At 34.1% G+C, this 72,089-nt stretch overlaps 1 protein-coding gene and 1 long non-coding RNA gene across 2 annotated transcripts; both read right to left on the reverse strand.

The window, feature by feature from the left end:
* Positions 1-43,609: 43,609 nt before the first annotated feature.
* Positions 43,610-52,010, reverse strand: LOC107873414. The gene is made up of 3 exons (XR_001675316.2): positions 51,518-52,010; positions 46,522-46,609; positions 43,610-44,399 (listed from the first exon to the last, which is right to left on the reverse strand). It is a non-coding gene; the product is annotated as an uncharacterized LOC107873414 (long non-coding RNA).
* A 9,095-nt stretch (positions 52,011-61,105) lies between these two features.
* On the reverse strand, positions 61,106-62,715 carry LOC124899472. Its single transcript, XM_047414366.1, has 3 exons — positions 62,224-62,715; positions 61,427-61,804; positions 61,106-61,375 (listed from the first exon to the last, which is right to left on the reverse strand). Exons 1-3 carry the CDS (start codon positions 62,713-62,715, stop codon positions 61,106-61,108), a joined length of 1,140 nt encoding a protein of 379 aa, XP_047270322.1.
* Between the last annotated feature and the right edge of the window lie 9,374 nt (positions 62,716-72,089).

Genomic DNA, 72,089 nt, shown 5'->3' on the forward strand with positions numbered 1-72,089 from the left:
TTAGTTATGACTCAGTTTGTAAGTGTCCTGTGCATCATCTTAGTCTTTTCTTATTATTTCAACCAAGTCAGTATTATTCAGGGGACGAATGATCCCAATGGGGAGATATTATAATACCCAAAATTTTCATGTCCTAAACCTCTCAACCTTTCTTTACAAAACTAAATCCACCATGAGGTAATGGTTACTCATAAGTTGACTCTCTCATTTCTATCTCAGCCTTATAACCATTCTCATGTCATTGAATGTATTCACAAAATCAGTTCAGCACATGTATCATGCTTAGACTCAGTTATGCACTCAAGTTCCAAGTCATGTACTTAGTAATTTGACTCAATTCATGTCCTAGTATGATCCCATGAAAAGATTGGTTATCTCATGTCTCAAGTTTTGATTTCCCATGTCGTATTTAATTGAATTTCATGTCATAATATTGAATTGTAAATTTAGCCATGTAATCATGTTGTTTTCGTATGTTTTAAGACATACCTATGTTCAAGTTCATGATTCCTAAGTGTTTGCTGAAATGCCTATGCTTTTGGGTCTTTGAACCATAACCACTTATTATAATATTTTAAGTTTAATATCGTATCTTATACTCATCTAGTGCTGGTGGGTTATGAACACCCGATACCTATGTGTTTTTACATATTTGTATTTTCAAGTAACAAGTCAGTCAAAATCATGATTTTATTCCCTTCTTTAGATTATCATTTTTATAATGAACTCTCCAATTTTACTTCATCTTCAAGACATCAATTTATATGTTCATGGTTACTTCAGATCATGCATGCACTGTCAGTTTTCAGAATATCATGTTTGAACATATCCTGTGTTAGTACCCGTGGCATGGTACTAATACCCTTCAAACTAGGGTTACAGGTTGGACCCCAACTAGCTTAGATTGGGACATGTCAGTTAGATTATACCTCCCACACTCTCATTAGTTTAGTTTCAGTTCAAATTTGCTTAATCAAAGCATACACATTCTGAGTTATTCAGTTATTAGATTTCAGTCTTTCAATTTGCAGATTATTTTAGAAATATGCTAATACTTAGTCTTGCATTCTTAGATATTATAGATTTCATACATTCATGCTCATTTATCTTATGTTGTTCAGTTATTCCTTATCTCATATGGACAGTTCCCCACAAGTACAGTCCAGCTATTCAGGCTAAGTACTGTTTAGTTTACATGATCATATTCAGTTATCAGCTAATTAGTATCTAAATACTAGTTATTCAGTATTCAGCTATCATTCATTCAATTAATCAAATCAACTTAGTATATGTTATGTTTGGTTTTATATGTTCATGCTTTTGTGCTCAGTATATTTATATATTCAAATCCTCTAGTTATATCAATTTCCATCACATAGTTTCAGACCCAGTAATCATACAATATCTATGTTTTACTATTTTCTAGTTTCAGTTCTACTTATATTACAAAAGTAAAGTTTTTAAGAAACTAAGTGTAGTGATTCACCAGTTTATCAGATTATGTTGTTACTTATTCTTTGAGATACTTCAATTCTCAGTCTATTTCAGTCTCTTGGTAAATCTATTTGCACTTAGCATGCATTTTTTAAGATTTCATATATGATTAGTTTTACTTATTGCATTCACCCCCACTTACTCAGTACATTCAGAAGTACTGATCCACATATACATCTGTGTGGCTACATTGTTTCATAATGTAGGTACCAGTTGTAGCCCACACCTCATAATCAGACAGTTGTAGTTTTCAGCTCCTATTTCAGGGACTCCGGTCAAATGTTGTTCATGTACTTTACTTTTATTATTCACATGTATTGATTAGTTGTAGCTGGAGGCATGTCCCAACTATCTATAGTCAGTATAGTAGATGCTTCATAGATAGTAAGTCAGAGTCATGAAATATAAATTTCAGTTTTATCAGATTGTAAATTTTATCTGTTACATACTTATTTAGATTTCATTATCATTATGTTTCCGCACAACAAATCTAGTTATTTAATATATTCTAAATCAGTTGCTCAACAGTATGCCAGTTCATGGGTTAGTTTGGGATCATTTGTGGTTACAAGAACTATGCTACGACTAGGAGTAGTCTTGACATGACAAATATGCAAGCAAGATAAGACATGATTATGCACAAACCCAAATCTCTTAAAGAAACTCAATGATACTAAGACTCTCCTTTGCTTAACAATTCATTATCTCCCCCTTGGACTCAAGTCAATAACTTAGGACTGCAACTATTCCCAATTACTATACCATCCTTACTAAAATCTACATAACAACATCATAACAAATGCATATAAATCAGATCTCCAACATCAACATTAGCACTCTCATGCTACTAACTCACTTTGGTTCTAATCTATGAAAAATCACGCTAAGAAATAGAGGTTTGGGGGATAATAACTTTCTACACATGAGGAAAGTTAAATAACATACCAATCACAATATCAAGAGATTTTTTTGGATTCTACTGGCTAGTCAAAAAATACAATTGAATTTGACCCTCATTAGTTCCTAAAGTAGTTCCCTTCTAGGAAACCTGGCGTGCTATAGCAGATGATGCTAGAATAGGGGCTCTACCCCCACTACCTTATTATATTAACGGATAATTCTTTAGGAAGTTACCTAACTGGCTGCATCTAAAACATCCATCTATACCCACCCTATATTCTCTTAGTGAGATACCAGACTTTGCACAAGAAGGGTACTTAGAGGGCCTCTAAGAAACACTACCATAGGAATGAGAATCAGACATAGGTATGCTAGCCGAAGATGGGGATGGACAAGATGATCTCTTGGGAAAGAAGGACCTATTACCATTTTTATTATGGTTCACCTCATAATCTGCTAATTTTGCCTTTTTTCTTTGACGATACATAAACTCTGCTATCTTTTTCTTTTCCTCCTCTACCTGTTGAGCATACACCACCAACCTAAAATTATCCATGTCACTATTCAACATTGCCCCTTTACACTTTAGTTTCTCATCATCGGACACCTAGACATAAATTTCCTCACTTTGGCTCTCATTTTAGACTCCAACTCTGGAGCATAGCGAGACAACTAAGTAAACTTCAGAGCATACTCCTTAATACTCATAGTTTCTTGCTTCAAATTCATAAATTCTTCAGCCTTAGCCTCCCTTAACCCTTGAGAAAAAAAGTAATTAAGAAAGGCCACATAAAAATCTTCCTAAACTAAAGGTTCAACATCTTCACCCTCGATCTCTTCCTACTTATGATGCCACTAATAAGCCACACCTTTCTACTGATAAGCCACAAAATCAACTCCCTCGATGTCACTAACATGCATAACCCTAAAAAAAATTTTATTTCATCAAAAAAATCTTGGGGGTCCTCCTTAACTTTGTACCCAATAAAAATTAGAGAGTTCAATTGAATGAATTGACCGACTCTATCAGTGTATGCAAAATCATTAGCAGAACCAATACTATTTAATCGGTGAAACTGAGATAACCCAATCTGAGCAAGCATCTGAATGGTTTTTCTGAACTCAACATTGAAAACTTCACCCTGAGGGGATTGAATACGAGTAAAGCCAGTCCTAAGATCCCTTAGAAGACTAGATGGGGCAGATTTGAACCTAGTAGGTGTAGTCGGGCTAGAAGTGCTTACTAGTCTACATCCCATAAGCAGGATGTACAAATGTGGCATTGGCCCCAGTTGGGATGTTAGAAGTTATTGTGGCTTGCTGACCGGAAGTTTCCTTTAGAGGCATGATTTGAAATACGGAAGAGTAGGGGTTAGAATATCTCTCTTAGGGTAACTACATCACACGAACTAGAAAATGAAAAAAAAAAAACTTTCCTAAATGTCCCATAGCTTCCTGATTATAAGTGCGACACACTTCAGATCCATAATTAGTATTCTTCTAGACACGACTTTATAGACACCCTAGAACACTTGAACTTTATGCTATAATATAAAGTTTGTCACACCTCGAGTCTATATCATGGACGTGACATGACACCTGAAACTATGAGTGATCCCAAGTGAACCCTTGGCTTGACAAACTGTTTGTAAACTAAACTTTGAAATTATTTGGAAGCTGGAAATACATTTAGGTGATAAATATCAAGAAATAAGAAAAGAAATTTAACTTGAAACACTGCATATGAACTTTAAAAGACAACAAAACATCCAACTGTTTAATGTTTGATGAAGTCTCTATAACTCATTAATTGAAAGAGTTGCTAGGACATGGCTTGGAGCTACCTTTACTGGAACTAACAACTGAAACTATCTAATAAGTTGAAAAATTCTAAAAAATCATCATCAAGTCCTCTAGATACAAAGAGGACTCACCACAAGCTGATACGGGAAGGTCTAATGAAAGGTCTGACTATGGTCTTGAATCTATATGTCGGAATATACATCATAAAATGATATAGCGCAAAAAGAGCGTCAATATTTTGAATATTTTGGCACATAAAAGTGGAAAGAAAACTAAAACCGACATAGTCTTAAAATTTCAAACATAACATATGACATAACTATGGAGATGTGAAACAAAAACTTATTGGTTCTTCCCTTGTTAATTCGCCGGGACTAAAGTAGTGTGATAAATAAATGGATAAAAACATATAGAAACTTAAATAGTAAACGTCATGAAAAATAAGCCTGAAAATAATCAACTAGAATTTCATAGAAAACTCCTTTCATACAATCATCAGAAATTCCTTTCATACAATCATCATAAATAATAAGTAGCTTGAACACATATCGAGTCTTTCTAAATCAGAGGAGTTTCTCTTAACCGACATAAACCATGTGAATAACATGGAGTCCAATATCTTTCCTATATTGAGAAGAGTTGTCCCACATCTTGTCAAGGTGTAAGATGAAATGTAACTTATGGATCCATCTCTTAGCCCGAAGGCAAACCTATGGTGACAACGTAGTTCTGAAGAATGTAACCTCGGACTTGTACCTAATTCGATGCTAAATAATCCTTTCAAAACATGATAGCTACTCATATTATAAGTCATAAAATACTTTCTAAAAAATCATATTAATATCTACAACCGTACCAAGAGATTATCTTTCTATGCAAACCTTAGGTCTAAATCATTATAACTTGCTTTCTCTTTTCAAGATACGATAATTTCTCGTCACTTTTAAAGTCATGATATTATATATATATATATATATATATATAGAGAGAGAGAGAGAGAGAGAGAGAGGGATTTTCACAAATTGTTCAAAAATTGCTTACCTTTGAATGTACTTAATAACAATACTATAGTTAAACCATTTGAAACATGAATATAAATTTTTCAATACAAACTTCCAAGTCATAAACTTTAAGTGCAACTAACCTTTGGATATGGAAATAGACTATACATTCAAGAACCATTTTATTTTGGGAAATAATTTACAATACTTAAAGCATATAGAAGAAAATTATGTCAAAACTCAAGAATGACACATAGAATTATTAATTCTTCAAAATCCTAACTTGAAATCATGACTTAAAATGGAATTATGACTCACTTGTGGGGATGAACAGGTTTTTCCATGAAAGGTATTGCTCTTACGTACCTTAAAGATGATTGATGGGAAGAATCCTTTAGATTTTGGGCCCTAACTTGATTTCTCTTGCAACTTGAAGGTTGGGAGCTTGAAAGAATGGAATAGTTTTTCTTTTTTAATTTTAAAGTGTGAGGATTTTCTGAAGTTTAAGGAATTTTTAAGTAGGAGGAATGGTTTCTAAAATTGAAAAGATAATAGTACCCCTAAAATAAAACTTCTAGTCTTGATTTTTTTGAAGCGCACGCTCGTCCATCAGATACTAGGATCATGGAAAAATTAGGGGCGTTACATCATGTCACTTATTACATCCTGCAACACCCTCATTTGATCAGGGTATGTAGCTGGTTATGACGTGTCGATCATCGACACGGTGTCACCTAACAACTTCTTTGTTATTAATAAAGCTTAAGCCTAATTTTCCCTAATTTTAGAAAGGGTCATTAACTTATGGAATAATACTTGCGACTCATTTATTCAATTGAAGACTTAGAACCGGTTATAAGCTGTCCCCCCATCCAACTAACATATGCCTGGGGAAAGGATATTTCTGTGATCAAGCAGATAGATGCAAGCAAAACACCGTAAAAATAAAGAGGTTCAACAACATTGAAGACCTAAGTTACAATAACTGAATTTTTTTTTTGAAACAAACAAATAGTGCAGTCCAAGAAAGAAGAAAAAAGAGAACCAAACACAACATTTCACAAAATATGTGACAAGTAGATCTACTCATGATAATAGATTTAGATAAAGTAAGAGCTGCAAGAGAATATCATTGTTGAATTTTGTATTTAGTTACTTGCAATAATTTTTAGTCCAATAAATTATTTAGATTAGGATAAATTAAATTTTAAATTTTACCTAAGCTGTTTGAGTAGTTGAGATATCCTAGCTCTTTAAATTTTGAATTTATTCTGATTTTATTTGAAAGTTGGCTATTTAATTATCATCTATGCTTACGGAAAAATATTGAAATCTCATTAAAAGTCATTTCAATCAGTTGACAATTAGTTTAAGCGTTTTTCGTTGCCCATCTTTTTTAAAGACCAACAATCATGCACATGTATAACATCTAAAATTACAAACAACAAAAGCTTCAAGAGAAAGGAGGCTACAATAATTTCGGGTATATCATAAGGATAAGTTCAAACAATTAATACTTAGCAATTAGTCACAAAGAGAAGTTACTGATTTGAGCTTACATGAGCATTTTATCAAAAAGGGAAAAAAACTCAAATATTTCATTGAATTATCAGAAATGACTCATTTATGTGACAACCAGCACATCCTGGCCATTACTTTTTAATAGTGGATTTTCAAAAACAGTTTTTCCAAGTGGCCTCTTATTAGAGGTCCACGTCATTAATTAAAATAAATTAGTATTAATTTCAAAATATCTAAAACCCATTAAAAGAATCAACCCATTTAACATAACCCGACTCACACTCATCTAATATCCCCACATTGTCCAATCAAATAGCATAAAAAGTAAAAAAAGAAAAGAAAAGAAAGGAATTAGAGGACTTAGAGAAGACCGACACACGCAGACATTATATATGTGTATATATGAAATTCTTTTCACAAATATGTGAACTTAGATCTATTTGAAGAGTAATATTATACAGTTGGTATTCTTGCACAAAATCAGAAGTTGCTCACTCCCCAATTTTATTTGATCGTGTTACAATTTCAAAATTCAAACAGATGAAGTATAATTTAAAATTGCTTAAAAAAATCAGTAGTTATCAGTAGCCATTGTCTAGCTTTTAAATGTATATCTTTTATTTCTGAAAAAATGGTAATCAATACTCCCTTCGTTTCGGAATAAGTGAATTGTTAGGGTATTTATTGATGCTTTAAAATAAGCGAATTATTGAATTTTTTTTTAAATTTGCCCTTATGATTTGACAACCAATTAACTTTTAAAAAGGTATTATAAGGTCAATTTTTTTCTTTTGGGTAAAAATAAAAAGTTATGTTAAATTTATATTTTTAATGCTTTTTTCTTAATAATATGTGTGCCAAAATCTAACAATTTATTTATTATGAAACAAAGGGAGGAAGTATTTTCTAGTAACAAAAGTTGATCAATCCCCGTAAAGGCCTAAACTGATCTGTCAATTGTACTTAAAGAGGAATGTGGCTTAAAATCTGTAGCATGCCACCCGCTTCTCCAACAAACAGTCTTTTGTATTACTTCTCCTATTTCATTTTATGTGTTATTATTTTTTTTTAAATTGTTCCAAAAAGAATGTCATATTTTCTTATTTGATACTCCCTTTGTTTCATAATAAATAAATTATTGGGTTTTGACACACATATTAAGTAAAAAACATTAAAGACATAAATTAACATAACTTTTCATTTTTATCCAAAAAAGAAAAAGTTGACCTTGTAATATATTTTCAAAATTTAATTAGTTGTCAAATCATAAGGGCAAATTTGAAAAAAATTCAATGATTTACTTATTTTGAAACATCAATAAATACCCCAACAATTCACTTATTTCGAAGCGGAGGAAGTAAATATTTAAAAACATAATTACACTTTTACTATTGGACCCACTTAATTAAAAAAAAGATAGCAACACATTTTTTTGATAAAGGATAATTTGATAAATATTATCAAGTTTTTCCTTATTTTTTAAACTCCGTGATCGATTAAATGACGATACATAAAATGAAACGGAGGGAATATATAGTTAATTATTACTCTGAATGACGTCTTTTTATGTGCTGCACAGAATTTTGGTTATGTTTAGGCTGTTTGATCAACAATGTGGAGATATTAAATGAGTGTGGATCGAGTTATGTTAAATGGGCCAATTTTTTTAATGTGCCTCAGATATTTACTGATTTATTTTAATTAATGATGTGGACCTCGAATAAGAGATCATATGGTAAAACTGTTTTTGCAACCCATTGTTAAAAAGTAATGATATAGATGAGCTAATTTTATAACAACGATGATATGAATGAGTAAAATTTTTAACTGATGGCATGAGCCATTTATGGCATACTTGAGTTTTTTCCTTTTATCAAAATTATAAGCCAACATTTCCCATACCGTGAGAGGGAAAACTTGTTATCTAGTCATAGAAAGCTCGCTCCTGAAAGATAACCACACAATCGGCAGAGGATCTTGGGCAACCTGATAGTTGCTCAGACAATCTTGATAAATATAGGAAAGCACAGTTTGTTGAACATGTCTCGCACTTTACTCCCTCTGATACAATAGTGAGCTTTTCCAAAACAGTTGCAGCCTTTAGCAAAAACTGAAAAATTGATAAGCTTTTCAAAACCCCACTTTAAATAATCCTTCAAACAAAAGTCCAGGTTGAGAGAAGGAAACTTCAAAAACTCCTCAAAGGAGATGGCAATATTAGTTTCTTGAGGTTGGGAAGGACAAAGTTGGAAATCAAACTCAGCAAATCAATAAAATCTCCTTTGGTCAAACATCTTAACTCAAAGCAGCAGAGGGAATTATCTGACAGGAGAGGCAGAAGAACTGATAAAGTTTCTTCCATGTGCCCAGAAGGTTACGAGTTCAAGCCTTAGAAACAGTCTCTAGCAAAAATGTAAGGTGAGACTGCGTACAATACACCTTTGTGGTGGCACCTTTCCCCGGAATCTGCGCATAGCGGGAGCTTTATTTCATTGGGCTGCCCTTTCTTTATAGAGACAGAAGACATAGAATATAATTTGTAGCAAATGCAGTTCAACTTAATGATATTGCATAAATGTGACAAGAAATGATTTCACACTAGAAGTGTCTACTATGGAAAGATTTAAGAACCAACAAATCTTTATGGTACATGGAAAAGTGATTATGATGGTTCTACTACAATAAAGTTTCATGGCGTAGGAGACCCGAGCAAAGAGTGATAGCGCAACAATCAGTTTTTTCAAAGATCTTTTTCCACAAGAAAGCAACATCACCAACAATAAATCCATAATAGCATGAACTTTATAGTGACAAAAGAAAAACTTCTTGCAGAAAATTAAGGATATAGTTGCATTGTCCTTCAGCAATTTTGTTAAAACTTCGCCAAATGAAAAGATATAAGAAGGAGATAAAATGTTCCATTAAGGTACCAGTGCAGCTTTCATGTCTATGTTTAGTGTTTCCACGAGAGGTGCGGCTCGCAAAAGGCTAGCTACAACATACAAATCAAACTTTTTAATATCCAACTCTAGTGTTAGATATTTGCATTTCAGTTCTGGATTCGGCACCCCTTTGAACTGCCATATGCATAGGAACCAAATTATTAAGAATGCGAAAAGGCAATAATAACAAAATCATTGTAAGAGTCATGATTCCTAGATATATCTTTTGCCTATATGATAAAAGAAATACTAGACATCTAAATTGGGCAAAATGATTTCCAAGAAAGGCACAAAAGGCTACAAGTTTGGGCAGAATACTAGACATCAAAATTTAACAAATTGATTTTCAAGGAACAGACAAAAGGCAACGAGTTTCTGTGATTAATCCACTTGCATTTGTGCAATTGTGCGAGGGTTCTCAATCAATCAATCAAAAATTGAATAACATTTATAGTTTGTAACTGTCACTAAAAACTAAGCAAAGAAAGTAGGGATTTTTGAGGTTAAAATAAACCTGTATGAACCAAGTTTTAAATATTAGTGTAGTTGCATAAATCAAATTTTAAAGATAATCGAATAAATCAACTTTTAAAGATAATCTTGGATGAGGCCCTAAATACTTGATGATAGTCACAACAACTGTCTTCCTCATCATCAACTTGTACAATGGGATGGATGTTTTGATACACAAAATGTTGAAAGTAAGCTTAGAATTAATCACAGAGGACACATCTACGAGTCTACACTTGAGATAAAAAAGACCTCCTGAAATCTTAAATGGGAAAAAGTTCAAATATGTCATTGAACTATCAGAATCATTTATTCCATCAGTTAAAAGTTTGGCTCATTCATGTCATCGCCGTTACAAAATCGGCTCATCCATTCCATTAATTTTTAACGGTGGTTTTCAAAAATAGCTTTGCCACGTGACCTTTTATTAAAGGTCCATGTCATTAATTAAAGACAAAATGACCTCCTGGACCCCTATACTATGTCGGTTTTGTAAGTTGGACACTTCTACTTACATGTTTGTCATCTGGACCCCTGAATCTACTAAAAAGCAATATTTTAAATCCTTTTTTTGGTGAGTGTAACACACTCTCTCCCACGTCAGCTGTTACATCAGCTGCCATGTCAGCCATGCCTACCACGTCATCTGCCACATCATTTAAAAAAAATAGAAAAATCATTACATTAAATTCCAAGTCATTTTTAAAAAGCTACATTACAAATTAAATACTAAAATTAATTTAATTAAATAAGAAAAATTTATAAATTGTAGAAAATTTGAATAATCACGTTTTTAAAATTTGAAAAATTTGAATAATCATTTTTAAAATAAAAAATAAAAAATAATAAAAAAAGTATTACATTAAAATTAATTAAATATTAAAATTAATTTAATTAATTAATTTAAATTAGTAAAAAATTAATTAATTAAAATTCTTAACTAATTAATTTATTTAAATTAATTAAGTTTTAAATTAATTAATTTATCAAATTTAAAATTCTAACATAATTTAAATAAATTTTACTTAAATAATTAATTAATTTAAATATGATTTACATATTTAAAATATTTAATTTAAATTAATTATGGTGGGAGGGCTGGGTGAGGCTAGGGTGGGGTGGGGGGCTGGGGGCTTAGGGAGGGGTTGAGTGGGGTGGGGGCTGAGGGAAGGGGTTGCGTGGGGCTAGGTAGGGTGAGGTGGGGTGGGGGTTGGGGGAGGGGTTGGGTGGGGTGAGGGGGCTGGAGGAAGGGGGTTGGGTGAGGTGGGAGGCTGGGGAAGGGGTTGCGTGGGATTGGGTGGGATGGGGATGGGCTGGGTGGGGTGGGGGGTTGGGGAAAAGGAAGGGGTTACGTCAGGCTGGGTGGGCTGGGGACGGGCTGAGGTGGGGTGGGAGGCTGGGGGAGAGGGGTGGGTGGAGCTGGGTGAGGTGGGGATGGGCTGGGGTGGGGTTAAGGAGGCTGGGTGGGGTGGGGAGGGGCTGGAGAGAGGGGTGGAAAAAAATTTTAAATTTATTATTTTTAAATTTTTAAAAACATTTTTAAATTAAAAAGGATGGAGGAAAAAAATGAGGGGCTAGGGGGTATGGGGGTGGGGACGGGCTGGGTGGGGTGGGGACGGAAGTTTTTTTTTAAATTTTAAAAATATTTTTAAAATGATTTTTAAATTTTTAAAAATATTTTTAATTTATTTTAAAAATATTTTTGAATTAAAAAAGATGGAGGGAAAAATAGGATCCTTTTTTAAATTTAAAAATATTTTTAAATTTTTCAAAATATTTTTAAATTTAAAAAGATGGAGGAAAAAAAAGGACCCTTTTTATTTTTTTTTTAATTTTAATATTTTTTTAATTATTATTTTAATGTAAAATTGGTCAGAAATTGACCCCCACTCGCACCCCTAGGCGAGTGGTTACACTCTCTTTGTCTTAGTCACCATGACCTTGCCACATAGGCAAGGTCAACTGTCAAAGGGTGCGAAATATTATTTTTTGATGGGTTCAAGGGTCCAGATGACAAACATGTAAGTAGAAGTATCTAACTTACAAAACTGACACAGTAGAGGGGTCCAGAAGGTCATTTTGCCTTAATTAAAATAAGAGAAAAGGCTCAAATATGCTACTGAACTATTAGAAATGGCTCACTTATGCCATCAGTTAAAAATTCAGTTCATTTATGTAATCGTCGTTATAAAATCAGCTCGCCCATGTTATTACTTTTTAATGGTGGGTTTTCAAAAATAGTTTTGTCATGTGGCATTTTATTAGAGGTTCGCAACATTAATTAAAATAAACTAATATTAATTTTAAAATATCTTAGACCCATTAAAAACAATCGATTCATTTAACATAACCCGACCCACACTCATTAAAGTATTTTTTTCCTACAACAACAACAACTATTTTTTCAATCAGAAAAAAATAGAGATTAATGTATATCCTTTGGCTATTTATAGTTCATTCTAAATCATTATAAATGTTACGCTTAACAGAAACCTCAAAAATTCTATCCTACAGTAACTGATTAGTTTTAATTTCAGTGACTCCAATATATACTCCGAAGTTGCAAGAAAATAAGCCAATGAACAATTAGGACAAGTAAAAAAAAAAAAAGAGGCGTACCAATACAACTTCTCCATTCTCCCATCACGAATTAGGGGAGTATACATTAGTGAAAAATTATTTCAGATAAATAATCCCGATACTAATTAATTTCAGATATTTTAAAATTAATATTGATTTTTTTTAATTAATGGCGTGAACTTCTAATAAAAGACTACGTGGCAAAGCTATTTTTAAAAACTCATCATTAAAAAGTAATGATATGAGTGGGTTGATTTTATAGCGGTGATAAAATAAATGAGCCGAACTTTTAACTGATGGCATAAATAAGCCATTTATGATAGTTCAATGACATATTTGAGCCTTTTTGCTTCTCTAATAAAAGGCCACGTGGCAAAGTTATTTTTGAAAATCACCATTAAAAAGTAATGGCATGGATGGGCTGGTTTTGTAACGGCGATGACATGAATGAACTCAACTTTTAACTGATGGCATAAATGGGTCATTTCTGATAGTTTAGTGACATATTTGAGTTTTTTCCCATCCTAAAATGCTGAAGATTTGGGGAAAAAATTCCAAGGACTTATCATTTTCATCATCAGACAACCTGTTATAGCCTCTTAAATCCAGAGATTTCAAATTTAAAGAACTGATTTCAAGGAAACCAAAGCCATGAAAGGAAGATAATACCATAGTCTCTAAAGCAGGATAACCTGATAGTAAGTTGACAAGTTTAGCTCAGATATGGCAAAGGAGAACAAACCTATTCTCTTTAAGGATTTCCACTGAATGACGTCGTTAACACTAATATAAAGGATGAAAAATGGAAGAAATATCGAGGCAGTGTGATACGCTCCAACAAGTTCGGCAGAGTAAAAATTTTTCCATATTTTTCTTAGTAGCAAAACTAAGACATTGAATTATTTGAGACATGTATTGTGACATGTCAAAGTTTATGAGGTTCAGTTTTTGTATTTTTGGAGAAACAAAATGAGCTAAACATGCTTAATAAATGATGGAGAGTCATTTTCTATTTTGATAAAATCTTTATCAATGAAACTCATGTTATCAACATCCAAAGATAGCGCCACCTTATAGAAAAGATGGGTTGCAAATGCATCCTTTGTGGTTGAAATAAGAGAGAGAATGTGGATAAGGAGGAGCTCCGGCTACACACTGATTCTATCCATTTCTTCAGCACTCTGTTTCTTTGGATTTATCATATTACTACTATTATTTCCACCATCATTTTTATGTGAAAAAGCCATGATTTTAGGTCTAAATTGATATGAAGCCCTTTCTGCACTATGGACCAATTTGATACACAAATGTTAAAAGTAAGCTTAGCATTAACCACGGAGGACACATCTACAAGTCTACACTTGAGATAAAAAAGACCTCCCAAAATCGTAAAGTGCTGAAGATTTGGGGCAAAACTTTCCAAGGACTTATCATTTTCATCATCAAAAAACCTGTTATAGCCTCTTAAATCCAGAGCTTTCAAATTTAAAGAATTGATTTCAAGGCAACAAAATCCATGAAAGGAAGATAATACCATAGTCTCCAAAGCAGGATAACCTAATAGTAAGCTGACAAGGTCATCTCAGATATGCTCGAGGAGAACAAACGTATTCTCTTTAAGGATTTTCACTGAATGATGCCGTCAACACTAAAAGAACAGAGTAGATGATCTAAAGTTATCAAGGACAAGCAATGAAAGAAAGATTGAGGCAGTGTGAATACGCTCCAACCAGTACAACAGAGCAAACCTTTTTCCATATTTTTCTTAGCAGCAAAACTAAGACATTAATTATTTGAGACATGTATTGTGACATGTCAAAGTATATGAGGTTCGGTTTTTATATTTTGGGAGAAACAAAATGAACTAAACATTCTTAATAAATGATGGGGAGTCATTTTCTGTTTTGATAAAATCTTTATCAATGAAACTCATGTTATCAAGCTAAGTCCAAAGATAGTGCCACCTTATAAAGAAGGCAGGTTGTTAATGTATCCTTTGTGGTTGGTAGAAGAGAGAGAATGTAAACAAGGAGGAATATTGGCTACTTTCTGATTCTATTCGTTTCTTCAGTACTCTATTTCTTTGGATTTATCTTATTACTACTACTATTTCCACCATCATTTTTATGTGATGAATCCATGATTTTGGGTCCAAATTGATATAAAACCCTCTCTGCACAATGGACCAATTTGATACGAAAAAGGTTGAAAGTAAGCTTAGCATTAACCACGGAGGACACATCTACAAGTCTACACTTGAGATAAAAAAGACCTCCCAAAATCGTAAAATGCTGAAGATTTGGGGCAAAACTTTCAAAGGACTTATCACTTTCATCATCAAAAAACCTGTTATAGCCTCTTAAATCCAGAGCTTTCAAATTTAAAGAATTGATTTCAAGAAAACCAAAGCCATGAAAGAAAGATAATACCATAGTCTCCAAAGCAGGATAACCTGATAGTAAGTTGACAAGATCAGCTCAGATATGGCCGAGGAGAACCAACCTGTTCTCCTTAGGGATTTCCATTAAATGAAGCTATCAACACTAAAAGAATAGAGTAAATGATCTAAAGTTATCGAGCACGATCAATGGAAAAAAGATTGAGGCAATGTGAATACGCTCCAACTAGTTTGGCAAAGTAATACTTTTTCCACATTTTTCTTAGCAGCAAAGCTAAGATATTGAATTATTTGAGACATGTATTGTGACATGTCAAAGTATATGAGGTTCAGTTTTCTTATTTTGGGAGAAACAAAATGAGCTAAACATGCTCAATAAATTATGAGGAGTCATTTTCTATTTTGATAAAATCTTTATTAATGAAACTCATGTTATCAAGTGAAGTCCAAAGATAGCGCCACCTTATAGAGAAGACGGGTTGCAAATACATCATTTGTGGTTGGCAGAAGAGAGAGAATGTCAAGGAGGAACTCCAGCTACTCATTAATTTTATTTGTTTTTTAAGTACTCTGTTTCTTTGGATTTATCATATTACTACTATTATTTCCGCTATCATTTTTCTGTGAAGAAGCCATGATTTTGGGTCCAAATTGATATGAAACCCTCTCTGCACTATGGACCAATTTGGTTTCTATTTTTTCTCTTTCTAACTAGTAGAGAAATGCCCATGCAAGGCATGAGCCTTGAACTTAATCAAAGTTTGTTATGTATAAACTCTATAATTGTTATGAGGAGAAAGAAGAAAAAAGAAACTATAATGAGGAAGAAGAGAAGTAACTTGTTTCATTGATTAAATCTTATTGTTCTCCTTTTACATTCACTAAGTGGACTATATATAGAGTTACATGGAAGGATCTAAAAGCTAAGAAATTAACTAACTCATAACAACTCCACTTCATAGAGTTAGTTAGTCAACTAACTTCTTGAAATAGTTATTACTATTTCATTGGTTTAATTTATTTGTGATGAGCTCGATTTCCTTCTTTCAACACTCCTACTCAAGCTAGGTAATCTCAAATATATTTATGATGCCTGGCTTGGACATTAAGTATTCATGTTGATCTAGGTTGAGACCTTTAGTTAGTACATCAGTTGGTTGATCTCTTGTAGGAATGTAGTTGACTGTTACTAGTCCTTGACTGATCTTCTGCCTTATAAAATGACAGTTTATTTCAATGTGCTTGGTCCTCTCATGATATACAGGGTTAGATGCAATCTGCATAGCAGATTTGCTATCAGAGTAGATATTCACAGGTTGTTTGACACTGATTCCAATCTTCTTAAGTAGTCCTAGTGACCATACAAGTTCAGCCATATTTGTAGCAATACTTCTATTTTTAGCCTCAACTGAACTCCTAGAAATGATGTTATGCTTCTTAGACTTCTAGGAAATAGTAACTGCTCCTATCTTCACTAAATAGCCAATAATGGATCTTCTCGAGAATGGATATGATGCCCAATATGCATCATAGCATGCTAAAATATCTGTATTTACATGACTGGACATCAACATTCCTTGTCTAGGTTTCTTCTTAATGTACTTGACCAGTCTAATGGCTGCATCTATTTGGGATTTCTTTGGTTGTTGTAGGAACTGGCTGAGAGTTTGGACATTGTAAAAATGTTTGGCCTGGTCATTGTGAGACACAATAGCTTCCCTATAAGCCTTTGATAAGCATGCACGTTTGTTAGTAGATCACTGGTTCCTTGTTCATTTTTTTAGACATGATCATCATACTTCTTACTAGTCAACTTGTATTTGTATCTATAGGTGTGTCAGTTGGTTTAGATGCACTAAGTCCCAACTCAGACACAAGTTCTAACACATACTTCCTTTGGTGCATCAGTATACCTTCTTTTGATCTTGCAAATTCAATACTCAAGAAAAATCTGAGTTCACCTAGATCATTCATCTTGAAGGCTTGTTGCATCTTGTATTTTTTATCTTTAATTAATCTTAGAGTGTCTCCTACGATTAACATATCATCTATAAATACTAGGATAATGGTAATACCTTCAATATTGTGCTTTATGTACAGATAATAGTCTAGTTGACTTTGCTTGAATCCCATTTTCATCAAACCTTCAGATAACTTGGAATTTCACTGCCTGGGAGCCTATTTGAGCCCATATAGGGATTTTAATAGTCTGCACACAGGTTTCTTCTCCCCTAGCTTTTGAATCCTGTGAAAGTTCCATGTAAATCTCCTTATGAAAAACACCTTGTAGAAAAGCATTGTCTACATCCATTTGATGTATGTACCACTATTTTTGAGCTGCAATACCAAGAACTATTCTCACTATTTTCATCATAACAACAGGTGAGAATGTCTCCTGGAAGCCTATTCCCTCTTGTTGACTATAACCTTTGGTAACCAACCTATCTTTGAATCTTTTTACCTCACTAGTAGCTTTGTATTTTACTTTGAAGATCCATTTGCATCCTATAGGTTTCTTCCCTTGAGGTAGACTAGTGATCTCCCAAGTTTGATTCTCTTTAAGTGCATCAATCTCATTATTTATTACTTTTATCCATCTAGGATCTTTAACAACTTCACTTTAGTTGGTAGGTTTAGTAGTAATAGATACATTTTTTATGCATGCCTAGTACTTAGGAGAAAGTTTCTCATAAGTCGGGTATTTACCCAAAGCATAAGGTGTTTCCTGATGAATAGGTACTGGTACTTGTTCCTCAGCTAAGGGAGTCTTTCTTATTCTGGTAGTCCTTTTTATAGGTACTGGTACTTGTTCCTCAGCTAGAGGAATCTCTGCAGTCTGATCTTGATCAACCTATACCTCTACAAGTTGTTCTTATAGTATGTGATCAACAGGTTAATTTGATGTTAGTTGAGCAGTTGATGCATCTTGTGAGTGCCTCATATATTGTGTATCCATGTCTGACCAATGCAATAAGGTTTCGTTTAGTTTAGCAGGTATAATCTATTGATATTTAGCGACTCTTTATTTAAAAGGGAACACATCTTCTCTGAAGCTGACATCTTTGTTGACAAAGAACACCTTATTAGTATGATCATCTAGTAGATAGCCTTTTTGAGTTTCAGAGTAGCCCATTAAAATACATTCTCTAGTTCTAGGTTGAATTTTGTCTGTTTGTTGAACTATTTTTGCATAACATAAACAACCTAAAGTTCTCATATGACTGATGTTAGGTTCTTGCAATATAGTTTCTCATATAGAGATATGTGATCTAATATAGTAGTAGGCAGCCTATTAATGATATAGTCAGCTGCTTTGGCACACAGTCCCTAGAATTTATAGGTACGCACCTTGAAATCTTAGGGCCCTAGTCACTTCTAAAATGTGTCCGTGCTTTCTTTCAGCCACTCCATTCTGTTGAGGGCTATAAGCACATTATGTTTAATGGATAATGCCTAACTTTGTGAAAAAATTATGACATACTGGGTTTACAAACTCAGTTCCATTATCAGACCTAATGATTTTAATGTTTTTATCAAATTGAGTCTTAACGAACTGAATGAATTGAAAAATTAAAACACACACATCAGACTTAAGCTTAAGTAAGTAGATCTAAGTCATTTTAGAGTAGTCATCAACTATTGTTAAGAAATCTATATTTTCTTCAAATATAGGAATTTCATAGGGACTCCATATATCCTTGTGAAGCAACTCAAAGATGCTAGAAGTCTTAATATATGTAGCAGGAAAAGGAATTCGAACTTGCTTAGCACATGGACAAACTAAACACTCAGAGACTTACTGGTTGATATACTCTTATCTATGGATAGGATTCTTTTGGTACATTAGTTTAAGCATGACCTAGTCTTTTATGCTATAACATTATATCTAGCTTATCAATATCACTAATAGAATCACAAACAAAACTAGAGACAAAATTAGTAAGTGTAGGAGGTCTTTGAGTAATCATCTCCGCATCATTCTTAGTAGTGGTATTGGAAAAGACGTATAATCCATCAGCTTCTCTACCAATCCCCTTCACCTTCCCATTGTAAAGATCCTGAAACACACATAGATCATGATAAAAATCAACAAGGCAGTGTAGCTATTTAGTAAATTTAGATACTGAAAGTAAGTTGAATTTAAACTGAGGTAAGTGAAATACATTAGTAATAGTGTCCTATTTAAACACATTACATGCCCCAACATAAGTGACTAGAGATATATCTCCATTTGGTAGGTTTACTTTTTTTGGCACATCAGTGATGGTTATAGATGTATGAATTAGAGCACTGAGATCTGAAACCATGTAATTCGTTGCACTAGTGTCTATAATCCATGGACCCTTATAGGTGGAGTCTATTGACTCTACCATTTTACCTGCAACATAAGATGGATACTTAGTCTTGTCTTCTTTGTTTAGTAAGTGCAAGATCCAAGCATATTGGCTGGTGTGCAGATCCTTCCATCATGGATTTGATATTAGTTGTAGTGCTAGGATCTTGAGTCCTTGTAGATAAAATGGCTTGTATCATTGTCCTGCATTCTTACTTTCAGTACTGCATGTTGTATTTGCACTTGCACTAGATCCAATTCTTTTCTTAAACTTGAAATCAGTAGGGTAACCTAATACTTTCCAGCAATTTTCTCTTATGTGACCCCTGATTTTGCATATTTCACAGTACAATTTTTTATTCCTTTTTTATTGTTTGTGTTGTTTACCTCCTCTCATGAATGTTGGTTTATTTCCTCTAGAATAAGGATCATTTCCTCTTGAGAACTAGCTGACTCATATCCAGTTGATGTAGGATTAGCCCCAATAATACCAGCAATAGTTTCTACAACCTTTTGACTCTCATCACTGATCACCATAACATATGCTTGGTTAATGTTTGGGAGAGGATTTATTAACAAGACTTGACTTCTTGCCTATCCATATGATTAATTTAACCACATCAAGAAATGAAACAACTTAGGTTTTTGAAGATGAGCCACACAGTCTTTTGAAGTCTCACAACTGCATCATGGGTTAGGTAATGCCTCAAACTCTACCCACAAATCTTTCAATCTAGAATAATAGAGAGACATTGAAGTTATTCCTTTAGATAAGGTAGCAATTTCTTTATGAAGATTGAAGGTTCTTGATCCATCCACCTTGTTGAACCTATCACAAATATCACTCAACACAACCTGTGCACTGGTAGCTTACATGATTCCTCTAAATTGACTTTTAGCTACAACAGTCAAGATCTAGGACAGAACAATTGCATTCACTCTTTTCCCAGTGGTTCCCCATTTTAGGAGAAAATTTATATTTAGAACAAGAACCATCTACCATTCCTAACTTATTCCCTCCTAACAATGATGATCTCATAGATCTAAACCACATTGAAAAGTTTTCAATTCTAGTGGATTGAAAGGAAATAATCTGCAAGCCACTTACATCTGAGGGATGCAAAAATAATGAATGATTGTGGTCAATCCAAACAAAATTTTGAGCTCCAGTTACTCCATTGGCAGAGCTTTCAGACTCTTTAGCATGTAAACCATTATTAGAGGGAATCACCATTGTTGATAACTGTTTGCTTAAGGTTCTTGAATACTACTCCTGTGCAAGATTTCTATGGTGTTGAAGTTAGTAGATTGCAAAAGAAAATACTAAACAACAGCACAATCAGAACCTGGCTCTGATACCATAAAATTAATCAGTGTTCATTATGTATGAATTTTATAGTCTATTATAAGGAGGAAGAAGAAAGAAAAAACTGTAAAGAGGAAGAAGAGAAGTAACTCGTTTCATTGATTGAATCTTATTATTCTCCTTTAACATTCACTAAGCAAACTATATATATAGAGTTACACGGAAGGATCTAGAAGCTAACAAATGAACTAACTCATAACAACTCCACTTCATAGAGTTAGTTAGTCAACTAACTTCCTGAAATAGTTATTACTGTTTTCATTGGTTTCATTCATTTGTGATGAGCTCGATTTCCTTCTTTCAGCAAGCCCAACGATAAGAATTCATTAATATCAAATCAAAAAGAGCTTGCAAGACTTTTGAAGGGACATTCACACTCTTTAGGTTTACAAGTCATAAAGTAGTTTCTCTGTTTGAAGAAACAATATCAACATTAGAGAAAAATAGAGCAAAGTCTTATTTGTAGATTCCTAATAAACCCAATGATTTACAGACGGAGAAGTCCGACCGAGATGTGTTGTTCATGAGGATTATAATGAATGTTGCCAACTCCTCATGCTACAGGAATAAGCTTTCAGAACCTGGTATTTTCTGCCACAAAACAAAACCACAAAAAAGAGAAAAGAGAAAGAAATATCAAGTTTTAGCAATTAAATTAGCCACTCTAGTAACAGATTGATCATACAGTATATCCGTGAAACGTAACAAGTTAAAGAAAAAGCTACATAAACATTGCACTTGAGGAAAAAACAATAAAGGAAGGAAAAGGAAATTAAAACTGAATAGAGAATACAATATATTTGGTGTTCTCTGTTCAAAATAAAGCAATAACTTGCATTAGTCAAGTTTCTAAGAAAGATTTACATATAATGATCCAAGATTTTTAAGATAGTTTGCAATACATGAATGAGACATTTATAGTTCCCCACCATCACTTGGCTGAACTTCTAATCCAAAAAAAAATTATTAGAACATGGATTTCTTTTATTAAAAGAGAATCATTTTCTTCATTCCTTCAAGTTATGCTACTTTAGAATAGGTCAACAAAAATAAGAGCATGCCTCAATTCGTTTAAAGCATAATGGCTAGGAATCATATATTTTCCTAGTTACGGTCAGTAATAATATGGATACATGAACAAGGATGACAATGTCAGCAGTGAGTATGACACAATATCCAACAAAAGTTTTAACTGTATTATTTGTTATTTTGATACATATAGATCTAATGCAAGATAGTTAATGCACATATTGATTCTCCTCGCTAGATTTAGTAGCTCCGTAGGTTCTCCTGACATTCACTTGGAACAAGCATTTTCAGGATATTGTTGTTGGTAGTTCCTTCATAATCCTGAAAATAGATGAAATGTGCCTTCTAACTGGGAAAAAAGCGTAATACAAATAGATTCTTATAGTACTACATTGGGAATGGATAATAGTTCAAATTTGTCAAGACTTTGTGATGGAGTAGGACAGAATTCAAGACGCTTTAAAATCATTACAAAGAGACTTTGTGATGTAGTCACTCCTGAGGACTACAAATTTAAATAGACAACCCAAAATTTTTAAAAAATTAAAGTAGAGCAACAAAGAAGAGAAGATAGTGGGAATTCACAACCAAACATTGGCATTATGGCGAACAAGAATATTTTGACTAATGTATTTGCTAATATTAGAGAGAAATTAGTGCATGGGCAATTTTGGGAGAACAAAAAAGCTTCAGAAAAATTGATAGGTCAATTGGGCAGGTTGGGTTAAATTTGGGTAGGTCAAGATGGGGCAAGATCTAACCCGATCCAAAATTGTTTGGATCAAAATAAATTAGGAAACAAGGTGGTTTGAAATGGTTTAAACTAATAAATAAGTGGGTCAACAACCAATTCAAACTTGAACGGATTAGGTGAATTGAGTTTGATTTTACCGCCCCAAGTTAGAGATAGGCTTAACTTATCAACATGCTCTTAAAGTTGTCCGAAAAATTTACTTAGATACCTTAACACACCTTTTGTTCCTATCAGACACTCCAATCTTAACAAATTGATCAAACACATCGTAAAACATCTAAATTTGGCACGAATTTTCATTTTGAAACCTAAAGTCGATGTTGTTCATTTTTGGAACCTTAACTAACGTCTCAGTGGGTCATTTTGATACTTTTCACTGACTCATGTAGTGCGTATGCTACATGCATTTTAAGCGTGTGTGAGGAGTATTTTTTTAATTTTTTCCTTGCTCTTCTCCTTCCTCCTCACTCTTTCTCCCTTTAATTTTTCACCTTTTTTTTTCTTCGGTTAAAGTAATTCCCCAGCTTCCATTTTTGCTTCTTTCATTTTCTTCATCATTATACTTCTCTCCATCATTTCTCAAACTTTTGATAAATTTTAATTTTTTTTATTGCGTTATACCATTAATTTTATTTTTTCTCAATTCAGTGTCTGTCAATTTGATCCAATACCACTTTTCAACTGAATTTTGCAAAATTTAATTGAAGAATTCATTTTTCTAATTGGGTTTTCTCTATTTCAATTGGTGTTTCTCAATTTAATTGAAAACTTTATTTTCCCCACATATATATACATTGAGAGGAAGAGAGAATAGAAAAAATACACACTGCACAATGCAAATATATACATAGAGTAGCCTAAAAAAACAAAATGACCCGACCTCTGTTTTGCCCCAATTTGATTAAAGAACCCATTTTTCTATATATGAATCATCACAAAGAGGAGCAAAGAATTTTTTTTTATGTTTGTTTAGTAAAGGTCCATCGTTGGCGTTGAATGGAGTGAAATTGCATGTGTGTGTTCAGTGAAGATCCTTTGAGGAGTTGAATTTGGGGTTTTAGAAATTTAGGGGGATAGGGTGGGTTATAGAAGACAATGTTGAGAGTGGGGTATTGAAGAAGATGATTTTGGATTGAATTCTGTGTGTGTGTGGAGGGGGGAGGGGGCGGCATTGCAGGTGTATTTGGGAGAAGATGATTTTTGGAGGAGGGATAATTTATTAATTTTTTTAATTTAAAGTTAAGAAAATTTGAAGAAAAATGACAAATGTCGTTGTCATATTATTCGTTACTTTACATGTCAGCAACACGTGTAATGCCTAAACATCATATATTTTTGCTAATTGTATAAACAATGTCAAAATAATACATCAGAATACTCATTATGGTAATGAACAACGTCGACTTTAGATGTCAAAGTGAAAGTTCATGCCAAATATAGGTGTCTAGTGATGTGTTTGGCCTAACAAATTTATACATAACAAACACAAAATAAAAATTTGTCTTAAAGTTGTGCATGTATCTTACACGCTGATGACACAGAAAAACAACAAACAAAGTAATGGCACGTGTCAGCTGGCCCCAAAATCATAGTAAAAATATAAACTTCTAACTAAAATAATAAAATAATTTTTAGCCATATCTATAATAAGGTATCCCAACCCCACTCCCACCCCCTCAAGCCAGTTAACTCGTTCTTTTTTCTTCTTTCCCTCATCAGTCGTTCTAACTCCGGCGACGAACTCATCTCTTTTCTTTTAAACTAGATTATAATTATATTTCTTTTATATCCAAGTACAAAATAGAAATCATGAATAAAGAATATTATTTTTCTTAATTTCAAATCACATGAATGGATGTAATGGTGATGAAATAATTTGGTAGTAGCAGAACAATGACAAAATTTGAAAGAAGAGAGGGATGAAAAAATAGTTGATTCAATGATCTCTTTCTTTGATAAGAAGGAACATAATAGAAGTGAAAAAAAAATGCAAAGAAGTTGATTTGAATTGAAAATGGAGTAAAAATGAGTTGAAGAAGACAACAATGTATCGAGGAGGGTGGGAGTTACCTTTTCTGATTAAAAGAATTGTTATTTTTTTAAAAATGAATAAGTTATCTACTTGTGTATAAGTGTCGTGGTCATTAAAAGAGAAAAGGATGTAAGCCTTTTTTAGAAAAAGAAAAAATGTATCTTAGCTTTATTCACACGCTAAGGGATTGTGAGAAACACTTTTTTTGTCACATGAATATTTTCAGCTTAATAGGTATAGGCTATGAATAATTTAGGTGTTCAATAGGTACTAATGTAAGTTTAGATTTCCAAGTGATTTTTTCAACAACTTTAAGGATCCATTGATGACTTAAGTCTTAAAGATATTCAATTAATAAGATACAAAGGATATCTCTTTCTTAGTTGACATTAAATTTTATCCTCTAGGAATCATGAGATTATTCAACAGAATAATATTGGTTTCCAAAATTAGAATGCCTAACTGAACGAGAATTCATCAGAGTAGATTTTAAAATTTCAAACACACATGATAGTTGGTCCTCTGTAGCGACAAATTGATAATGAAATTTTCACTTCCTATCAAATTTGAAAAATTAATGTTGCGCGACTTTCCTCTTATATCAGATTCATTATCAACAGTATAGAAACCGCCCAACCTTGGAAAGCTAACTATTGATAGGACAATCATCCAAGGGGATGGACATTTTAACCCATCGATGTGGGACTCCAACAAGCATATTGAAGAATCTAATTAAATATATAGTTTGCAGGGTCATTAAATTCATTTCACCAGTCTATAATGTAATTACATTCATGTAATGACCCTTGAGATCATTTTTTATATTTATGCTTATCTTTACCGTTTGAGCTTCTTCATAGCTGCCCCAAGTCATTTATGACTTGTTGGGATCGATGGTTCGATTATCGGATAGTTTGTTTGGTTTTTAGAGTTAATTCCCTATTTTGAAGTCTTCGCTAGTTCCAAATATCCTCCGAGTGAAAACTTCAGTGAAACGATCTCGGAGCGAATTTTGGTTGTGCCAGCAGATTCAAAATATTAAATTCAATCTAGATAGCCCCTTGGTTCAGGTCCCAAGACTTTCGAACTTATTTTGGCCAATTGAGCGGATTTTATGAAAAATGAAACTAGCGGTGTGTGTCCCAATTGTTGCCGAAACAATCTTGGATGAAAGTTTTGGTGATTCCAATGAATTTGAAATATGTTTTACACTCAAATTTCACTATTGGATCATATATTTTTTATTCCGAATGAGTTCTAAGGGTCAAAAATAAGTTTTTGACTTTGCTGGTGGCCCAGATAGCGACTGCGGCATCTCCAAAGCTGGTAGGGGTATTTAAGCACCCTATAGGCCGCATTTTCCACCATTTTTGACTCATTTTTGAAAGGCTAAAACCCTAAATGGGTATGATAACTCAAAATTGAGTCTTGCGGGTGTCTAGGGAGCTTGATAAACATCTTTTATCATGATTATCATCCGAATTAAGGTAAGATTTTATCACTTTATTGGTGAATTTCTTAGTTCTTGACCCAAAACTCAATTTAGCTTAGGGCTTGATTTAGCCCTAAATTTGGTCTGTTTCAACCCATTAATTGAGGGTTATGATTCCTTGGTGATATATGAGCATTGGATTGACCTCAAAAATGTAATTTTCGTATGTGGGATCCACTTGGGATTTTTGGTGTTATTTTTTGACCCGAAGTACAATAGTGCAATATGGGTATCGTTAGACACATATTGATGAGCAGATTATATTTTTGATAGTTTGATGGCATTTTGGAGATTGTGAAGTGAAGACGAGCATGTGGTGCTTGAAGTGTGATTTTGCGGTTTAACCTTGAGGAAGGTTCCTGTCCACTTTCCTTCATAGATGATGTATGCTATGTATTACGTGTGGATATGAATGTTAGGATTGATTATGAATAAGATAGCTTAGCCTTAATTATTGATGTTTTGGAAAATTAAATGATAGTCTTGGACCCATAAGATAGTATGTTTATAACCCTTTTGAATCCTATTGCTTTCCCTCTCTAGTTTAGATTTATTGTAGAATAGTTATGATGTAAACCTATATTTGGGATATGGTTTAGCATTTGAAGCATGATTTGTATATTTGACCTATTTGGACTAGTGTGGTAACCTTGAAATCGTAATTTGGGTAGAGTTGACTTGAGTACCTTTATTTTTAGTCAAAGTTATTATCATAGGCTTGAATATGACTTACTTGACATTTAGAAGATAAACTAGATACCTTACCTTATTTTGGGGCATAGTGTGCCTAATTATGAAAATTAGGAATTAGGAGTGGAATCATCCGACCCACTTAGGCCTAAACTTGTGTTAAGTCTTATGGACTTAGTTGGGGATATTAGACATAAATGAGGCTAGTAAACCTTAGAATATGATTAATTTGTAACTTGGTAACTTGTACTGATGTACCCGGAATATGGCTTTTGAGTTGTGGATATAATATTTCTTGTAGAAGTGATATCAGGCATTTAGAGATGATATTCCTCCTAGATACGTTACGTGGCCTATAGGGATGCTATTTTCTCCTAGACTTGATAATTGGCCTATAGATTTGCTATTTTCTTTAGTCATGATTATTGGACCTATAAAGACGATGTTCCTCTTAGATATGCAAATTGGCCTAGAGAGGTGATATTTCTCATAGTCATGATGTATGACCTATCGATATAAGATATCCTATAGACAATTACATGTCTATCTACATTATATCTCCAATATGTGAGATACCTCCTATATGTAAAATCATTAGAGATATGCTACGACTTATAAATATGATTATTGATATGAGTTTCGAATATTTATATGGGCATAAGGCAGTGATTATGATGTTGTGACTATTCCGGATAAATTAAAGGGCCAAGGGCCATGTTATGATAATGATTGAATATCGGAGGAGTGCTTATCAGTGTAAAGGATACGATTACAGTTTAAGAATGCATATATGTTTGTATACAAATCTCTTCGGTATGGGATAGAGGAAGATGCAGTATGCCGCTTATGACTTTATTGATTGGATACTGGTGATGGCATGCATAGATTTGGTATATTCATGAGTATTATATCGGTAATTTATATGATTGTAGCTGAAATATGATCTTATGACTGTTCTTCCTAATTATGGTATAAGCTACGTGGTAACTATTTGTCTATTAGGTGACTATAGTACTTGATGCTTATAATTCTAAATACATTAGTTAATGAGTATTGCTTAGTAATATGGTAGCTAACGACTAGGGTTGATATGTGGCTATGAAGTTGGGTTTATCGATGGTAGTGATATGTGGCTATTGATAACAAGTTATAATGTCAATTAGTTATTAAGTGAGGATAATGTGGTCAACATTGCTAGGTGTTAAAGGATGCTAGTTATAATGATGCCTAGTTAATAATAAAGCATAGTTATTGATGCTGATTAGCTAATAATAAGGACTAGTTAATAATGAGGATAGTTGGTAAATAGTATTAGATATTGATTGGTGTTAGTTAATAAAAGATGTTTAGTTGATAAATGATGAATAGTGAATAGATGGAGATCATGGTTTAATGGTGAACCTTGACTAGACGTTAGGTTTGGCTAATTATTGATTAATAGTTAGTTGTTATTCGATGATTAATAATTATGTAAAGAATCAGTTAGATTGATAACTAGAGATCATGTGATGACTATTAACTAGTGGTATAATAATGAGTCTTGGCTAGTTAATAATCAGCAGATAGAATATAATAATAAGATAGTTATCTTTATGATATTATGATTATGGTTGCAAGTATATTGACTTGAGTCTGTGCACCTATTATATACCTATATTTATGCATTGATTACTAGGATGATATATTGATGTCCGGCCGGATACTTTTATGATATATTGATACCCAGCAAGGTCGGAGGATACCATAATGATATATTGATACCCAATAAGGCTGGAGGATTCTATTGTTATGATATTGATACCCGAAAAGGCCGGAGAATACTGTTGTGATTATGTTGGTACCCGACAAGACTGGAGGATACTATTATAATGACATTGATACCTGACAAGGCTGGAGGTACTATTGATGATGTGTTGGTACCCGATAAGGTTGGAGGTTGATTATGATTATGATGGTCCTAATGAGGAAAGTTATAATGAGTTGTGCTATTGATTGTGTACTTTGCATTCATTCTTGCATGCGCATTGCCTAACACCAGCATGAACCTATATTTATCAGCTGGTATGGGATGCTTGTATACATATGGGTGAAGAATATGCCTTATGTTGTTGTATGTTGATTGAACCTTCTGAGTTTGGTGCGGTAGGGGTACGCATAGGCTCGGTTAGGTATTTGATTATCCAGAGTAGCTGCTATTTATGATGTTATTAATATTGGTATTATCATTGTTATGATCATTATTATGGCTAGCTTATGACAGATTGGTCATTGATCCAGTATTGGGATTGAGGTATGTCTTCGGCCTTTGCTATCTTATGATTGCGTTACTATGAACGATTATTCTATGTCTAGCCATATGGATTAGAAATCCTGAGTATGTTAGTATTGAATCCTGATAGTATTATAATGAGGTCTTAAAATGAGAACATAATGATCTAGGTTATGTTTGAGATGACCTCCTGTTTATATGTATTATATATATGTGTATATATATATATATATATGAAGCCATGGTACTTTTGAATATCCCTTCCTTCGTTGTTCATATTGTATACTTGTTCCTTTGCCTTGTATATTACAATATATCTTTCTTTCGCTCTTTATTTGTATATTGACCTGGGATATAGGGTAAAACATTGGAATATATTGAATGTAGCTGGAATAGGATAGTTCACCTTGATACTTCCTTAGTCTTATTATATTAGACTCTTGGACATGAATAGGATATTTGTCCCTTGTTATTCTCATTGACTTATTACATGATTTATGGACTCTTGGTTGTAGTTTCCGTTTTGTTTATATGTTGTATTTATCTACTTTATTTTTGGAGCTCAGTTGGCAGTTGCCTACTGAGTACCATTCATTTGGTACTCATAGTACACCTCTGCAGCCTACAGATCATAGTACGGGTTATCACCATTGATGTGTGTATCGTGTGGAGTAGTCCTGATTCAGAGACTTATAGTGAGCTCCTGACGTTCGGAGTATTACTTATCTCTCTTTCATGTATTAGACTAGCCTCTAAGTTGTATTCAGAGGTAAGTTGAATCAGTGTATTTATCCTTGATATATCACTTTTGTACTCTTATTATGTTTAGAAGCTATTGTATTGATACCACCAGATTTTGGGATTTGTCTATGTATTGATCTTTATTTCATATATTCCGTATTCTTTTCATTATGTTATTGAGTAGTCCGTTACTAGCCGTTCCAGACTATAGGTTGGTTTGCCTATTGGTGGGTTATGGTAGGCGCCATTATGACCTGAAAAGTTGGGTTGTGTAATGTATAAAGTACAAACTACACTAAAAGTTCACAGTCTATGAATCTTACCTTGTTATAGAATTATTTTAATACTTTTCAAAGAAAAAATCTTCAAAGAATCTTCCATAGAAACTTGACAGAGAAGAAGGGGAGAGTTTTGTTTTTGTTTTGTTTTTCTAGAGAGAGAAGTAAAGTGTCGTTGTTTCTCTTTAGAAGAAACTCTTTTATAAATCCAAAGGGATACAATTTTTTAAATATTTTTTATCTCTTCCTTTTTTATTAATAATTAATCTAAATATTTATAATACTTCATTATATATATAATTCTCTAGTATGATTCGGGTTTACCCACATGAGTGACCTGATCTAATTTTCTTCATATTTCACTCGCACATAGTGAGTAAACTCTCATTTCTATTCTGTAACATTCATACTTAATGACTAGACCGTATGATTAGTGCATACTTTGAGAGCTTCATAGCTATACATCAGTTAGGAATATACAATATCTCGATCAATGAAACTTAGAGTAGATTATTATATATAGTACCCTAACTCATATATTACGTTCATATTTCTCATCATCTTGTTTTCTTAATTCTGAGTTTATCATTATGTTTCTCAAAGACAAACATAAAGGACGTAAATAACATCAATCAATGGGATAATATCCAATGATCTTTCTCATCTCACGAATCTCTTAATCTCAATGTGATATGATTTTCTAGAAATGTACGCCAGGTCGAATCAACCATGATCTCTTGGCAACATACTAAGATATCAAACATCAAATTAAATCTCAATAAAATAATTAAAGTCACGAGGGTATAATGTGAAAAATTACTTATAATTTTCAGGGTTTCACACGATAAAAAGTAAAGACTAAACTTGTAATTCCCTTATGGGTCACTTTTATGCATACATGGTATGAAACATATATCACAATATTGACTTCTTTTCCATGGAGGGTATGCCTTTTATATAGTAAATACTATGTAGATGATAGTTCAGACAACTCATGTCTAACTTTGAGTTCACAAATATATTCAATCATTTTTTTCTTCAGAACTTGCATCTAGCATTAGAAATAGACTAACTCATTTTAATAACATATGATTAAACACAATTTAACAAATGATACTCTGATTATAAACTTTCAGCTCTCTTTTATCATCACTTCTTACAATAATAAGCTTATAACTGTCTCATCTCTACTACTTGTCATTTAAACATTAGAGCATTTTTCTGTGTAAATACGTCAATCTTTTTGTCTGTTTGACATACTTTTTAACCTTAAAAATTTATGTACACCACATAAAAAATAATACATGTATATGAACCAACAAGATGAAAAATTAGGCATTAACCTCAATAATGTAAATTTACATGAACTTGATTGAAAAAAATAAAAAATAAATATATTAGCATCTACATAGACCCAATGAATTTACATGTTTCATAAACATCACATGCTATGAGTTTTCTTAAGGGATCTACTATCACTTGCTGTGTAGATCTGTGTTTCATATTCAATTCCTCTTGTACAATCATGTCTCTTACAAAATTATACTTTATGTAAATATGGTTCATCTTTCTATGGTACTTTGGATCCTTTGTGTAGGCTATTGCAGCCTGACTATCATAATTGATTATGACATATTCAACAACATTATTATACACACCCAAGTAGACCTAGAAATATTTTAGCCAAATAGCTTCTTGCACAACAGATGGAAGTACCACGAATTTAGATTTCATCATAGATAAGGCTATATATGTTTGATTCTTGCTACTCGATAATACGACATCATTGTTAAGTAAAAATGCATATTTAGAGGTAGAATTTCTCTCATTTAATTCTCCTCTTCAATCAACATCAGTGTAGCCTTTGAGTACCCGTTGTTCTCACAGTTGTAGCACTTGAGCTTAGCTATGTTCTTTTTTGTCTTTTTCATTGGAGCAGAAATATTTTTTTCTCCTTGTTGATTATTATTAGACTTCTTTGATACATGTTCTTTCCCCTTCTTTTGAAAAAATTCACCACACTTGTATTTATTATCATGTCCACATTTTGGATCTGAACTAGTCATATACGCATTTGTAGCGACATTGTCTACTCAAAGGCGTTCTTCCTCGAGTTTCAAATAACGCTTAGCATCTTTCATAGTTTTGATGCTAACATTGTGGGTTTAGTGCATCTTCATATTTTCCCAGCTTTGGGGTAGGGAGTGAATCACAACTTGAAATTGTTGCTCTTCGATCAACACATGACCGACATCTTTTTTGTTCATCGTCATATGGCACAAATACTTATGCATAGTATGATCAGAACATTTTTTATAAGTATCAAACTTAATAGTAAGAGCCCTTAATTTAGCAACTGGTGTATGAGTAAATTCTATTTTAATGCAGACACATGTACTTAGAATTATCTTACTTTCAAAATTCTCTCATGATATCATTATCCATGTTGCTCAGCAACGTTATGCGAGCAAGATAATTTATTTTTAAGCTTGATATGGCTCAAGGCTTTTCACATGTTGAAGGGCATCACCATTTTTAGAAAGTGACGTAGACACGTTAAGAGATTCAAGAGATTCTTACTCTTTTAGGTCATATTGGATTTTCATACTCCATATTTCATAATTATCACCATTAAGCTTGCCACCTTTATTAAGTTCAGGGACATTGCTCTTTGCAACAACTGACATACTGATTTAAACAAGTATAAAGTATAGTGAGAAAATTACGCACATTATTTCATCTTAAATTCATATACATAATAATTTTTAAAATAATCAACTATGTCAATATTTATTTTACATCATTTTCATATTTGGAAGTTCACTAAGTTCCCAATCATCATTCAAATTCTGATATGTCATAAATCTAACACAATCAATCATCTAAGAACCACTTATCTTAAATCACATAAATTTAAAATTAAACAAGCATAAACTCTACAGTAAATAAGAAACACCTAACCATGAATATAATTGCATAAAATAATAAATTTAAATTCATACAAGTCATGTAACATATAAATAATCACTATACAAAACAAATGCATATTATCATCATAATATTTTAATGTGAATAGGAAAAGATAGAATAATATTTATTCTCAAGTCTATAGACAAGTAATTCCTCTTAGGCAACCAGTGAGTTGTGCAACAGCTACAAATAGGAGTTAGATAGAATATAGAATAAGGATGTACAAAAAAGAACCAACACAGTCTTATGAAAATTCAAGTCAGTATACTTTTTTTTTACGGAAAAGGGCCTAAAATGCCCTTCAACTATCTGAAATGGTGCAAAAATGACCTCCATCTATCTATTGGGCCTGAAATGCCCTCCCCGTCTACCTATAGGGCCTAATTTGCCCTTTTATTTAACAGATTATTTTATCCCCAATACATTAATGATGTGGCTTCTTTTAATTGACCAAGTAATAATTAATTAAACTAATTAATAATCGACCCACTAAATCTAACCCACCCAAACCTAATAACCCGACCCGCTAATAATACAAACCCAATAACTTGATTTGCACCATCTAAACATAATAACGTTAAAACAAAAAACCCAAAATCAATCAGCTCCTTCTCCAATTTTTCTATTTTTTGCCTCACCTATTAACACTAATTGATGAAAGGGCACCGATCATAAGCAACATTAGCAATGTCAAAATACTTCCGAGCTTCCTGAATGAAAGTAAAATTCACATAAAGATTTAGCGTTTCTTATGTCTAAGATTTTCCAGCAAGCATAATTGTTATGGAAATGGGTTCACTTTCTACATTTAAATCTATGCTAGAAGGTATAGATGTAGAGTGGTACATGAGCAATAACAACAATTCCAACAACATGCAAAACCAAAATGAAAATGTAACTAGTATATGTTTCACTCAGAATTCACTGAATTAGCTGAAACTGAAAACAACTTATTTCTACAGTTGTCATTGCCAGTTGATTCAACATCTTCTTGTTCTCAAGCTTCAGTTTCTGTTTTCAACAATTTTGACCCATCTCAGTTACATTAATTTTTAGCTCAAAAATCCATAAACAACAACCCTTTGGACTATGGTTTTCTTCAAGTTCAAGGTTTGAGTGAAGGGGGATTTCTTGCAAGTGGGTTTTAATGATTTGAGTTCACAGAACCAAATGGGTAACCCCAATTTGAGTTCTTTTACTCAATGCCATTATCCCATTTGCCCCAAAATAGTGGTAGTAGTACTGGGTTTAGTCCATTAGGATTCCTTCTGGAAAACCATGGACATAAGAAACGCCAAATCTTTATGTGAATTAGCGTTAATTAGGCGAGGCAGAAAAACAAAAAAAATGGAGAAGGAGTCGATTGAATTTGGGTTTTTGTTTTAACATTATTATGTTTGGATGGGGCAAATCGGGTTATTGGGTTTGTATTATTAGTGGGTCGGGTTATTAGATTTGGGTGGTTAGATTTAGCAGGTCGGATTATTAATTAGTTTAATTAATTATTACTTGACCAATTAAAAGAAGTCACGTCATTAATGTATTGGGGATAAAATAATCTGTAAATAAAAAGGCAAATTAGGCCCTATAGGTAGATGGGGAGGGCATTTCAGGTTCAATAGGTAGACGGAGGGCATTTTTACACCATTTCAGATAGTTGAAGGGCATTTTAGGCTCTTTTCTATTTTTTTATAAAATCTTCTCGTAAGATCTTGATATTTTAATACCTAACTTATGCCAGTATTTGTCGAGTAATTCATTTTGAAATCATTAGGAAATGCAGACAATAAAACCATATATTTCTTCTTTATACTTAATAGACTCCCAACCCACACAATTTCTCTTCTCTTATGTGTTCCACAAAGATTGTAAGATTATTATCATGAATATTGGATTCTAGCGGGAGATTAACCAAATTCTCAATCAAAGTTTCACCCTATCATTTTGTTGCTTTGTGAAAACTCATCTAGGCATCCTTATCATCACCATGATTTTCTGTAATACCTACATAAAATAACTAGAACTAACCAAATATACACATTGAAACATGTATAATAAAAATTGGTGAAAATAAAATTTTACAAAAAAATTTTATATCGTTGTCTTAAAATTATAAGAACATATGCAACCATAAGAACTTCAAAACTGATATCCAATGATATGATTTATAATGCAAAACTGCATAGGTACTGGAAATCTCTATTATAGTAGAAAAATATTTTCTTAAGAAAATAGACTAAAATATTTGACCAAATTTACGGGAGAAAATTGAAGGAAAGGTGTCATTTAAGTCTTGAACGAAGGATTGGTGACATTGACCAACTTAAAGAGTCAAATATAATTGGAAAACTTGATTAAGTTAATTGTGGACTTGATTAATATTTTCAAACTTTCTAATCTTTTCAAAAATATAAATCAACCCATACCACTCTTCTTTCTAAATCAATCATCTCTCTCCTCTCTCTCTCTCGATAGTCTTTCTTAACTCTCTTCCAACCAACAGTTCTGCAAAATTTCTCCATTCAATCTCCAGCGACTTCAAGTTTCGATGATAAATAACTGGGCGAGTTCCTTTTTGACTTTCAACCATCAATCAACGTGACAAGCAGTGTTCTCCGGTGACAACAATTCGAGTTCTTCGTCGTCCCGTTTCTTCTTTCACAGATAAAAAATTATGTCCTTTTAGTTATGAAGAAACAGAGGAACTTGAGTCAACTTCTCTTCTAGTATTGATTAACAATTTCAATATTTCTTTCTTAAATTTGAAATGTGGACTGAATAAAATCCTAAGTTCTGGCATTTCTTCTCTACTCTTTCTAGTATGAAATATAATTTTTTGTTGTTATTGCAGTTCTTATTTTCAAACAGTTAATTTAATTTATTGGTAATTTTTGGTCATCGTTGATGTTCTTAGTGTATGTGTGTTTTGTTGGTGTTGCCGGGTTGATTTGTTATTTTTCTTGGTAAAAATAGTGTTGTAACAGATGAACCATCTGGCGTAACAGATAAGCTGTCTGACGTAACAGATGAACCATCTAACGTAATAGATGAATGATCTGATACAACATATCACCCATCTGATGCATCAAATAAACCATCTGATGCAATAGATGAACCATCTGATGCAAGAGGTGAAACATCTGATGCAACAAATTAGACATCTGATGCAACAAATTAAATATTAGATGCAACAGATAAATAATCTAACAGATCATTCATCTAAACAATACTTGTAACACCCCACATTTTACATGTACTAGTAATGTTCACATGAAATGACATACGACTTGATTTAATTACTACCAAAATTTTTCAAGTGTTCAAGTGTTAGATTGGGGCACTATATGGAAGTCTATTTAGAGACTGTGGCCTTAAACGGAAAAAAAAAAAACATTGACATGCTTATGGAACTTAGGGAGCTAGCAGGTGAGTCACCTGTGTGCTTAGCTTAAAAATTATATATACATGAGGGAGAGGAATTCATTCATAAGTGAACTCACTTGAAGTCTAGACGTTAGTAAAAAGAAAGGGGAACGAAGACAAGGCTTAACGCCGAAACTTTCCAAGTCTTGTGACAAACGAAGCCCAAGTTAGGAAGGCTATTAAAGACAATGGTTTAACATTATATTGGGCCAAGATGTTCAGCCCAAGATTTTTATATAATAGGCCCAACTACATTCATTCACTACTAACAAAATTGAGCCCAAACAAAGTGCAAGAAAGAGTAAGGAAATGGGCCACTAAAGCCCATTGATTTAGAGATCCAAAAGGCCCAAGTGAAAGGGGAAAATTAGTCATTGACCAACTTGAGTTAATCAGCTACAAATATTAGGAGAAAGTCGGTCTAAAGTCTCCTTAAAAAGGGACCAAAACCGAGCTCTAGGTTAACCAAAGAAAAGACCAAAAAATTTCAGAATTTCTCTCTAAGTTTCTCTTGGTATTTCTTCACCTTGGAAGGCAACCAAAGGCTACTTTTTGAGTTCTTGAATTAGACCTACACCTTGGGAGTTAAGGTATGTAAAAATAACCATATACTTGATATGAATTTTCCATGGAAAACAAGATAAGTTGGCTGGTTCACTGTGCAGGAATTTCTGGACAGCTTGTGTCCTGAAAGTTGTTGTTTGGTTTTCTTGGCTTTGGAATAATTTTTACCCTGATTTTTCACTTTAATATGATATAAAGTTGAGGTTATTAACATGTTATAGTGTGTATATGGTTGCCAAGGTTGCTGGACTGTTTTGCTAGTTCTTTGGAAACAAGTATCCTTATATGATCTTATGTGCTTCCAAACTGATATTGGACTGTTTTGTTGAGGGGGATGTTGTTTCACGTTTCCCCTACGTTTTGAGCTATTTTGTGAATATGTTAAGGTTTATTTGATGTATATATATGTTGGGAGCATCTGGTTCAAAGTTGGGATAAGTATGAATTGTTAACGACGAAATGTAGGGAGACGACGAGATGTTGTGCTTCTTAGTTGAGCGTTTTGCAAAATGGTTATGTGTTGTAGTTATGGACTGTTGCCAGCATGTTATAGAACTAATATAGGCTGTATACATCATGTATATGATAATCTATGCTGGTTGAATACAGTTAGAATTGAGAAAGTCGGAATAACACCATTGAGTTGATGGTTATACGTTTGTTGCCAAAGTGTTGTGTCTTGTGAGATTGGGCTGTCCAGGTGCATTGATTAGCTGCTAATACTAGCTTTAAAACATGATATTGTAGATAAATAGTTGGAAGAAAAGAAGTCATTTCGACGTAAAAACAAGTTGATATGTCGAGGTATGTAAGGCTATTCGATCTCTTATTATTTGGCATGGAATCCAAAGTCTTCATTGACACATAGAGATCTTTACAAACTTTGACATAACCACTCCACTCTTTAACATGTACTTGTGTGTCCAGATTCGAGCATTGTCACTGCTGCATACATACATTGGGTACCATGACATATGAGTCTTCTTTTTAGCTAAATAAAGTTCATACGTTGTTTATGTCCTACATGTTTCACTAATTGTACAACCCACTCTTTTTATTATGATATGATGTTACATGGACACATACTTGTCATTTGTCATGCTTATAGTCTTATAGCTCAAATGTTACGACCACCAAAGATTCATCTCAAAAGTAATAAGAAGATATATGTATACAGTTGCTTCTGTTGGGTGGTATCCCAGGGGTGAAAGAATCGCCTAGCATGGGTCAATCCCAGTATTACAGGGGGTATCCCAGGGGTGAAAGGAAAGCCTAGCATGGGTCGATCCTGATATAGAATTACCACTGATCAGCTGGTCATTTGTATTACATGTTGTGCACAGATTATTCAAGTAATAAGAGTAAAGTAACATAATTGTTATAAGATACATGACTCCACAATATTCATAAAGGTGGTCTTTTACCCTACAGCAGTACATGGTTTCATTTGAGTTTTTATCTCATATCTAGTACATGTTGCCTTACATATTCAGTACATTATTTCGTACTGACGTCCCTCTTGGGGGACCTGCATTCCATGCTGCAGGTACAGAAGCTAATAAACCTCCCTAGTAAGAGTACAGGATATCAACCGCAGTCACTGAGCTCCAGGTTGCTTCGGGGCTTTGAGTCTTATCATATCTTTTTGCATTGTATAGTATCTTATCATGAGGCGGGGCCTGTCCCGACCCTTATAAGATAACGTTTCTTGTCTAGAGGCTTTGTAGACTACGTAAAGTATAGTATGGTCATGTATCGTACCGTAGACATTGTGGCTCCAACGGCCTAGTCATATAATATCTTTTGGCTTGCTAGTCCTATTTATCTTTTGAGGGCATGTTTAGTATGAAAGTAACTTATAATGTTCATAGGTAATGTATCGCTACAGGTTGGTTCTCCCGAGCCTTACCGGCAACGGGTGCCAGTCCGCCTTAATAGGATTTGGGGCGTGACAATACTGATCCAACAGATAACTCATTTTGCAAAAGATGAGTGATCTATTTTAGTAGATAAGTGATATGTTTTTATTATTTCTAATGGATTACTTATTTTCTGCAACAGGTTGGTTATAGGTTGCAACAGATAAACTACATGGTGCAACAGATGAGTGATCTATTTTTATTATTTTCAAAGGATTGCTCATCTGCTGTAACAGGTAGGTTATAAGTTGCAACAGAAAACCTACTTGGTACAACCGATGAGTGATCTATTTTTATTATTTTCAACGAATTACTCATCTGCTGCAACAGGTTGGTTATAAGTTGCAACAGATAACCTACCTGGTGCAACAGATGTATGATATATTTTTATTGTTTCTAATGAATTACTCATCCATTGTAACAGGTTGGTTATAAGTTGCAATAGATAACCTACCTAGTGCAACAGATGAGTGATCTATTTTTATTATTTCCAATGGATTACTCATCCACTACAACAGGTTGGTTATAATTTACAATAGATAACCTACCTGGTGCAATAGATGAGTAATCTATTTTTTATTATTTCCAACGGATTACTCATCCATTGCAATAGGTTGGTTATAAGTTGCAACAAATAATCTACCGGATGCAACAGATATGAGAACTACTGAAACTGTTATTTTACTGTTGTACATGTTAGATATACTATTATCCTTTTTTAATGATACATTATTCAATTATAATCTATTTTATGTTCTTGTTGTTTTTAGATTATAGCTCCAAAAAGTCCAAGTAAAGGAACAAGTGAAGTAGCTAGGCTACATCCACCACTCTAAAAGCTTGCTTTATAAGAGTTATCTTAATTAGGAGAACAATATGATGAACATGGGGAGGAGAAATATTTTAAAAGAGATGATCTGAATACTAATATCCCCTCCATCGAAGAGTTGGTCAAAATCTTCAGCATTGATCGTCATCATATTAAAATGAAGTGCGATGGTGCACAAATTTAACGAGTGATTTCGTGGTTAAGTTAGCCATGGGAAAATCTTTCGACACTTTCACAAAAATACTTTGAGAATAAAAATTAGATGATTATTTTAAGAATAGTTGCTTTGAGAAATATCTTAATTTGTCGGAGGATAACAATGCTCTTTTGCAAATGAAAATGGTATATGATCTTCTCAAGTGTAGGTTTATATATGAAAACAAAGATAAAATGGATGAGGTATGGATAAATTACTGTGGCATACCTGTTTATTTTGGTTGGAAGAAGTTTTCCATAGTTATTGAACTAAAATATTATCATCTATCTCCTTCTTAAGTTATACCTATTCTAACCCAAAAAAAGCTTCCCGTACACCAAAAAAGGCAAAGGTAAGTCGAGTGATCGTGAAGACCTGGTGTCCATTGTTGGTCTAAGCTTCAAAAATAAAAATTTGATAGAACCATTGAAAGTTAAAGAATTTCAAAGAATCACAAGCAATCATTATGCTTGATTTGGTTTGTACATAATATTCTTTGGGCGAGAGATGTTAAAAACAACGTACCACTTGGATTGATAAAGCTCTCCGAGGATCTTGAGGCATTGAACAGCTATACTTGGGGAAATATTTGTTGACTCCATTAACGCCAAAGACAGTCAACTTATATGGCTTTCCATAGGCTTTCATGGTAATTGCTTCTTTTATTATGATATAATTCATCTTTTTATTCAATAATGATTTTGATTTATTGACATTATTTTATAGGCTTGGGCATTTGACATCTTTCCTTATTTGAGACAACAAGTGAACTTTCAGGAAGAAGTTCTGTCCAAGAATCTTGAGATGGTTGTTGGCTAAAACTGATAAAAATGCAAAATTTCTTGATCTCTTCAACCCCCCGAAGGATACAATAAGTATAATTATAATTAAGTTTATATTTTAACTAATGATTTTTTGAATGATCTAATCATCATTCTAATATATGTAATGATTTATGTTAGATTGTGCATCCGTCTCTTATTCTGACTAATCGAGAGCTGAAGATGTCATTTTTCTTACTTTACGGTCTATTCAAACTTTATCGGACCCTAAGGTCATTGATAGAATAAAAATAAAATTTTTTAGAGCAACAACCATCACAAAAAAAATAATTTTAGAGGGTGAGCTTGTTGTTTGTGGTAGTTAAAGTGGTGGTGAAGATATTAGTGGTGGTAGTGGTGCTGTTGTTGATGCTAATGATGCTCCTCTTACAGTTTTTAAAACAAACCATTATGACCATGATCACACTAGTTATATAGATTTTGCCTCTCCTAGCGAAGGTTCTGCATGCAAATGTCAAGACTGCAAGGCAAAACATGATTTAGTGATTAATGCTATTAATGTATTAACTGCTTCTGTAAATGAATTAAGATCTAAGAGGGGTGTCACTCCATCAAAGAGGATCTTATATCCATCCACTCCATAAGAGATTAAGGCTAAGAGGATAAGAAAAGCAATTCCAAGGCATTATAAAGAATCCAAGAAAGTGAAATTCCACTTCCTATGTCCGTGTGTTACACTATTGAGCAATGTACAAAGGTCGCAGGAGAGCAGCACAAGCTAAAGAAAGTGAATATATATCGTATTCCAACTAACAAATAGACAAATATCTATTTCAACAGATGACACACCTGCTGAAAATTACCAAATAGATATATACATCTATTGCAACAGTTGACTAACCTGTTGCATCAGATACATTATCTGTTACAACATATGTCTCATCAGTTTTAGCAAATTAAATAGCTCTACGTACCATTTTTATTTGTACAACAAGATGGCTTATTTGTTGTAATAGATGGGTCATCTGTTGGGATAAATTAAATCAAGACTTCCTACTATTTCAATTTTTTCAAACAGATGAGTCATATGTTACAACAGATGGCTTATCCATTAGAAATTATCATACAGGTCTTCCTCTTGTTATAATTTATCCCAACAGTTGATCCATCTATTGCAATATAAATATAATCTGTTTGGGATAATTTAAAACAGGAGGAAGAACTGTTTGATTTGCTAAAACAGATGTGTTATCCTTTTCTATTTTTTTTTTGTATCTGTGATTAGCATTGACCAATTCTAGCTTTCCAGGTGGATGTCACTGTGGAAGCTTCTATTTAATAGCATTAATAATATGCTACTCTTTTATAAAAATACAGAGAAGCGAAAGCACAGAAATCGTACGCAAACGACATTAAAGATCCACGACGACCAAAGCTGAATTTCATAGCACCGAATGAAGAACAATTTCTCCATATTGAGTAGATATTTATAGCTTGAGTTTGTCAAAGTAACAACCTCACCCCTCATTATGAATTGTTGGCATCAAAACTTAAATTGTTAATTTATTTATTGAGATCTATACCCATAATAATTTTTTTACATTTAATTTATTTGTTGATTTATTTTATGTAAACTCTGAAGGCTTCGATTTATTTTATTTAGTCTATGAATTTTATTTTATTCTTATATTTGAATTTATTAATTAAAATGGAATACTAGATTCAAATATTGCAACAAATAAGGTATTTGTTGCAACGGACGACATATATATTGGAAAATATCAAACAGATTTATACATATGTTGCAACATGTATGCAATCTATTGGAAATTATCAAACAGGTCTTTCCACTATTGCAACAGATAGACTTAGATAGAAACATTGACATAATGCAACAGATGACCAACCTATTGCAACAGATAAACTATCTACAGAACAGGTAGAAGGTCTTTTACAATAGATGGACAATCTATTCCATTATAAAAAATTCAACTTTCATTAGACATAAAAAATTGTCACTATATGTAAAGTAAAGTGACTTGAAATAAAAAAGATGGAACCCATCGATAGGAACCTAAAGTTGCAGTGATCTTTCACTTTGGCAGCTCGCATGTAATTCACGTAGTTAAGGCTTGTTGAACCCCCATTTTTACTGACTTGGCATCTGATTTGGCCGTCAACAATTTTTTTTATCTCTTATACATTCATCTTCTTCCTAAAATTTAATCCTAAATTTCCAAATCTTCTTCTTCATCATTATTTTTCTCTATCCAAATTCTTCAAATTATTTGTATTTGATTTTTCTGCATATTTTTTATTTTTTTCAACTGAGCTTGACAATGTCGAGCTCATCCACTATTTTTTGTTATAAAGATTTTTGATATTGTAAGTGTGGTCATGAAGCTCTATTGAAGACTTCTTGGACTCAACAAAATCCAAGTCATAGATTTTTTACTTGTAATATTTCAAAGGTAATATTTTTTTCTTTAACTAGTTGATTAATTATTTACTTGTAATTGGGTCTTGATTTTATAGAAGTTGGGTGGATGTGATTACTTTGATTGGTATGAAGAACGACACCCTTCAGAAACAAATCGTGTAATCTGAAGTTTGTTGAAGAAAGTCAAGGCTTTTGAAGAGAAACAAAATCAATCAAGAAGATAGTACATTGTTGGCGTTATTGCTACTAGTTTGGTGTTGTTAGGAACATGAATATTTAAGCCTAATTGCTGAAATTCTCATGGTGGTGTATTTGTATTTTCTACTGGTTTAATGTTGTTGAGCACACGGATATTCAAGCGTAATTATTGTAAAATGTCAAAAAATTATCACTATATGTAAAGTTACGTATGTAAGGTGAAGTGATGAAATAAAAATTGTTATTTCGCAAGCTCTTCTCAATACATAGGCTCCAAGCGTCCAGTTAGTACCCTATAAGCCCAGACTTTTTGCATGTTTGCCATGGCATTGTCGTACAAAAAGGTCATTGGCTCGACCATTTCTGTGTCGGTCAACAAACATTCGATGTGTGCAAGCGCGTACAACCCACATGCAGCATCAGTTTTATTTTTTTGAAAGGTACATGTCCTTATTTCGACCTTCAAAATCCTATGGTTGTTTCATAAAAAATTTCACTGGCAATTAATCCATCAGTTTACTCTGCCTCAACAAAATGGGGAACAACTCCAACAGTGGCTGCATGTGGGTAAAAAATTGCCCTCGTCCAAGGAAGGTAAGTTGCAGTCATAAACCTTGATCTTTCCCTCCTCGAGTAGTATCTCAATAGCCCAATAACGTATGTCGTCCATGTTAATGACTCCAAGAATCCTCTTTGTCCCATCTAGATCTTGCCATGTGGATTTGACCTCTCCCCTCTGACATATTATGATTTCTTCATCCCATTGGAACCCAAAAACTAATGAATAAAATCCTGCGCCACTGGGAGTTCATGCTCATTTACTGAGATCATCGTATCTATCCTTGAAATTCTTGTATAAGTCAAAGTCGATTATCCTATCAGCAATATCATAAGCCTCTGGGTACGCTAACTGCCTCTCATGAGGCAGAGAATTTCTTTAACACACTGTAATATAAGAAGTCAATTTTTAAATAGGTTAGTAATTGTAAAGAAGGAAAACATAGTGGAAAGATATAATGGATGGTTTATCTGTTACAGAGGGTTCTCTGAATCTGTTCACAAATTACCCATCTAACTCACTTATGCAAAAGATGGGTAATATGTTGCAATAAAACTACCACAAGTTACAAAAGAATACACGCCTGTTGTAACAGATGATACATCTGTTGTTTAGTTTCTTCTTTATTTAGTAGATTAGAAAGATATATTAGGAAAAGTAAACTTACCCTGTCCATGTACTGCGTACACATATCTGTCATACTGTAATACCTCGATTTCCTAAACCAGAATACCACAAGCTAACCTATGACTAATATATGTACCTATATACTGCATAAAATACAGAATAATGCAGAAACATGCACTGAAAAATCCATAAGGTTCAATACTGAACATAACATGGATGAGATAACATCTATGGGGTAATACAATACCCAAAACAAATCTGTAAACACTGAAGTCTGAAATATAATAGTCTGTATCTAATCTGAAAGCCTCTACTGTCTGAATAATCTGAATAAGGAGTTGATGGGACATGCCCCCAACTAACTCCAACTAATAACTAATCAATGAAATAGTGGAAAATAATTATGTCCTTGAAGTATGAGGACTCACTTCTATTCTAACTGCTGGGACTAGAATCTACTACTCATCTTGAACTCGTGTCTCTGAATGTACTGAGTATACATGTGAGGTACGCTAATGCAAGGGTTAACATGCATGAATAATGCTAGCTGACTGTCTAACATAAATGCGAGAATGCATACATAAATACGTAACTGTAACTAACACTGTGATATCATGATTACTGAATCTGAATACTGATGACATAACATACTAATAAGTGAAATCACCGATAGCATAAATAGCTGTATCTGAATTTAACTGGTAACATGGGTGACTATATTTGATAGTCCTGAATCTGATGGAACTATCTGAGTTCTTTACTGTATCTGAGTTGACTGCATCTGACAGTCTTGAATCTAAAGAACTATCTGAGTTCTTTTACTGAGACTGGTACTAAAACTATTGGAGGTAGTATTTAACCGACGTGCCCCCAATACGCCATTATGGCTGAGTTGGCGTCCAATCTATAACCCCAATTGAAAGGGTGTCAATACCGTGCCACTGGTAAGGACAAGCTGTGGGCAACCCTTATCTGATAGTGTCCCCAAAAGAGAATGGCGGGCCCCTTATCTGACAGTTCCTATCCACCTCATCAACCCTCATCGAACAGTGTTGATGTCTCAACCTATGCAGGCTACATAGTTCTGGAACAAAAGGATGACTTATAAGGATCACACCCTCATCTGATAGTGTGTGTCCCCATCCTTGGGTTCACTCGGTGGTAATTCCTACTCCCATCTGAATAGACACTGAACATGATTTACTGAACTGAACATGAGCTAGGTTATTAAGTTCCGTTGACTGACGGAATACTACGGATATCTGACAACTGACTGAGTCATGAGATCATGGAGATTTCCTGAGTCATAAGACTATTTGAAGTCTAAGGATTCCTAGCTTGACTGAGAGTATCATGAAAACATGACATAGCTCTAGGTATATAGCTAATGTTTCGGGTATAAATACCCCCAAGATTCGATGGAAGGAAACTGTCAAAGCATGACTTACTTAACACATAATAATCATCATAATACATTTACTGAAGCATTTTATCAAACATGTGATAGGCATAAGCTTGTACGTACATAGGGATTTCATGATATCATGCTAATTAGATACTTTCCCTTCATTTAGGCATTCAACCAAACACATAGTAGGCATAGAATGCGTAAACAACATCATACAACAATTAACTGTCGTGATTCAAGTCCAATTTAATCATTCAAGGGTTTAGTCCTAGGGTTTCATGAATCTATACCGATACAAATAACCCATATGAAATTTAACACTCATTTATGGAATACAATTCAATTACTCATTATCAACATAAACAAAAGTAGCCCAATCATGAAATTCATAAGAAAATCCATAACTTGAATTTAGAAATAGAATTCTTGGGTTTCATGGATGAAAGGAGTTCATGAATGAACACTATGCATACCTTAGTTCATGAATTCGTGAAGATTGATGGTGAAACCTCCTTGAATTTGAATCCCCAATAGAAACCCTTGCTTGTTCTTGAGAGAAACCTGAGAGAAAATAATATATTTTTTGTGAAGAATGGCTAAATCACATGTTATTGGATTTAAATAGTGGTAGGAAATTGACCCTTTTAACCCTAGACGCATCATTTTAATTTCAATAAATTTTCCCCCAACTGGGCCCCTGGCGCGATGCGGCATTATCGATCTGTGTCACTGGAAATTGACAATTAGGATATTGAGGAATGGTGTGATGCGGAGCCATCGCGTTGCCCCTTCCTTCGTGACCTGAAACTTTGGCGCGACGCATGGGAAATCACGCTGAGACACTGGAAAAAAGACAATTTTAAATTTAAGTGCTGACGCAATGCACCATAATCGCGGACACCTACTGGAAATTGCCAAATTCCATTTCCTCTTGTGGCGCGGCGCGCCACTGACTAATACGGTGCTATTTTTTGATGAAAACTTGAAATAGTCATAACTTCTTACTCAGATCGATGGAAAGCTTATTGAATTTTCCACATGACAAAAATTGAAAATCTTGAAAATTACTCATGGAATATTTATCCTACACTTTAGAAGCTAATACTAGGCATTCTCTGGATGAAATTTGCTGAAAATATTTGGGGTATTACAATATCTCCCCTTGAGAACATTCGTCCTCGAATGAGATTGACTAAGAGGAGAAACAACAAACTGAACATAAACTGAACATGATAACTAGAACATGATCTCATGACTGACAAGCTGAAAATAACATACTGAACATGCATATCTGATGCATGTGTAACTGATTCATGAATGCATGACTGAATGTTCCGAGGAACTAAGTTTCTCACAATGAGAATGCATTTCGGATGCATAATTATATAACTGCACTGTTACATGAATGCATGACTGAATATGTAATAAATGAACAATATACCTTAAATACGGTAATAATAATAATGATAATTAATTACAAATCCAAGTTCCAAAAGACTAACAACATTACAAGAATAAAAAAAGAGAAGGGGTTAAGAGATACTACTACTCATGGAGTTTGAATTCTATTTTGCGTAACTCCGAAGCTCTCGTGACCCTAGAGGCGGTTAACCCAATTGTCGGGTCAAAAATGAGTTTCATTGTGGAACTCCGACTCCCGAGTTCACATGTGAAATAAAAAAATATAAAGATTAGTAACTAGTAAAAAAATATTTATGTGCAATTGAGAGAAACATGCTTTGAATGAGAGCACTTTGTAAGAAAAAAACTTATTCCTTGTACGATCCTGCAGCAGTTTTTCTTTAATAAAACCAAGAATAGTTGCGCTTTTGGCTTAAGGCAAAACACCACAGCCACTTGGGGATTATCTTATTTACTTGTAGCAGCGTGGAAAAATCCAACATTAATATATGCAATGTTAGATAGATTCAAACTCAACCCTCAGATGGATTGCAAGGCTTGCAAAGAAATGGAACCATAACACAAAACTGAAGCGAGGACAGTGGTAACAAGATACGGGATAGACAAATTTCATGGTATTTTGCAATCAAAGAAATAAAATTTCACAAGCATGAATCGCAGGGACGACTGATTGCCTTATTTAGACTTGCTTTACTTATATGTCCAAATAGATAGGAGCAGAACAAATTAATGGAAGGACCTTGCTGAAATTTCTTACGTCGCTTTTTTTTAGAGAGAGGGTGCTCCTATGAGCTAAACATAGAACATTACCATAGCGACACACTTAAAGGAACAATATAATAGACCAAAATCCTGGAGATATTGTGAGTGTAGACTTAACCTTATTCTCCTCAACCAAGAATGAAAATCCAAAAGGTTTTATGAGTAACCCATTAAAGGAACGTACGAAGGGTGTGGGGGGAGGAAAAATTCATGAGTTCTTTAAGGATGAAGAGATGGATGTAAAATGACGATCACCCATAAGCTTTTATTTCAAGAATCGAAATTGGCAAAAGAAAAGAGCAAGACAAAGCAAAGATGTAGATATAATCGGTATGAAATAACTCCATATCTTTGCTTAAGTGCTACGAGCTCCGAAATATATCGACAAACCCGATTCATGAAAACACACAAAGGGAAAGACTAAATAGGAACAATCACTGGACAAAAGAAAACAACCTTTTCCACATTTTCTCCTTTACAAACTAGCATGATGATGGAAAAAGAACAAAATATGGAGAAAGCCACAAACTCGTGTGCATCAGCCGTGCACTTGGAGAGAAAAAAAAAAGTCACATTCACAAGTTCGATTCGAAGACGGTCAAGAAAATATCACAACCGAACTCTAAATTAGCGCAAGTCACCTATTCATACACTAGCATACTTTTGCAAAATAATAAAACATGTCCAGGTTAACCCTAAAACATATCATTAGATAGGTTCTGACTTTCATTCAAATGAAATTCCAAGTACAAGCAGACAAATCAAGATGCCCATATCACAAAATTAAGTGTTATGCCATGCTCAAAAGATATATGATGCTACTATTTTTACATAACATATATTCATGGAATCTCACCAAATAAACATACATGCTTAACCATACGGATACACATTTTTTATCCTTCACAACACAACAACACTAAAAAAGATAATGGTAGAATCCTCGCCTCCAGTTTAGAAAAAATCAATGATCTTTTCTTTCGAAAATAACATACCACGAGCTGGCTTTATATGAAAGTTGCAGCAAAACAAGCGTGAGCAGAATCTTAGGATAAATCGTACCATTGTTCACATATTTGATTAATTTAAAGTACTACTCTGCCTTTGGGACCTCTTAAGCACATTTATTTTGTCAAATACTTATTTCAATTCGTCTCATAAAAATCAAAGATTCTAAACACACACCCAAGAAAATAAATCAAACGAGGACAAAATAGCATTCAGATGACTGTATTATTTCTAGGAATTTGAAGGATATTAACCCTTCGCAGAGCGGTTCACTGGGATTTTCTTGACCACGAATCAACTCTCAAATTCGGAGGATTTCAAACTTGAATTGCACAAATAAGAAAATCAAAATCCAACAAAGAAACAAAAAAGTGGATGCTTGCGAGAAAGGATGAGTTATTGCGTAACTATGGCTTGGAACTCGAGGCTTAAAACCGATTTAATGACACAATAGCAAAAGATACAAAATAGATGACACACTCCAAACAAGAATATAAAAGACTTGGTTAAAACTTATGATCATGTTCATGCATTAGAATCAAGTTTCACTAACCTGCAAAAGTTTGTATGAATCAAATTTCAAATCTTAAACTCGTGGAGCCTCTTTTCATGTTAAGCTAGGTTGAGAATTCAATTAGTCGCACAGCTGGACCGAGACACATTAAGCAACTAAAGCCATGTTCTAGTATTCAAGTAAAAAGTCGTAAAGACTTCATGACGAACAACCAACATACATAAAGTTTTTAACTCTTTTTGGAGCCCTTTTGATGCCAAACCCGAGGCTGCGAACGCCTATTAAAGGCACAGCTGGACAGGAGGGAAATCAAAGCCTATTACCATGTCTTGAAACGTCCAAACAGTCACAATGCTGATCTTCACGAGCCACCAAATGTGAACCTCGCAGAACTTGCTCAAGGATGGTCCAAAAATTGTAAACGTTTGACTGACACTCAATCATGAATAAGCAAAGTGAACGATCAAAAGATAATTTTTATTTCATATTTTTGTAACCAGAACGAATCGACTAGAATGGATAACCACCAAACCAAACACGACCAGTGAATTACAAAGCTAGAATAAAAATCGCGTAATTAAAGCGGGATACATTCTACTCATAAATGTGTTCACAAGACCCCTTTTCCTTCAAAATAATGCATATATTGCTAATTCCAAATCAATGGAAACTATTTTAATAGGACATGACACATAGTAATGTCTAATTCGTATAAGACACCGCACACCATGGATAACATAATGATTCAAGAAAATTTACGATCAAATAGCAAAGTTAAAAAGAAACTACTTCCTGCAGGACGATAATGCAAAGGCGATGGAAGAAAGCAGCCCCTTTGATCTTAAAATGTTTCACACCTAAACTGAAAAAACGGTGAGCAACCAGAATACTGTAAGGGGTTTTTTTCAGATTCGAAAAACAAGCAAAACAGAGAGCTGTCCTCAAACCAAACCTTAACATTCCACATAAACGAGAGGATTCTTTCCAAGTTAAGACACATTCAAGGAGTATATGACATCCTTATAGTGACAAATTTTCAACCTTGTTATGTATACTAAACAAACCCAAAGCTTATGAAGGAAAACGATAATCTTGGGCTATTCGTGGTAGCCCCTAAAATGACCAGAGGAATCAAAAAACATTTAGATGGCTTTATATCTTGGGTAAAAGTAGCACAAAGTGAGGGTCCTTTCACAGAATGGCAACAATAAATCAGCATCAAGCAGGAAATTAGTTTCCATAACACCATTTAAGCTAAACAAACGACAATATCAAGACGACTGAAAAGGGAAAGGCAACGGTGAATCACAAGGCTAATTTCTCAACTTTCGAAGCTTCCAAGCATTATCTTATTCAAAAGAAAAAAAATAAGTTTTCAGCGAAACCAAATTTGTGAACTTCATTCTCCCGAGAACAACATCGTAGTCAAACGATAAGAAAGAAAATTGCGTATTCATACACGAATCAATTTCCAGAATCAAAAGCAACATGTTTTGCATTTTACATCTAATTTTCAGAACTAGCAGAATCAACACTTAAAACCCACATTCAAAACCAATTTCAGAGTTAACAACAACGTAAAATTGATAAACAACCAAATTTAGGCCTAGTGTTTGATATTAACAGCAACTTGGATTTTGATCGGAACTCATTTTTTCAACCACATCAACGAGAGATTTTACAGAATCTGGACTAAACACATGCTTATGAACCCAAACGAAGGAAAAAGGAGATGAAGAGAGAAGAAAGGACAAAATCCGTACCTTTTCTAGGGCAGCGAAACTGGAGCTTCTACGTCAAGTATTTTCCAGCCGCGAACTCGATCAGGACTCCGAACTCAGAGATTTCCTCACAAAACTTTGCTTCTTCCGCCAATTGTTTCTTCACCGATTTTTAAAAGCCCCTTTTCCCAATCTTTTTTCCCTTTTTTTTTTTCAATCTTTTTCTGCCTTTTCTAGGGTTGAAGAACACCCTATTTATAGGATCAAATCCGGACTTGAACATCCGGATTTGAAACCAAAACTGAAGAAAAAAGCAAAATCCAGATGAAATTTGAAAATTTTACACCTTTATCCCCAAAATCGTGCTGACTCTTCACTGTTGCGCGGATTTTCAGGGTGCAGGAGTTGGTGAAGTGGCTTCTGTTAGTGATGGACGGGGGTGGTGGAGATGGGAGAGAAACAGAGAAGGGGAGAGGAGAGAGGCGGCGTTTCTTCTTTCTGAATTTTGGGGAAAGGATTGAGATAATGACATTTTATTTTTTGGAAAATGGGGAAGTCAGAATTATAAGCTGATTTGGTTGACTCAAGCTTGGACCGTCCAATCATTTGATCGAACGGTTAAAAATAAATAACTTAAAATAATAATAATAATAATATTTATATACATATATTACCACTATATTACTATGTACAATAAGTGGGGATAACAAGGTATGTCGTCGACATGACTGCTTGTACTGTCTGCTGCAGGTACTTCAATCGTAATTTTACTATATTAGTCCTAACGAATTATTATAGGTTATTTAAGTATTAAAATTTATAATATTTAATAAAAAATATAGAATAGACATAAAACAATAAATTGATATCTAATTTTTAAAATTAATTTGATGTCTTATATGAAATTCATCTTTGCTTTTTTCATAAGTATTTTTTATAGTAATTTTATTATATCACTTTTAATTAGTTGTTATACGTCATTTAAGATATGTCTTCTTCGCTGCTTCAATCGTAATTTTATTATATCAACCCTAATTAATTACTACAGGTTATTTAAGTATTAAAATTTTATAATATTTAATAAAAAATATAAAATATACATAAGATAATAAATTAATATTTAATTTTTAAATTAACTTTATATATGACCCATTTATGTTTTTCCCACAAGTAATTTTTATAGTAATTTTATTATATCACTTCTAATTAATTGTTATAAGTCATTTAAGACATGTCTTTTTCGCTTCTTCAATCATGATTTTATTACATGACCCCTAATTAATTATTATGATCGCATTAGAAAATTAATAATAATTCATAAATGGACACAAAATGATATGTCAACATAAAACATTTGATTGACTGTTGAAATTATATTAGTTCCACATAGGTTCACTTTCGAAATTATATCAGTGTCACTTAAATTGAAATAGAAGAAAATGTATTATAAAGCACAATAAAATATTTGATTGACTATCAAAATTATATAGTGTCATATAGGTAGACTTTCAAAATTATATCAGTGTCTATAAATTACAATAAAATATTTGATTGACTATCGAAATTATATTAATTCTACATAGGTTGGCTTTTCAAATTATATCAGTGTCACTTAAATTGAAATAGGAGAAAAAATATTATAAATCACAATAATTAAAAATTAAAATTATTTTAATAATTAATTATCTAAATTATATTTGTGTCACATAAATTATGATAAAAAATAACATATACTGGGCCCGTGCTTAGAACGGGCCTTCGATGTCTAGTACTATTAATAAGAGTGAAGAAGCAGGCAGCTCTTCGTCAATATGCCTACTTCTTCACCTGCTTCAGCTGCTCCGTGATTTTATTATATTATCCATAATTAATTATTTTAAGTTTCAATTAAAAAAAGATAAAATAGACATTTATGACATGTCTATTTCAGCTGCTTCAATCGTTGTTCAATTATACCACCTCAAATTAATTATTAAAAGTAATTTAGATATTAAAAATTAATAATATTTAATAAATAATAAAATAGATATAAATGATAAATCAATTCTTGATGTTTTAAATTAATAGGAAATCTTATATGGGACTTATTTAAAAAAATCACAAGTATGTTTGCTCCATGATTTTACTATATTACCCCTAATTAATTATTGTAAGACATTTACATATAAGAAAATTAATAATATTTAATAAAAAAATAAAATAGACATTTACAACATGTCTACTTCAGCTGCTTCACATACATGATTATACTATATTACCCCTAATTAATTATTGTAAGACATTTACATATAAGAAAATTAATAATATTTAATAAAAAAATAAAATAGACATTTACAACATGTCTACTTCAGCTGCTTCAACCGTAATTTTACTATATCACCCCTAATTAATTATTATAAGTCATTTAGTTATTAAAAATTTAAAAATATTTAATAAAAATAAAATTGACATTACATGATAAATTAATTCTTGATGTTTTAAATTAACATATCTTATATGAGACTCAAATTTTTTCACAAATATTTTCTCATAGTAATTTTGCTACATCAATTCTAATTAGGTATTATAAGGCATTAAGGATATATCCACTTCGCTGCTTCAATCATATAATTTGGTTGACTGTCGAATTTATTTCAGTGCTACTTAAATTGGAATAGAAGAAAAAGTATTATAAATTATAATAATTAAGAATTTAAATTATTTTAAGAATATAAGTGTATATTAATGCCACAAAAATTTGAATAAGGAGAGTGGATCACTCCCCTGTGGCCATCAGACATAAGAGTGGAACTCTTTCTTAGTAAGACTAAGGCTAGGGCGACTCATTCTATTCTCTCTGAGGTCAAGTAGGTGAAGCGTCTAGCTTAGGTATGGGGACGCGTCGAATCGCCGAAAGGCCTTGGTGATTCTCCAATTTGGTAATATGAAGATAGAAAACCTTCTGATCCTAAGGAATGCACGTCTGATGGCATCGTATATAAGAGAAAGCTTGTTTTTACGAGTGATCTTTCCCTCTCATCATAAGAAAAAAAAGGTTTTGATTCCTCTTTGCTTGAGTAAATACGGAGTCGGATCAAACAGTCTAATGAGAAAGCGTCTGTTCACGTCAGGCAATGGTTTGATTTTGTTGATCTAATTAATGTCGAGATTCAGTGAGTGTTCTGTGTACTTTAGCAATAGTATGATGGATCTAGTGAGCGTACTGTCTTACCTTGTCCATTCAAGGCATTGCAAAAAAATGGTTTATATATTACTTGAAAATTATATAAAAATATTATAAATTACAATAGCTAACAATTTAAAATATTTAAAAACATATTAAGAATCTTATTGATTATCTAAATTATATTTGTGTCACGTAAATTCAGGATAGTTTTGACATTTTATAATTTGCATGTTTTATTATTTTAATTTAGTAATTTGTTGATCCAAATGATGTTTTCGAATTTAACATGTTTTAAAAGTTTAGTACTTTGTTTATTTTAATTTATTTACTTTATTTTGGTAAAATATTATACATTTAAAAATTATGCAAAAAATAATAATTATAATTCATAACTATTAACATCTTATAATATTTAAAAAACATATAGTAAAAAATATGATTGACTTTTGAAATTCTAATAATGTCACATAAGTTGCGATAAAGCAAGTAACATAAATTATTTGAAATTACATTAAAGATACTAAAATCACAAAGATTAACAACTTAAAATATTTTTAAAAAATATATTAGTAAAAAAAATTGGCTGACTGACTAAATTCTAAAATTGGGACAAAGCGAGTAACATAAATTACTATATTACATTAAAGATACTATAAATCACAATGATTAGCAACTTAAATTATTTAAAAATTTGATTGACACTCCAAATACTATTTGGGCTACATAAATTGAGATAACATAAATAACATATGTTGGGCCCGTGTTGGCACGGACTACGGTATCTGGTATGTATATATAAAAAAAAAAAAAAATATATATATATATATATATATATATATATATAGAGAGAGAGAGAGAGAGAGAGAGAGAAGAAAGAGTTCATTTAAAATTGATTATTTTTTATCCGTTTGATTTTAATCGGAACAGTTAAAAATAGATATCCTAAAAATAATAAACAGCAAAATGAAAAATAATATATATATATATATATATATATATATATATAAATTATGAAAAAGTTGATTTGAAATTTGTTATTTTTGGTCCGTCCAATCTTTGATCGGAAGGGTCCGAATTTAATAAAAAAAAAAGAGGGGAGAAAAAATAAATACGTAAATAAATAGATAATTAAACAAATAACAATAAATTATATATATCTACACATATTTAAAAATAACCAAAAATTTTGGGATCTTTCGGATTTAAAATAAATCGACGGATTAGATAAATTGTATTTGTTGGGGTGGAATGGCAGAGCAGACACAGGAATTATATCGAACTTCGAGCTAACTTTCAAGCTCTTGGCTGAAATTCATAAAATAACAATTAGATTCGGGCGGAATAAGATAATGAAATTGGATTATTGTCAGCTCGAATACTTTTTTTCTACTGAAATTAGATTGATCGATGCTTCCTAATGTCCAAAAAAAAATTATTTTTTAGTTTAACGTGTATAAATTACATACACAATTTGTAAACCTGCTCGACTTAAAATCTCTTACAATTTAATATTTAACAAAAACATGTGTATATATATGTGTGTGTATATATATATATATGCGTGTGTGAAAGCAAGAATATAATAAAATATATGTAAAACAAGAATATATGTATGTCTTAAAATATATATCTTATGTAATAAAATGTACATACATGGTCACAATATCGCCCAGAAATAAAGTTAGAAAGAATGCGAATACGATTATCAATGATATTTTTTTTTATTTGTTAAAATATTCAATTTTATTTAAAATACTTTATATTATGATAAAATAAAAATAATAAGTAAATAAATAGATTTTCTTTTATTTGAAAATTTGTAGAAATAGAGACCAAAATATGAATCTTTATTATATTTTTCTATTTAGTTTTTTTAAAAAAAAATTATTTAGGGCCAGAAACATCGATAAAATTAATTAGAGGAAAAGAGCTAGCCAATATTGGGTGTCAACAGTTGTCCCTGAGTGACCAAAGATTTATGTGAAAATCTTAAAGCTTAGAGGATTAGTATCAATGTATATAAAGAGAATAAAGGAAAGAATATTTTTCTCATGTCGTGATGGTAAGCTGCATGATGCCCCTAATCCCTTCCCGAATTTTGACTTGATGTAGTCTCCCAATTTCTATTTTTCTGCGCTCAAAGAAAAATTCTTAATTGGGAGGGGGTGTTGATTTGTGTCGACTTAGGGATCCTGGCTTTGCTCGCAGGATTCTCTAACAGTTTCTCGGTTGCTCGATTACTCCCAAATCTGGAGTCTCAGTAGGTGGGAAAGTTGGAAAGTATAGTGAAAAATACATATATGTATATATGTTTTCGCAAATATATAACGTATATATTAAGTATATATAGTAATCCTTTATCATTTCAGATTATGACACGTTCGGAAATTCGTTAAGCCTCCATTTGTTGATCATGACCCATGTAGCTTCACAGAGGCGAACCCAGCATTTGAAGTCTGTGGGTGCACTGGTGTTGTCAAAGGCGCGCCTCGAAGCAAGACTCAAAATGTGTTGAACGCTCTCCTCTCTTAATATGCAGCTTAGGTTCTAATTTCTAATACATACTTTCCCTTGTCAATGAGGCTTTCTAAAGAGACGAACTATTTCACTTTATCAAAAAAATTAATTTTTTTGTTCATTTATTTGTCATTCATGCTTATATTATTAGTCTTGGACTAGACATATATTTATATTTTTTCTCTCTTTATGCCTTTTTTCGTTAAATCTCACACTTTATTTGTACTTTGTGCTTAAACACAATAAATCGTGAAACTTTTTTACGCTTATTGCTTTTGATAATACTGTGGTGCACAATATTATCTTAAGATGTTAGAAAAAACTTTCAGTGTCGATTAAGAGATATTATCATATTTAATTGGTCACCAAAGACATGAACAATACTGAAAAAATAAATATATAGAACAAATATGAGTTCTAAGCTAATAACTTTACTTTCGTATAATATGAAGCTTACTTTTAACATTATTGAATAATTAGTTGTGATAGCTCAATGGTCAAGGATGACTCATTTTACGGGATGGTCGCGGGTTCGAATCCTCAATCCAGCAATTCTAATGTTATAAATTTAGCAATAAGCCAAGTATTGAAAATAATTGCAAAAATATTGTGTGACTCAGTGATAATTTTGATGTTATAAATTTAGCAATAAGACAAGTATTGAAATAAAAGCAAAAATTTTGTATGACTTAGGGATCGATCCCTGGTCGTGTGGATGGAAGCAATGGCTTCAACCAGCGCACCTAGGTGCACTACCATTTATCTTAGGATGCACTATTAAGTATATCCAAATTTCTGAAGGTATATACACATATATACACATAATTTTTTTCAATATGCATATGCAACCTCACTGATACATGTGGGTCCATCTCTGTAGCTTCATCCTTCGGGTGGAGCTTCTCTGATTGTGGATGCTACGACGATTATGGTGGCGAGATCGCTTATATTCTGAGGGTACAATATGAGCAAAAAGGTTTTCCTAAAGGTAAGACCAAACCTTTCAGGTTGCCCACGTATCCTAGTGGAATCAGGTCCGTACGTAGTTTGAAGGTGGAAAGAGTGAAAATGAAATGCAGACACCGAGTCTGACTCAGACTGCCTAGTATCCAAGTGGAATCAGGTCGTGACATAGTTCTATTACAATGGGAAAAGTAAAAATATGCAGTGCAGTGATCGAGCCTAACTTAGGCTGCTTATGTATCCTAAGAATAGGATCAGGTCATAGCGTAGTTCAATACAAAAGATAAAGTAAAATAATGTAATGACTAGGCCTGACTTAGGCTACCTACGTATCCAAGTGGAATCAGGTCAGGTCGTAGTTCAGTATAATGAAAAGGTAAAAATATAAAGGAACCAAATCCGATGAGGATTGCCTATGTATCCCACCGTGAGAAGTCAGGTCGAGTGTAGTACTGAATACATGAAAGGATGATATTTTGGGTTTTCTAAGGGAAATTGAACCCTATATAGGCTTCCTACGTATCCCGCCGTGGGAAGTCAGGTCGAGTGTAGTTCTGAATACATGAAAAGATGATATTTTGGGTTTTCTAAGGGAAATTGAACCCTATATGGGCTGCCTACGTATCCCGTCGTCGGAAGTCAGGCTAATACGTAGTTCTATTACATTCGAGAAAATGCAAAAGTACAAAGAAATAACTATTATTCCTAATGTCTTCAAATGTAGTACTTCTTGATGGAGTCTAAATTGATCGGCTTCGTGCTTATCGTGTCGTTTATCTCTGTAAGTGTTACTGCTCCTCCTAAAAGTACTTGGTGAACTATGTAGGGACCTTGCCAATTTAGTGCAAATTTTCCTTTGGCTTTACCTTGGTGAGGGAATATCTTCTTCGATACCAACTGTCCTGGCGTAAATCAATGAGGCTTGACCTTCTTGTTGAACGCCTTGATAATTCTATTTTGATAGAGTTGACCATGACAGACTGCGTTCAATCTCTTTTAATCAATAAGCATCAATTGTTTAATTCCACTACGAATCCATTCAGTGTCATCTAGACCAACCTCCGAGATAACTCTCAATAATAGTATCTCTACCTCTGCAGGTAGGGGTGTATAGACCAAACCGTCAAGTCAAACCAAACCGCCGAACCAAACCAAACCAAAAAAAATGACTTATGATTTGGTTTGATTGGTTTGGCGTTAAAATAAATGACCATTCTTGGTTTGGTTTGGTGTTGACAAAAAAAAGTCAAACCGAACCTGAATCAAACCAACATAATATATATATATAATATTCGAATATTTTATACATAAAACAATAATTATAATCTACTTTTTAAATACTTTTTCAACTAGTTTTAATAATTTTCTATAATTTAAAAGTAGACGTAGATAGATATTTAGATTTGGGCCTTTAAGTTGTAATATTTGTCCATTAATTACTAATTAAATGATTGAAAACTCAACATAAACTTAAAACTTAAACTTTTCACTCTTCATCTCACTTGTTAGTTTCAAGAGAGTTTTCCACTCCCTATTTTTTCATAATTGTGGTTTTTCATTAGCACATGAATGAAAACATATTTGATCTAGTCTTCGATCACAATAAAATTATAAAACTAAAGATTATTAAAAAAAACAAAAAATCGAGAGAACCGACTAAAACCTTAATCGAAAAAACTAATTTTATGTTGGTTTGATTTGGTTTATAGTTTTAACAAACCAACATGATTGATTTGAATTTTTTTTTAATAAAAATCGAACCAACCCGACCTATGTACACCCCTATCTGCAGGTATCACTACTTCCGACCCATAACCCAGCATGTAGGGAGTTGCCCCAATAGAAGTTCTGATTGTGATGCGATATCCAAGTAAAGCATATGGTAGTTTCTCATGCCATTCCCTATTACCGTCCACTATCTTCCTCAAAATCCTTTTGATATTCTTGTTTGCAGCTTCAACCGCTCCATTCATTTGTGGTCTATATGCTGTAGAGTTTCGATGAGAGATATTGAACCTTTCTCAAATCTCTCTCATCAAGTCGCTATTGAGATTGGTTCTGCTATCCGTTATGATTGACTCTAGAATTCCAAACCGACAGACTAAGTTGTTGCGAATGAAATCTGCTACAACTTTCTTGGTTACGACTTTATGCGTTGAGGTTCAACCTATTTTGTGAAGTAATCGATAGCGACCAAGATAAAATGGTGTCCATTGGATGCAGAAGGCTCTATACGCCCAGTAACATCCATGCCCCAAGCAGCAAATGATCAAGGAGAACCTATCACATTGAGCTCATTTGGCGAAACTCGTACAAGGTCTCTGTGAACTTGACATTGGTGACACTTTTGCACGTATCGAATGTTATCCCTCTCCATGGTCATCCAAAAGTATCCAACTCTCAAAATCTTCTTTTCAAGCATGAAACCATTTATGTCAGGTCCACATGTTCCTGCATGTATCTCCTCTAACAATCCTGTGGCCTCTGTGGTATCGATGCATCATAACAATCCCAAGTCTGGAGTCCTCCTAGACAGGATTCTTTGTTAAGAAAGAAATGACTGGCCATCCTTCTTAAAATCCTCTTCTACTTTCCAGTAGCGCCTTCTGGATATTATCCTGCTTCGAGTAACCTCCTGATGTCGTAGTACCACGGCTTTCCATCTGGCTCTTCATCTACATGGAAATAGTATGCTTATTGATCGTGTATCTCCACGTTGATGGGATCGATGTAATTCCTATCTGGATGCTGGATCACTGAGGATATTATCGCCAAGGCACCGGTAAACTTATTTTGAATTCGAGGGACATGTTTGAACTTAATCTTCGTGAACCTTCTACTCAGCTCCTTGACACATTGGACATAAGGAAGGATTTTGACATTCTAGGTGGTCCATTTTCCTTGTACCTGATGGATCAACAGATCTGAATCTCCTATCACCAATAACTCTTTAATGTCCATGTCTACTGAATGTAAGCCCCATATTATGTTATGTTATTCGTGCAAGGAAACCTAATCTTCGCTGATATCGAATAATGTTGAACTATTTCTGAAACTAGGACTGCTCCAATTCCGACTCCTTTGAAGTTCACTGCTCCATCGAAGAACATTATCCATCCATCATACGGCTCTGAGATGTCTTCTCCTACAAACAACACCTCTTCATTAGGAAAGTAGGTATTGAGTGGCATATAATCTTGATCCACTGGATTTTCTGCGAAGTAATCAGCCAAAGCTTGTCCTTTGACAGCTTTCTGTGTCATGTACATAATGTCAAACTCACTCAACAAAATCTACCATTTTGCCAATTTTCCAGTAGACATTGGCTTCTGAAAGATGTACTTGAGTGGATCCATTTTTGTGATCAAGTACGTGGTATACGCAGACAGGTAGTGCCATAACTTTTGCGCGACCCAAGTCAATACGCAACAAGTCCGCTCCAACAATGTATACCTAGCTTCACATGGTGTGAACTTCTTACTCAGGTAATAAATGGCTTGCTCTCTCCTCCCTGTATCATCATGCTGCCCTAACACATATCCAAATACATTATCCCTAACAGATAGATATAACAGCAACGGCTTTCCCAGTTCTGGTGGAACCAGTATTCGTGGCTTAGACAAATACTCTTTAATTTTGTCAAAACCCTTCTGACATTCTTCAGTCCATCCGATGGCGGCATCCTTCATCAATAATTTGAATATTGGTTCACAAATTATTATGGACTGGGCTATAAACCGACTTATGTAATTGAGTCTTCCGAGGAAGATCATTACGTCCTTTTTGATCTTAGGAGGTGGTTAGTCTTGGATTTCCTTTATGTTGGACGGATCCTACTCTATACCTCTCCTACTAACAATGAATCCCAATAACTTTACTGTAGGAACTTCAAAGGCGCATGTAGCTGGATTCAACTTTAGGTCGTACCTTTACCGTCTTTTGAAGAACTTTTGTAAGTCATCCAGGTGATATGAACCCTTTTTGGACTTAATAATGATGTCATCCACATACACCTAGATCTCTTTGTGGATCATATCATGAAAAAGAGTTGTTATTGCCCTCATGTATGTTGCACCAGCATTCTTGAGTCCAAATGGCTTACCCTGTAGCAGTATACTCTCCATAGAGTGATAAAGGCTATCTTTTCTGCATCATCCTCGTTCATCAAGATGTGATGGTATCCCATAAAATAATTAATAAATGACTGCAACTCATGTTTTGCGCAGTTATCGATAAGAATGTGAATGTTTTGGAGAGGAAAATCATCTTTCGAACTAGACTTGTTGAGATCCCGATAATCCATACATATTCTTATCTTCCCATCCTTTTTCAGTACTAGCATGGTATTGTCCAGCCAGGTGGGATAAGTTGTGACCCTCACGACGTTGGCTTTTATTTGTTTGGTCACTTTCTCCTTAATTTTCAAACTCAAATCGGGTTTGAATTTCCTCGTCTTTTGCTTTACAGGCAGACACGCAGGGTTAGTTGGTAGTCGATGCGAGACGATATCAGTGCTTAATCCAGGCATGTCATCGTAAGACCAAGCAAATACATCGATGTATTGCTTGAGCAGACTTATTAATTCCTTCTTCATTTCAACCTCCAAGTGTAGGCTGACTCGTGTTTCTTTTATTGTTTCTACATCACCCAAATTAATGACTTCAGTTTTGTCTATATTAGGCTTCTTCTAACTTTTTAGTTGCTCGATCTCTTGCAACAGGTTTTGAGGCATCATGCTTTCATCGTACTCCTCATAATCTTGCTCATCGCTTATATTTTGCTCAACAGATTCATTATATGTCATAATCGTGGTATGAGGATTTTGATTAATATTTGCATTGAAAAGTATAAAAAGCGAGTAAAGTAAATAGATATTGAAAATAGAAAAATAAGTTTTGAAAATAAGGACTTTTATTAGCAAAAGCACTGGGCTTTGGCAAGAGACAAGTGGCAAAAAGAGCTTCGGCATGATTCAAGCCTCAATTGATCATGCTAACAAAATAATTTTTTTTAAAGCAACAATAATCCCGCACTACCAAAACTCCAGACAGAATAGGGATGGCCTGATGGTCCAGTTCTGCAAAACTTCTCCAGGCTCGGCATCACGGATTGTGAGCTTCTTGAAATCTATCTCCAATTCTCCTTCACTCATGGCCACAAATAGATTTCCTATCCCTTTTATGATATTTTCATCAACTGTTTCCCCTGAAACTGGGACTTGGGCTGGCACAAATACCGTCACTCCAAATCCTTCACCGCAGGCTCCTCAAAAAATAGTCCTATATCCAAGACCTATAGTACCTCTTTGATGCTTTAGCTGGATTGGCTCGACTATACTATCGGCTCTTGGTCCTAGCCCTGTCTTGGGTTGATACCCATATTTTAACATCTCCGACGTAACTATCTTTTCAACACTCAACATTTTCCCCTCAGCTGGTTCTATCTTCTCGTTGGTCCTTGAAGCTTGCATGATCTCCAGGGTATGAAAAGTTTCTCCATCTAATTACTCGGTGACCGGGAATGAATTGACAGAATAGATAGGATGACTGATCCCTCCTTGGATAGTAACTTCTGTGTGACCCCACTCAAACTTTACGCAGTGATGAAGAGTGGAAGGAATGGCTCTTGCCATATGGAACCATGGCCTTCCCAACATCAGGTTATAGCTAAACAACACATCCATGACCTGAAAGAGGGTAGAAAATTCTGTCGGTCCAATCTGCAGTGTCAAGTAAATTTCTTCGAAGACACTCCTTTGTGACCCATCAAAGGCTCTGACCTTCACCCGACTCTCTCTTATATCTTCTATATTCACACCCAAATCCTTTAGATTGGAGAACGAACAAATATTGTAACCCGAGTTCACAATTTTGTCATGATATCTAACTGTAATATGGAGTGTTTATTTGTGTGCAGCCCCCTCTGACGGTAACTTATCATCAAGGAAAGAGACCTAATTTGCCTCTACCACTAGCCTAACTACTGCAGCCAAAGTCTCGCTAATGGTCTCCTTTGGTATGGAAAACCCACACAACACTTCCATCAAAGCATTTCTGTGGACTTCGAAATTCATAAGCAAAGACATAACAGATATATGGGTCGGTGTCTTCTTGAGCTCTTCTTCAACTGAACAGTCCTTGGGCTGCATCTTTTTTCAAAATTATACATCTTCAGCATCTGTAATATTTCTCTTGGGGTTCTGATCTTTCCCGAGAACTCCACGATTTGGTTCCTCTAGCGCATAACACCTTTCTGATCTAGTTATCCATTGAGTTACAGCAGCGTGTATCATCTTGCCCTTGGCTTTTTCTCGATAGTCCCATGGGACTGCTTTAGTATCATAGTCGGGCCTTCTAGTGGATAATGTAGTCACTATAACTCTCGACAGGTAGGTCTGAATAGTTATAGGCTCCCTTAACTGAATTGTGATAAACTTCTATGATGGGGATGCAGTGGCAATTTCTTCTGAGTTCTATGTGGGCACAATAGTTTCTTCCGAATCCTCCTTTAGAGTAATCATATTGAATTCCCAATTTTCATGATTTGGCAAGGGGTATCATTCACATTTGGAGCTGTGGAGGCGTATTTGATTATACCCCTCCTTATCAGGGACTCAATTTGGTTCTTCAAGATGTAGCAGTCTTCTGTGTCATGCCCCTGGACTCCTGAGTGATAGGCGCAGTGCTTGCTACCATCGAAGTTTTAAGAGGTTGGATCAGAGGTTTTTCCCTCAATTGGATACAACAAACCAGCTGCCCTCAATCTCTCAAACAAATGGGCGAAAGGCTCTATGTATAGGTGCGGGTATTTTGGCTTTAAAGTTTTGATGTGGTTTAGGCACATAGGCTGGTCTATTTTGGTGGGCTGGAGCTTAGACAGGGGTATATAGTCTCGGTGAATTTTGATATGCTGGAGCTCGAGGTGGATTGTAATGCGGTTGAGTATTATGCACTAGGACATATGCAATAATTTAGGGGTCATTAGGGTAACACTAGGAAGAATTTTCAAGTCGGTAGTATGGTGTGGCAGCTGAGATATCTTCTCTTTTTTTTACTACCATTAATGAAACCAGTCTGTATGGCCTTACTTGCAGCTTGCAATGTAGCCACAGACTAGATCTTCCCTGATTTGATACCTTCTTCTATGAAATCTCCCATCATGACCAACTCTGTGAACTTTTGGCCCATCATTGACATCATCTTGTCAAAATAGACACCCTCTTAAGCTTGGATGAAATACTTGGAGAGCTCACTTTCATCCGGTGGAGGCTGGATCCTAGCAGCCTCGGTCCTGCAACACTATGCGTACTCTTGAAATGATTCTGATGGCTTCTTTTATATGTTCGCCTATGAGAACCTGTCTAGGGCAATCTCAGTGTTAGATTTGAAGTGACTCATAAAGTCCTTAGTCATTTCCCACCATTCACGCTACTTACGGGGGTCTTGTCAGGTTTACCATATAAAAACTTCTCCCGACAAACTTTAAATAAACATTTTCATTCTCAACTTCTCATTCCTTCTCACACCGACCAACTTATCGCAGTAAGCCCTCAGATGTGCGTGGGGGTCACCCTTTTCATCAAACACATCAAACTTTGGTGGTTTATACCCCACTGGCATGTTGATGTCTGGATGAATACATAAGTCATCGTAGTCCAGACTCTCAGTAACTTACATATTTCTGAATGCTCTCTTTAGGCTTTTGAGATGAGCCGCTATCGTTCCTTTTTTATTTGATCGGATATCCCTTCCTAATCTTGCGTACTGATCAACCTCATATGGAGCCTTAACAGCTGCAGATATTGCAAACGTGAGAGCTTCGATCGCATATACCAATGGCACAGGTATCTTATAAGTGGCATGTGCCTCAGGTATGTGCTACATTTCTGGATGGACCAAAATAGTAAAGTTCTGAGTGGGAAACTGATAACCTGGCATCATCCCTACAGTAGGATGAAGAGCTGGTGGGGCTTGAGCATACGGTATATTTTCTTGGTTAGCGAGAGCGTATGGAGGTAATTTGACACTTGGAGCTTGCAATTGGGCGGGAAAGCTAGCTACTGTATGCTTCATTATATCCCGCATTTAATAGAGTTATGCTTTTAAGGCCTCAATTTCCTGTGCCATGTTGGCCATTTGATCATCATTCTGAATATCTGACAGCCTTTGAGAACTCTCGACGTCATCCATTGGGATCATCACAGCTTTGTCGGATTGGTCCTTATTAGTCATCTTTCCTTTAGACCGAAGGTTGCATTGGGATTTCACCAGTTTTCCAATTGACATATATCAACTTTCTTTTTCTTGGGGATTTAATACAAGAAAGACGGAAAAAGAAAAAGGAAACTATGTTAGTTTGGGACATAATGTAAATGCAACAAGTATCAAATATATACATCAAGTTGGCGACATCCAAACGCGTCCTAATATAGAGCCTCCTTTTGCTAGAGATAAACCTACGATGCAAGTATGATTAACTGATCCAAAGTTTTAAACCAGAACTAAATTCAAGACAAAGGTATATTGATTAAAGAAAAGGGCAAAGTGCGAAGCCTCACATTACAAAAGAAAAAGTCTTGAACTAAAGATTACATCATGATAGGCATATAACAATATCAATAGAGGTTATACAAGACCCTTTAGGGAAAATAGAAATGAAAGGCAAAAGAACATGTAGGTCGTGCAAGACCCTTAGAAATCTATGATAACAACATGGATCCTAAGGCCAGCTGGGGGGATCATCATCATCGTCGAGGTCATAGTAGGGCCCTGGATGATATTCTAGGGACCCGTTGGACTGCTGCCCTTGGTGGTCTTCGTCTGCTCCTCCACCGAAATGTATGGGTCTGTACGTTTCTTCTTTAGGGTTCTCTTTTATATCCTCTATCATTTACCCTCCTGCTCTTCCATTGGGTCTTCCTTTGGATTTTCCTCCGGGTCCTCTTCAGGATCTTTCTCCACCTCATCCTCAAGTTCATCATCTACAGCGTGTATGAGGTAATCCACGGATCCTGAAATCACCTACTCGTACATGGAAGTAATCACATGCCTAAGGTGTAGCAGCTACTTTTGGATCTGACTGATATGGAAGTAATCACATGCCTAAGATGTACATGGAAGTACATGAACATCTGCAAGTCCCTGAAGTACCTCATAACTTGGTCTGGACAGAATGTCTCTCAATCGGTACCATGTGTAGTACTCAAGAGTGCAGTATGGGTTACTATCCATGCCAATACTGAAGATATATCCCCACCCATTGACTAAGTTACCAAGCCTTTCCATGGGGATTCTTCCATCACAATCTACCTCCGATAATGCCATGCTCAACCATAAAGGCACATTTTCAATCTTGCCAAATTGTCGTAGAACTCTTAGTGGCACGTATGGATGGATTCCTTCTAACCTAATCAACTCAAGAAAATAAGTGTAATGCCTCCTTGGAATTATTCGGACGCTAACCCATGGTAGCCTCCACTGGATTAGGTTACCGGTGAGATGGGTTTGGAAGACATACCACTGCTCCTCATTATCTGGCATATCCCACATAGCCACCTAAGTCTGTGGCTGTGAATCTGGTTAGGCCTTACCTTTTTTATGCTGTCCCTACGATAAAAATGCTCTAATGCCCAAACTTGTAGCACTAGGTTGCAATCTCTAAAAAAGTCATGTCCCCGGGTGCATGCAACAGGGATCAAAATATTTTTGCTAAAATCATCGGCACAATAGTGGTTCTGACCGATCTCGTGCACATAAATATAACCGTGGGGAGTAGATGGATGCTGATCCGATTCCTTCTCATCGGGAACACCATAATGCCGAGGAAAGCCACCATAAAGACAATGGGCCTATGACTTTGCCAGTTGATCCTAGTAAAGAAGAACTCCTCCCAAAAATGGTCATAACTCTCCTTTTTATCAAACCTCTCAAAGAGATAACCTAGGCTTATCCATCCCGTCTCCGCCATCCTTAAGCCTGCACCGAGTCTCAGCTCGATCAAACACAGACCACCGCTCCCTAAAGTGTTTTGTGGGGCTAGGGGTACCCGCCTCTCCAATGGCAAGTTAGCCATTTGGCTGACCTCCTCCAAAGTAGGTGTGATCTTTAAGTTTGTGAACCTGAAGGTAACTATAGTCGGGTCCCAGAACTCGACTAGAAATCGAATAAGTAGCTCATTTGTCCTTATCTCCATCAAATCTGTCAAAAATCCAAAATGTACGAACACCTCATCTCTATATGCTACTCGAATATTTCCCCACCAATGTCTTAGGATCCGAGGAATGTCAGTCAATATGTGGATGTTGGCGAGGTTTTCGTTGATTTCTATCTGTGCAAAGAAAAAAGGGTAGGGTAAGCGCAATGTCTTGAATTTATTACGGTTTTAGCATTTGGATCAATTAGTTATTTCACACATAAAGCGTCGCTGGGTTCATGAAGGACCCGTTGACACGAATGGTGGTTCCCTAATTATGGAAATGATACCTTAGACCGTTCCGCCTAAGGTGTATGCAAAATGACCTATCACTATAGAAGAATTTTTCCTAAATATTCAAGAGTGAGACTGAATATTTACAAGAAGGTTCAATAACCCAACTGCACCAACTCTGAAACTAAGGAATCTAAATAGGTTTCGGAGGAGTGCAGTACACCCCTTACGTGTTTAGTGTGTGAATTTTGTATGACCTAGACTCGATATGAATAGCGCAATTGATAAAGCAGTTACATGTAGTATTATACAAACAAATAAGGAACGCAAGTTGGAATTTGGCTTGCATCCTTTCACATATTTGATTAATTTAAAGTACTACTCTGACTTTGGTACCTCATAAGCACATTTACTTTGTCAAATACTTATTTCAATTTGTCTCATAAAAATCAAAGATTCTAAACACGCACCAAAGAAAATAAATCAAACAAGGACAAAAAAAACATTCAGATGACTACATTATTTCTAGGAATTTGAAGGATATTAACCCATAATAGAGCGGTTCACTGGGCTTTTCTTGACCATGAATCAAATCTCAAATTCGGAGGATTTCAAACTTGAATTGCACAAATAAGAAAATCAAAACCCAACAAAGAAACGAAAAAGTGGATGATTGCGAGAAAGGATGAGTTATTGTGTAACTATGGCTTGGAACTCAAGGCTTAAAACCGATTTAATAACACAATAACAAAAGATACAAAATAGATGACACACTGCAAACAAGAATATAAAAGACTTGGTTAAAACTTATGATCATGTTCATGAGAAAGAATCAAGTTTCACTAACCGACAAAAATTTGTAAGAATCAAATTTCAAATCTTAAACTCGTGGAGCCTCTTTTCATGTTAAGTTAAGGGTTGAGAATTCAATTAGGCGGACAGCTGTACCAAGACACATTAGGCAACTAAATCCATGTTCTAGTATTCAAGTAAAAAGTCGCAAAGACTTCATGACGAACAACCAACATACATAAAGTTTTAAACATTTTTTGGAGCCCTTTTGATGCCAAGCCGAGGCTGTGAACACCTATTAAAGGCACAATTGGATAGGAGGGAAATCAAAGTCTATTACCATGTCTTGAAATGTCAAAACGGTCACAATGCTGATCTTCATGAGCCACCAACTATGAACCTCACAGAACTTGCTCAAGGATGGTCCACAAGTTGTAAACGTTTGACTGACACTTAATCATGAATAAGCAAAGTTAACGATCAAAAGATATTTTTCATTTCATATTTTCATAATAGAACAAATCGACTAGAATGGATAACCACCAAACCAAAAACGACCAGTGAATTACAAAGCTAGAATAAGAATCACACAATTAAAGCGGGATATATTTTACTCTTACATGTGTTCACAAAACCCTATTTCATTCAAAATAATGCATATATTGCTAATTCCAAATCACAAGAAACTATTTTAATAGGACACGACACTTAGTAATGTCTAATTCATATAAGACACCGCACAACATAGACAACATAATGATTCAAGAAAATTTATGATCAAATAGCAAGTTAAAAAGAAACTAATTCTTACAAGACGATTAACGCAAAGGCAATGGAAGAAAGAAGCCCCTTTGATCTTAAAATGTTTCACACCTAAACTTAAAAAAGGGTGACCAACCAGAATACTGTGAGGGTTTTTTTTAGATTCGAAAAACAAGAAAAACAGAGAGCTGTCCACAAACCAAACCTTAACTTTCCACATAAACGAGAGGATTCTTTCCAAGTTAAGACACATTCGAGGAGTATATGACATCCTTATAGTGACAAATTTTCAATCTTGTTATGTATACTAAATAAACCCAAAGCTTATGAAGGAAAACGATAACTTTGGAGCATCCGTGGTAGCCCCTAAAATGACCAGAGGAATAAAAAATCATTTAGATGGCTTTATATCTTGGGTTAAAGTAGCACAAAGTGGGGGTCCTTTCACAGAATTGCAACAATAAATCAACATCAAGCTGGTAATAGTTTTCATAACACTATTTAAGCAAAACAAATGATAATATCAAGACGACTGAAAAGGGAAAGGTAACGGTGATTCACAAGGCTAATTTCTCAACTTTCGAAGCTTCCAAGGATTATCTTATTCAAAAGTAAAAAAATAATTTTACAGCGAAACCAAATTTGTGAACTTCATTCTCCCGAGAACAACATCGTAGTCAAACGATAAGAAAGAAAATTGCGTTTTCATACATGAATCAATTTCCAGAATCAAAAGCAACATGTTTTGCGTTTTACATCCAATTTTTAGAACTAGCAGAATCAACACTTAAAGCCCACAATCAAAACCAATTTCAGAGTTAACAACAACTTAAAATTGATAAACAACCAAATTTAGGCCTAGTCTTTAATATTAACAATAACTTGGAGTTTGATCGAAACTCATTTTTTCAACCACATCAACGTGAGATTTAAAGAATCTAGACTAAACACATGCTTATGAACCCAAACGAAGGAAAAAGAGATAAAGAGAGAAGAAAGGACAAAATTCATTCCTTTCCTAGGGCAGCAAAATTGGAGCTTCTATGTCAAGAATTTTTCAGCGGAGAACTCAATCAGGACTCCTAACTTAGAGATTTCCTCACAAAACTTTTCTTCTTCCTCCAATTCTTTCTTCCCCGATTTTTAAAAGCCCCTTTTCCCAAATTTTTCCCTTATTTTATCAATCTTTTTCTACCTCTTATAGGGTTGAAGAACTACCTATTTATAGGGTCAAATTTAGACTTGAACATTAGAATTTGAAACCAAAACTAAAGAAAAAAAGCAAAATTTAGATGAAATTTGAAAAATTTACACCTTTATCCCCAAAATCGTGCTGACTCTTCACTGTTGTGTGGATTTTTGGGGTGTAGGAGATGGTTTGCGCAGAGAGTTAGAGAAGTGGCTATTGTTAGTAATGTATGGGGGTGGTAGAGATAGGAGAGGAAGAGAGAAGGGGATAGGAGAGAGGGAGCATTTCTTCTTTCTGAATTTTGGGTTAAGGATTGAGATATGACAATTTTTTTACCTGAAAATGGGGGAGTCAGGTGTATAAATCCAAATTTTTTTATTTAAAAATTTGTAGAAATAGAGACCAAAATATTAATCTTTATTATATTTTTCTATATAACTTTTTTAAAAAAAATTAGGGTCAGGAACATTGATAAAATTAATTAGAGGAAAAGAGCGAGCGAAAATTGGGTGTCAACAGGCTTCTGCGTAGGAAAACTGCAGGTATCAGTTCAACGTTGTTCTTTATCCGCACATTTTTGCTCGAGCCCTTTCCGTAGTTTTAGCGTACTAATGGAGCTAAAGGTTATTGGGAAAGGCTTTTGAAGCTCATACACCTTCAAATTCGCCCTTGACCAAGTGAATTCACAGCAACATGTAGTACAAAATTTACCACTCTTTATGTCATCATTGTTGAAAGATGCATTTAGAATGCAACCTATTTTTTTCTTTTTTCTCCCTCTTTTTTTACGTACAAATTCC

The sequence above is a fragment of the Capsicum annuum genome, chromosome 6 (assembly GCF_002878395.1).
Source record: "Capsicum annuum cultivar UCD-10X-F1 chromosome 6, UCD10Xv1.1, whole genome shotgun sequence".
Classification (NCBI taxonomy): Eukaryota; Viridiplantae; Streptophyta; class Magnoliopsida; order Solanales; family Solanaceae; genus Capsicum; species Capsicum annuum.

Coding starts and splice junctions, on each gene's coding strand:
- LOC124899472 (XM_047414366.1), bottom strand. CDS start 62,715: ATGAAGAAGGAATTAATAAGTCTGCTCAAGCAATACATCGATGTATTT. Junction 61,805..62,223: donor GGAGAGTATACTGCTACAGG/GTAAGCCATTTG, acceptor TTATTGATGAAG/GATGCCGCCATCGGATGGAC. Junction 61,376..61,426: donor CAATGTCTACTGGAAAATTG/GCAAAATGGTAG, acceptor TACATGACACAG/AAAGCTGTCAAAGGACAAGC.